At 46.5% G+C, this 62,436-nt stretch overlaps 2 protein-coding genes across 5 annotated transcripts in view; one reads left to right on the top strand and one right to left on the bottom strand.

The window, feature by feature from the left end:
* The first annotated feature begins 4,948 nt into the window (after positions 1–4,948).
* atp11b (ATPase phospholipid transporting 11B) lies at positions 4,949–47,925 on the top strand. Of its 4 annotated transcripts, XM_030372303.1 has the most exons (31): positions 4,949–5,312; positions 9,372–9,488; positions 11,444–11,533; positions 12,504–12,584; positions 12,822–12,929; positions 13,335–13,463; positions 14,701–14,804; positions 15,313–15,360; positions 15,594–15,658; positions 16,038–16,119; positions 16,379–16,529; positions 17,558–17,755; positions 18,386–18,544; positions 20,128–20,315; positions 21,017–21,085; positions 21,343–21,416; positions 21,530–21,633; positions 22,759–22,940; positions 23,366–23,569; positions 25,675–25,828; positions 26,159–26,261; positions 26,604–26,749; positions 27,320–27,379; positions 27,670–27,797; positions 27,974–28,112; positions 29,710–29,775; positions 30,128–30,231; positions 31,241–31,406; positions 39,796–39,965; positions 43,927–44,012; positions 45,106–47,925. In XM_030372303.1, exons 1-30 carry the CDS (start codon positions 5,286–5,288, stop codon positions 43,985–43,987), a joined length of 3,477 nt encoding a protein of 1,158 aa, XP_030228163.1. In that variant the 5' UTR covers positions 4,949–5,285; the 3' UTR covers positions 43,988–44,012; positions 45,106–47,925. The 4 variants fall into 4 exon arrangements, with proteins under 4 accessions (XP_030228163.1, XP_030228161.1, XP_030228162.1 ...); XM_030372301.1 differs by lacking the exon at positions 43,927–44,012; XM_030372302.1 differs by having other exon boundaries at positions 43,927–47,925.
* Positions 47,926–54,061: 6,136 nt separating this feature from the next.
* mccc1 (methylcrotonyl-CoA carboxylase subunit) overlaps positions 54,062–62,436 on the bottom strand; it is a 9,368-nt gene continuing 993 nt past the window's right edge. The window contains exons 3-19 of the mRNA XM_030372133.1: positions 62,110–62,249; positions 61,909–62,004; positions 61,312–61,433; positions 61,052–61,199; positions 60,766–60,887; positions 60,521–60,632; positions 60,326–60,407; positions 60,074–60,201; positions 59,572–59,755; positions 58,515–58,624; positions 57,787–58,003; positions 57,120–57,206; positions 56,493–56,542; positions 56,143–56,280; positions 55,945–56,052; positions 55,770–55,841; positions 54,062–55,362 (exon numbers count right to left, since the gene is read on the bottom strand). Of these exons, the coding sequence (XP_030227993.1) occupies positions 55,228–55,362; positions 55,770–55,841; positions 55,945–56,052; positions 56,143–56,280; positions 56,493–56,542; positions 57,120–57,206; positions 57,787–58,003; positions 58,515–58,624; positions 59,572–59,755; positions 60,074–60,201; positions 60,326–60,407; positions 60,521–60,632; positions 60,766–60,887; positions 61,052–61,199; positions 61,312–61,433; positions 61,909–62,004; positions 62,110–62,249 (2,051 nt within the window). The 3' untranslated portion in view covers positions 54,062–55,227. The remainder of the gene's footprint in view (positions 55,363–55,769; positions 55,842–55,944; positions 56,053–56,142; positions 56,281–56,492; positions 56,543–57,119; positions 57,207–57,786; positions 58,004–58,514; positions 58,625–59,571; positions 59,756–60,073; positions 60,202–60,325; positions 60,408–60,520; positions 60,633–60,765; positions 60,888–61,051; positions 61,200–61,311; positions 61,434–61,908; positions 62,005–62,109; positions 62,250–62,436) is intronic.

Raw genomic sequence — 62,436 nt, 5'->3', positions numbered from 1 at the left:
GTGTGTGTGTGTGTGTGTTTGTCTGCGTCTCTGTCTGTGTCTCGGTCTCTGTTTCTGTGTCTCTGTGTGGGTGTGTGGGTGTGTGGGTGTGTGGGTGTGTGGGGGGGGGGGGGGGGGAGTTTCCCTCTCCTGGAGCAAAACAAACATGGATTAGCACTACACCACTCTACTGGTAGCAACAGCTTGCTCTCGACTCACACACACACACACACACACACACACACACACACACACACACACACACACACACACACACACACACACACACACACACACACACACACACACACACACACACACACACACACACACACACAAACACACAGGCAGTCTTAAAGGCAGCTGTGGCAGCTTACATAATGTCAGGGCCATTAAAGTCATGTTGGAGAGAAGGGCCGCCCCACAGATAAAGGGTCTGTCTTTTAGACATGATGCACCACTCAGGGGCTTATGGTGAGGGACGGACAGCTCTAATGCACTGTGAACCGATCCTCAGGGTTAAAGAAGGCACACAACTCATGCAGGCCCACAGGGGGAATCATGTTATTGCCTATTAAAGGGTGATTCACTTTGGGCAATTGTTTTGTTAAGGCATGTTGCATTGTATTATAGTATTTACAGTCTATCCACTTTACTGTATATTATTGATACTGTAGAATGGACGTTTTGGAAAGACTTACAGTACATAAAAAGACAGGGTTGAACATGATTGGACATATTTCTTTGAGTCAGGTATGACTTTAGCCCTGATTGAATATGAATGCTTTATATTTCTGTGGTTGATTATCTGTCGACCAACGGAAAGCCACATCTTTTATACAAATGACCTGGTTTCAAGTCAGTAAACGGTAGTTTAAATTTATATTTCAGCTGTCTTGTTTGCCCGAAGGGTAAAAACAGGAAATTCGGTGAAGAATTATTGGCTTGTTGTCGTACAGCCTCATCTGAAAACATCCGTATTCATAAGAATGCTCTGAGGAAAGCAGGTAACAAAGACACGACGAGTAACCAACAACTGTTGTTATTATTCCTTGCCAATGCATTTTTATTGGTATTTCTATTTCCGTATATATTGTAAATGATTTGTCGGACACAACTTTGAACTTTTTTTATTGGGTGGCAAAGAAGCATGCAGTCAGAGGACTTGGGGAGTGATGTTTAAAGTGTCTGGAGAAGCGATTGTCTGATATGATTGGTTGTATTTTTTTTTTCGTGAAACCCGTTGGGATCATCAGACTGAATGTAGTAATGGACGTAATTCAAACTGCCTAAGTAAAACAAATCAGTGATGCGTTTGTGCTTGGTATCGTCCAACACCCGCTATTACAGTCAAGTCACCACAAGAGGGCGCCATAAGATTTAAAAACGGTATTCCTAGACGACACTGGTTGAAACGTGACGTGTCATCATTGCGTTGGCATCATTGAGTTTATGTTTCATGTGTACTATATCCACTGTTCTGCCTCATAGTTAAACGCATTAACCTTAAATTGGTATGACATTTCCCCTCCATAACAATGTCCACTGAAATGAATAACGATCAGTGTCTGTTTGTAGTTCAAAGGCTAAGGAGGTCACAGTTTTAAGTGAAGAATTAACAGGTACTTAGCAAACCAAAAACCACCCACCAGGCACCACACAAACACACACACACACAGGCACACAAACACACATGACACACATGAACGCACACACAGACGCACACAAACACACACGCACACACAAACAGGCGCGCACACATGCACGGAAACACACACACACACACGCACACCCACAGTTAGAACCACTGTTCACACTACCAGGTGTGTAGCCACTATACGGTGGCAATTTAAAGGAGCTGTATGATTTGAGAATTGTAAAGAGAGAGAGAGCAGAAAATAGCAAGATTTGGAAATAAAAGATACGATGCCTCCCTCTCCGTTGCCCCCCCCCCCCCCCCCCCCCCTACTGTTATCCGACAGAGAGATTGCATTCACACACAGGTGACCACAGGCAAGATGGATTCACTGAACTAATCAGGGAAGACATACCCTAATTGGTCAGAAATGAGCCGGGAGAGGTTTTAAATCAAAACGGCGTCATTCATAGGTAGGCACCCAGTCAACAGATATTTCACATAACATTCCCTCACTAAAACCTGACGGCATGTCTTATCAATGATGGCTCTTAAATCTCACAGCACCGTTAACGTTAAGTCATGCCCAAAGCAAGCACCTGTCATCACACACGTGCGTAGCTCCAGATAACAGGATGATCGTCATTGGCTTGTCACCATGGCCTGAGTGGTTAGGGTTAACCACACATACCTCCCTGTGTCTGACAGTAAACTGACATTGATTAAGTGAACCAGTGTAAAACATGCAATTCATTTTTCAAACCTTGTAAATATGTGGGATTGCCATTTAATTCATTCTCTCCAGACCCCCAATCCTCCTGGAGCACGCAGAGATTGATGTTCATACTAATGAATTAAGATGTCTGTATGCATACAGGGCACTCTAACATCACCCCCCCACACACACACACACACACACACTCATAGACAGACACAAGCACACACACACACACACACACACACACACACACACACTCATAGACAGACACACGCGCACACACACACACACACACACACACACACACACACACACACACACACACACACACACACACACACACACACACACACACACACACGCCTGTAGCTGCACCCTTTACAAACAAGCAGAAGCAGAAGTAGAGAGACAACTGTAGTGTCTAAAGAGAGAAGCAGTGGAGAGGGAATTTGTCTTAAGCCTATTAGGGCTATTAGGGATACTTGCCAGTAATGATTGAAAGCCATTTAGCACTGTTGCATTTACCAAGAGGATCAGCCCTGGTCTGGTTAAGACGCCTGACGGATTATCCCGCTCTGAAACCTACACGCCGGCCGCACTGACAGACGTTGGCCCTGCGCTCCAGGGTGTGGAAGTCAAATAGACGCAGAAGCAAAGGCATGGGCAAAAATACAAACAGGCTTTCACAAGGACTTCAGTGTTTTTGTGTCGATTATGTTTAGTTTTGTTGCATTGAACGATAACTATTTTTCTTTTATTTCATATTCCACAAAAAAACATTGGCAAGCAAAAGCTTTCAAAAGGTGCCAAATGAACCATGAAAAGCCTAAGGTACTGTACAGGTCAAAAATATGCTGTATGTAGCTTTTAGATAACTGCCTGCATGGGTGTTCATAAAGTAAAGTCAGCCACAGCCTTACAGCTTTGTGTCAGTCCTCTGTATATGTGATCTACTATACTTGCTTAAGGAAGTAGGTTTACAGTCAGTTATACTGGGAGTGTGGTTTACTTCATTTCTGCCATGCTCAGGTGTTCTTTGGCCCGGGGGGGGGGGGGGTTCTAACTGTAGCATTGCAGCTTTTGTAAACCTCAGCAAGGCCTCATTCAATTCTCCCAGAGCAGGGATAACTGCTAGGGATAAATGATACCATCAGTTCCTGAAGAACTTGGATGTGGATCTTAAGTTTTAATCCTTAAAGCAGTGCCTGTATTCATGCATGCAAACACAAACACTCACACACAGACACACACACGCACACACACAGACACACACACACACACACACACACACACACACACACACACACACACACACACACACACACACACACACACACACACAAACAAAAATACACACACATACAAATGTACAAACACAGAAGCACATCAACACACCAGTTACACTTGAACATGAATTATTTGAATGCTGTCGATTGCATGTCGTTTGGATGCTCTTCCAGATGTTTCCGCTGTGGCAGTGTTATGTAACCTAGCGCAGCTCAGGGATTACACTCATAAACACATCCGGAGAGGGGAGTCTGCCTACTAACACTCACACAAAGACACAGAGATAGAGGATTATTTAAGGATTAAAACATAAAAAGAACGTCAATTTACGATTAAATTGTGACATCTCTCTGTAACATGAGATGAATCACAGCCATGAATGCCCCTTAAAGTATTGGTAAGTTATGATATCAGCAAGTGGGCTTTGATTTGTCAGAACTCAGGTCCCACAGAGTCCCGTGGCCCCGTGCACTGTGCTGAGATGTTCTGCGTGTTGACTACAGTGTGTTCTTGTAGTCCTCATATCCCCCCTGATACCCAGATTGAAAACAAGATGCATTTTAGACAAAGTGTTCATGTAATATTATAAAGCAATAGTTAAAAATTAAAGCAGCTACATAAAGAAGTGTTTTTGATAAACCTATACAATCTATTCAAGTAATTTTGCGGCATATGCAGTAGGTCAACGTTATGGGCCACCACAGCACCAAGCGACATCCACTTCAAGTATACATTTAGGAAAACAAACAACTCCATAACTTCAGTCCAAGTTATTCAGTAATCTACACATAAACGACCGTTGATACTGAAGGCCACTGCAGACCCATATCAGCTTCACTGTGTTGTGAGCCGAGATAGGGGGCGTGTCGGTAGGATAGGGGGCGTGTCGGTAGGGGGTAGGAGGCGTGGCAGTAGGGGGTAGGGGTGTGTTGGTAGGAGTTAGGGGGCGTGTCAGTAGGGGGTAGGGGGTGTGTCGGTAGGGGGTAGTGAGTGTGTCGGTAGGGGGCATGTCGGTAGGCGGTAGGGGGCGTGTCAGTAGGGGGGGTATGGGCAAGTCGGTAGCGGGTAGGGGGTGTGTCAGTATGGGGTCGGGGGCGTGTCAGTAGGGGTAGGGGGCGTGTCGGTTGGGGTAGGCGACGTGTCAGTAGGGGGCGTGTCAGTATGGGGTCGGGGGCGTGTCATTAGGGGTAGGGGGCGCGTCGGTAGTGGGTAGGCGACGTGTCAGTAGGGGGTAGGGGGCGTGTCAGTAGTGGTAGGGGGCTTGTCGGTAGGGGGCGTGTCGGTAGGGGTAGGGTTCGTGTCGGATTCAGTAGGGGTAGTGGGCGTGTCGGTAGGGTAGGGGGCGGGAGTCTCCGCCGCCAGTAGGCTTCGAGCACACACTGAGGAAACTGGTCGAGCAGACAGGTCGCACTTCCTCACCAGTCGCCTGTCACTTACACCTGGGACTTATTTATGCTTGATATACATTCACGGGGAAATGGAAGTCGTTGGATTTTACCGCAGAACTGCGCCGTGTCGTTGCGTGACGTGATGCGGAGAAGGAGCCCGGCGTTTGGAGGAAGATATTGATGCTTTTGAGAGGTTTAATCGGAGTAGCTAGTAGCTAGCCGCTGCTAGCCCCAGTGCTGGCGGCTCCAGGCGGAAGGGACCGAGAGGACAGAGAGGATGCTCCGCTGGACCCGGCAGCAGCTGGTATACCCGGGCTCTACTACCTCTAATACATGCTCTGTGTCTTCTGTCCTCCCTGGGTTTTAGTTAAGTGTTTACACCCGACCAGTCTGGTGGGTCTGGGTTAACAAGATGCTAATAGCTAGCCAGTAGTTTGGAGTCAAAAGCGTTCCGTTCGCTGTCGTCGTTGTTTGGTCGGCTGTGTTGATCCATGTTTCACTAGAGCAGATTTATTATTACCTGTTACACTTCCTACCACGTCCTCAGACTCTTCTTTCTTCTTTTTTCTTTTTTTACATGCGTTTGCTTAACCGTTAGCATGTGGTTAACTTGTGGTTCAGCAGCCTCGGCATGTGATGTTGTCATCTCATTCAATGCGTTGACTAAAACTTGGTAAAGTTTCAACAACTTGATTAACTGATGCTAAACTGTCCTTACTGACCCAGTGACCAGTCCACTGGTTAACTAGTGACCAGTCCACTGAAAAACTGTCCTTACCGACCCAGTGACCAGTCCACCGGTTACCCAGTGACCAGTCCACTGATAAACTGTACTTACTGACCCAGTGACCAGTCCACTGGTAAACTGTCCTTACTCACCCAGTGACCAGTCCACTGGTTAACTAGTGACCAGTCCACTGGTAAACTGTCCATGTTGACCAAGTGACCAGTCCACTGGTTAACTGTCCATACTGACCCAGTGAGCGGTCTGCAGACTTGTCGTTTTCTGTCAGCTCTTAAAGTGCTTAAAGTTATTCACTGTAGGTCAAGTAGAGAACATGTGGTTATTTTCCATACTGTTTATACAAACCTGATAACGTAATCAAATCAGTCGCAGTGTTTCCATTTTGATATGATGAAGGTATTAAAAGGACGTTTATAACACACACACACACACACACACACACACACACACACACACACACACACACACACACACACACACACACACACACACACACACACACACACACACACATTGTTCTAAGTTAAATGTATAACAGTGTTTTAATTGGACTGGGGGCTGTTAAGTAATGAGTAAATCATTACAAACACAGGTTGGTCACACATCAGTCAAGTTCGGAAGGTTGTTAAAACCAGTTAAATCCATACACATCCCAGATTCTAACGACACTGATTCTCATTCGTCGTTCTCATAGAAGGTTAATTGAATCAGCGTTGCCATGTTTATTGCAGGTTGCTGTATCTCTTGTACCAAAACGAATAACAAACGCATTGCCCACAGACTCAGTCGCTTCGGGGAAATAGTACATTTCCAAGAGTACCAAATACGCTCGCTGCAACTCCCTGTAACCTCATTACTGACGTCATCAAGTGCTACCGACCGAGGAAACTGCAGTGCTTTACATGATGGTACATTTGTTTCTCAATAGCAACAATGCAGGGTTCAGAAGGCCCTGTATCAGAAGGCTTGTGCATGCCCTTTCTCCTGGGTTGAAGGAGATGCCTACTGGATGGTACACAAGTGCAAGCACAGGAGTCCTTCATTGGTTCACATTTGTTTAAGGGTTCATTTATTTTGAACGCGACATTGGATCATGCTGAGGAGGAGAAAGGAGAAGGGCGGCCAGGGCTTGGCCACAGACGGTTCTCGTACAGTGAGCTCTGAGGGCGTGGGAGCCATGGACAGATTGTATTGATGGCCGGCTGTTCCTCTTTCTCATGGCACCAAATGGGCCGTGGCACCTCAGAAATAGGAAGAATGTTCATTTATTAGAGGAAACGTACGGCGCTGCCAATAACGGCAGGCGTTTCAGGTTTTTATGCAACATTAACATAAGGCTTATCATTCATGGAACTTGAAACCAGAAAAGTATTTTTAGAGAAATATGATGATGAATATGTGGAACACAAATAAGATGTGTTTTGGTTGGTTGTTGACGACCAGAAGTGTTTCAGTCTGTCATGTTAGACATTGGAAAATAATCATTCAAGACGTGGCAGTGTGGTCACCTATTAATAAAGCAGATGGTGATATCGGTGCAGCCATATTTCCCTTCATGTTGGTTTCTGTCCCTCCCCACACCTCCTGCCGTCAAAATGAAGCGGTATAATAGTTGGTAATAATATTTGTTGTACGGAGAAAATCTGCATTAGATTGCTCCTTGGTAACCTACCTCCGATCTCTTTTACATCACTACTTTACCTCTCTCACTCCCTCTCTCCCTACCCAATTAGCTCGTCCAATGTGATTTAAGTCACGTGACTTTTTAAAACAGCTCAGTCCTCCACACTGGGGATGTCACTCGTCTTAACTCTGTCTCTGCTCAATGCGTGATGGTACTGGAAGGCCATTCGGTTGAATGTGTTAATACGTGGTTGGCCTATTGACTTTGAATACCCAGAATTGAATAAAAGAAGTAGAATAATTATTATTAATCCAGTGTTTACAACTGGGGAAGCTGGCTAAACATAGCCTAAAGGAAAACCCTCTCGGAGTAGCCAATGACATGCTTGATGTCAACGGTTTGCATTATACAAAACTGTTTATGTGTAATATTTATCAATGAAGATTTCACTACATTGTTGAGAAATAACTAAATGGTTGTCAATGGTTACACCCTACTGAATGACTAAACTATGAATGAGCCTTTCCATTGTTTACCTCCCGGGGTCTCAGCTGGTGTGACTCGATTCCAGCAGTGGATTGCTTTGTACCTGCAGACAGGTGGCGGAACTGGATCAACCAGTAACTAATGTACTGTTTGTTTGACGTGGCTGGTTGTTAGTGGGCGGTGCTGAACTAGGGCTGGAAATAAACCACTACCAGCAGCGTCACTGTCCACGACATGGAGTCAATCAGACCTGGAGAAGCAATCGCTATTATTGATCATACTGTTGTTCTTTGATATTCCTTTGTGAAGGGTCATACTTAACCATGTCAATATGTATTTGGGTATGGGTCCCTGGGTGTGCAAAGATATATTTGTTCATGTTTTTCAAAAAATACCAGCTGTGAGTGTGATCAAAAAATGGCAGTTCTGCAAATAGTCAGTACATTTTAGCATTTGATGCAACTGATCCGCGACTGAGTTCTTAATGTCGTTAGCAGTGTGCGCTACAAGCAAACGTTGGGTTGCACCTCAGGACTTGAATATAGGTCGCTTTTGATAAGATGAAGGTGTGCAGTTGTATCGTAAAGGTTCTGTTTGGATACCAACTTTCTACTAAAGAGTGATATCCTATTTTAGTTATTGAACAGGGAAACAGCCTAAAAAACTATCATCTCTAACTAATGCGCACTTATCATATCCCCCACCGTAAACAGCCATTCGCTACAGTATTTGACACTAGGATTAAAAAGGAAAATGCTCCACATTTGCTTTGCGGCCTCAACTTCTTTCGGCAAGTTTTGCAGATTTGATGTATCCGTCATCTTGAAGGCAAAAGCAAAGGCAGTTAGCAAAGTCAGCCCATACTCATGAAGGCTCCCTGCATCTCCACATTTGAATGATTACAATTCGATAAAGAAGAAAATCTCCTGGGTAAACAACACACTTCAAGGCCTCTAGGAATTACAGAGCTGAATAAATTTGCCAAAATGAATAGTGCAAACTATAGCAATGCATAACACGATTGAGTACACAGAGGGGAAAAAGAGGGGAGAAAAACTGACAAAAATGCTTCACATGTGCACCACAGATGAGTCTGAGTTGGCCAGGGGGACAAGGCTAAACTTCTCTTTTTGGTGTGTGTGTGGCATGGGTTAAATTCATAGTTGATGATCAAATTTGATCTTCCTGTTGTTGCCATTCTCCCTCCCTTACGTGCAGCTGTCTCTGCAACAACCTGTAGCAGTAGGATGTTTGTAACAGTGTTTCCCTTAATAATGTTTTCTAGGAACGTGTGTTCAAGATGCACTTTGTTGATGTGCACGTGCACAGTGCTGATATGTGCGAGTGTATAGTGCTGATATGCACAGTGCTGATATGCGCGTGCACGTGCTGATGTGCACGTATCGTTGCACCTACTTCACCTTTTAAATTTGGTGATCCTGAAGATTTTTATTGAATGAAACCACTTTTATGATGTTAATTGAGGGTGATTTGTCTCCGACCCCCAGGGCTTCGACCCGCCCCATCAGAGTGACACCAGAACGGTGTACGTGGCCAACCGGTTCCCCCAACATGGCCACTACATACCTCAACGCTTCGCTGACAACAGGATCATCTCATCCAAGGTAAGGCCATTACCACTGCTCATCTCCGCCTGACATTAAATCCCTTTTAAGGGATGCACTGATTTTAGGCCGTTCCCCATCTCCAATGTTTTTTTTTATCAGCCAATCATTTTTTACAGTGAAATATTAGTTAATGTTATGCTCGTTAATGATAATCATTGAGTGCCTTTTTTACAAAGGTTCTTTGTTTGTCCGATATAAGCACTGTGTTACGTGAGTTATTGTTATTTTGTTGAGGCAAATGAAATGGGCCTTTTAGAAAAGACACAACCGCATTTAAACACGGAACACTATGGAGTTCAGTTTTCCCTTTTGTTAAGAGTTTAGCCACACAGTTTTCTGACCTCAATCCGTTTAGACCTCAATGAAGACTACAAGGGAACATGGAATAAATGAAACGCCACTTTATTAAAGGCGAAAGAATCAGTGGGATGACTGTTCATGGTCAGGCCAACACGCCCTCACTTGTACACTAAGTAATAGCGTAATAATCTGTGTGGTAATATGATTCCTGCCATGGAAAGCACTCTGAATGTCCATTGTGTCTGTAGGGTGCTATATAAATAAACTTGCCTTGCCTTATTGGTTGGTGAGAGAGGATGCTCCATAGATACACCGCGGTTTGATTTGATTGGTAAGTCGATTGACACCAGGTCATGCAAGGCGATGTTATGATCCGTGCTGCTCTCTGGGGACTCGTCAGACCTACGAGGCAGTAAGTCTCTGGCCTTAGTGAGTGGTCGGACTGGGCTACTCGCTACTCCTGAGTGCTGGTGGTTTATTACGGGCTAACACATCATCATCCTCTGAATGAAATAAGACCTGACACGGTGACCACAAGGGAACGGGTATTTACTGTGCCGCTTCACTACTCAACCGACTGCAGTGGTTGAAGCTGTTCTGTTGATCGCACTTTTTACCAACGGCTTCCTAATGCTGCCGCTTCTAATCAATTGTTATTTAGGTCTTCTTTTACAACTGCTGTATTTGCTCTATGTCCTTCCTGTGGCGTGGAGCAGTAATAGAGGTTCAGAATGAGCGGAGAGCGGGTTGGATCCCTCGTGTGAAGGGCGGGTCCAACAGGCTCCTCTGAGCCAGCTGGTGGGCCCTCAAAGACGCATGAGGTTACGGGAACTCTGGATTGTTGCTGTTCTACAGCACCGGAAGTAATTTTCCTCCGCTCCAATAATGATCTGCATACTCTTGACATCTGGAAAAACCATGATAAACTTATTGGACCTCTCTTCAACCCGACTACAAAGGGAAATGCAGAACAAGGCACAGTTCTTGGCTCTGGTGGAGCGTTTCCTCGTCCCCCAACCCACTGGGCTAGTGGAAGGGGAAAGTTGATGATGATGAGGCCCTTCTAATGATATAACACCGCATCTGGCCTGATGAATCAGGAGCTGAACTGTACACCTACTACTGAACAGAACAACAAAATAAGGATGTTTGAAGTCTGTAGGCTATTCATTTCCCATCCTTTGACAAAGCATGTAAAGCACACACATTTTTATTCTATTGACCAAATTATCGTTGGTCAATTATTGAACAAAGATCTATGCAGTCAGATTTGACGACTGACTAAACCCCTGTTCTGTGTCCACATGGTAACATCTAACATCTGAGGCCCATATAGAGCTGCAACAATTACAGTATAGCACTGCAGAAGCAGTAGGGCTTGGTATTTGGGGTCCGTACTGAAAACCTGGTTTATAGCCGATAGCTATGGTCCCTCATGAGTATTGTGGGCATTTGATTTAAAGGGAAATGGGAAAGGGCATTGGATGCTTGGCCTTTTCTGATGGCTTGTCTGGAGGCAGCTGCCTTCCTGTGAGCTTCATGTGTTGGGCTCCTGCTGTTTGGCCGATACTTGTTAAAAAGGCCACACTCCTCTATCGCTCAATGTGTGACTTCTATGTTCTTTCCTCTTTTTGTGTCCCCCTCTCTTTCAGTATACCATTTGGAACTTTGTCCCCAAGAATCTGTTTGAGCAGTTCAGGAGGATAGCCAACTTCTACTTCATCATTATCTTCCTTGTACAGGTAACACACACCCACACGTGTCACACTAGACACTCACACACATTCAGACCGTAGTCTTACAGTGGGCTGGGACTTGTGATGTTGCTGCACTTGATTTCAAAACGCATGCCTGGGCACGCGCGTGTGTGTGTGTGTGTGTGTGTGTGTGTATATAAATGACTGCCAGTGAGTCACAGGCTTTGGAGGCGTGGGTGGTGGTCACCCCTCCACCCCACCCAGCCTTGCATCCACACAGTCATGCAGTGAGTCGTGTGTGTGTACTTTAAGAGCCGACCAAACCTGAGAATGCAGCAGCTCAACCTGAGCTGAGATGATCTGACCTGTTCTTCATTCAACCGGACCTGTGCGTCCGGTGCATGGAGCTACTTCAACTCGGTCATCCTCTGTCCTCCTGTCAGAGAGAACTTACATCAAATGTCCAACAAAAAAGGACGCTTGTAAGCCTGTTTTCCAGGGAAACAAAACATGTTTTATTACTCGGAAAGACAACTGACACCATCATGTCACCAGAGGGTTTCTGTTAGGGCGAAGACACGAAAGAAACACACTGTCACAACTGTGGAAACTAAGAGAATGAAGACATGATCAAATGTAAGAGAAATAAACGCCTTTTCTCTTTAGGGATCCTTTTGATAATTATACGTTGCAGCGTTCTCGCTAAATACTCGACTGTAGAAATCACAGAAATCTAGACAATTTAAATGCACATACTGTCTATATTTTTTTTAAGTGAGGATAGACTAACGCTCAATATTCATTTTTTCAGAGTTTGAACTTCGACATTTAAGATGACACCTAGCAGGTTTCCTGTTTTGACACCTCTCTCTCTCTCTCTCTCACTCTCCACTCTTCACTCTCCTCTCTCTCTCTCTCTCCACTCTCTCTCTCTCTCTCTCTCTCCACACTCTGCTGAATCCATTTTGTAGCCTGTCAAACCTTTCCACTACCTTGTGTCTCTGTCCGTCTCTAGCTGATGATCGACACCCCGACGTCCCCCGTCACCAGCGGCCTGCCCCTCTTCTTTGTCATCACCGTCACTGCCATCAAACAGGTGAGCAGGGGCCAAGATGAGCTTCACGGTTACCATGCCAACCAAAAGATGTTCCCAGGTCGAAGGTGTGCGCAGTGAACTGCTCTGTGAAGGCTGCAGTGCTGCTTGGTGTAATGGAAACGCAGCCTTCAGGCGAGGAGGGAGGGTTCGTGCGAGACAATCGCAGGAGGTTTTGAGTGGCGTTTTTGTAACATCTGATCCGAGCGTCTGGCTGAACGTTGTTCTTCCCTCTGGCAGGGCTATGAGGATTGGCTGCGGCACAACGCGGACAATGAGGTCAACGGGGCCCCGGTGTTTGTGGTTCGAAGCGGCAGCCTGGTCCAGACGAGATCCAAGAACATCCGGGTAGGACCACAACCACCACCACTTGCCAAATAACAGATATGGGCTCAAGTTCTTTAGAGACATGGCAGATTTGGAATCAAGGACCCACGATGCAGAACAAACGAGTCCAACGGTGTGTGCGTGCTTACCCATGCATGAGTGGCGACAGCAGCTCAGGAGGTAGAGCGGGTTGGCTGGTAACTGGAAGGTTGCTAGTTCGATCCTGGCTCCTCGAGGTGCTCGAAGGTGTGTCGAGGTGTTCCTGAGCGAGACGCCTCACCCTGACTGCCACCGACGAGCTGGCTGTCGCCCTGCGTGGTCGACTCCGGCGTCGGTGTGTGAATTTGTGAAGGAAAGGTTGAAAGTCGCTTTGGATAAAAGCGTCAGCAAAATCCCCTGAAATGTAAAACTGTTTGTGTGTTGCAGGTGGGGGACATCGTGCGCGTGGCTAAAGACGAGACGTTCCCGGCCGACCTGGTGCTGCTGTCGTCGGACCGCTCCGAGGGCACCTGTCACATCACTACGGCCAGCCTCGACGGAGAGACCAACCTCAAGGTAGCCCCCCCCCCTCCCGCCCCGCCCCACACACAGGGCCGAAGAAACGCGTCTCTGTAGGCAGCCCATGCCCCGAGATCGTACCAAAAAAAAAAAACGCGCAAAACCAAAATAAATAGTATTCCATCCAATCACCGACAATGGGTGGGGGCTGTGGGTTTTTACGCTGCGTTTATGATCATTTTTACTGAATGATGGAAGGGCGAGCTCTGTTTGTTTGGGATCTCGCTTCAACCAACAGAGGTGATGTCTCACAACATCGCTGATACAATCTTTAACAGAATTGACTGGATGTTTCCCATATTTATTTATTTTCCTGCTTAACATGGTTGCATAGGTTTCTGTATCTTGCAAAGGCTTGTCAGAACTTTGTTATGGCTAACAGAGTCCTGTAATGTTTACCAAGTGTTCTTCTCTTCCTCTGTTCTTCTTTCAACTGGGAGTAGGGCAGAAAATACTGCAAGTCTGTATTAGAAGTCCACAGGCCTTTCTCTTCATGCACTGTCTCACATTCTATTCTCTCCTTCCTGGTGTGGGCCTGGAAGAGACTCGTCTTTAAAAACCGAAACTGCTATTTATTAAGCAGTTGTGATGCGTAGTGCCCACATTGGACCTGTAACGGTGGTTTCAGTATGAGGCATTGAGAGCACTTCTTGGTGTACGTTTAGTGTTTTTGAGGTAAGCTCAATCGTCTGGCTCCAGGTCAACTCATACCACCTCACCACCAAAACCCAGTGTGGTTTTAGCAGGCTATGTATCCCCACATCACGACTCACTACAATGGGTGCCCGGTCATTCAGCTGTTCAGCACCCAGGCTCTGGAACTCCCTCCCCCCACACATAAAACAATCAGACACCATTACAACCTTCAAGTCACAACTCAAAACTCACCTGTTCAAACTCGCACACAACGTCTAACTGATCACTGTTTTGATTGTTTTTTTGTTTTGTTTTGTCTTGTTTTTGTTTTATTTATTTCTTATTGCTTATGTTTATTCATTTTTACACAATGTCTTGTTTTTTTTAAATAATGTATGATGACTATATGCTCTGTAAGGTGACCTTGGGTGTCTTGAAAGGCGCCTCTAAATTAAATGTATTATTATTATTATTATTATTTCCTCTCTCTGTTCCGTTACTCATCTAGGAAATGAAGATGCTGTCTGTTTGCCTAATATGTGTGTGTGTGTATGTTTGTGTGTGTGTGCGTGTGCGTGTCCGTGCGTGTGTGAACTAGACCCATTTTTCAGTGGCAGAAACGTCAGTGTGTCAGTCGGGGTCCAGGCTGGAGTCCTTGCAGGCTGTGGTTGAGTGTCAACAGCCTGACCCTGACTTGTATAGGTACAAACACACACACACACACACTGTGATCGCCCCCCTTCCAACACACACACGCCTCATCACATATGCATGCAAATTGGTCTTGCACACAACCCAGCCCTCTAGTCCAAACCAAGGAGCCCTCCCATTTACCCAGCAGTCCAGTTAAAGACAAAATGCTCATTTGTTTTGCATATCTCTCCTCTCTCTCTGAACTCCTGCCCTCTCTCTCTCTCTCTCTCTCTCTCTCTCTCTCTCTCTCTCTCTCTCTCTCTCTCTCTCTCTCTCTCTCGCTCTCGCTCTCTCTCCCCCTCTCTCTCTCCCTCTCTCCCTCTCTCCCTCTCGGTCTCTCTGTCTCTCTGTCTCTCTGTCTCTCTCTCTCTCTCGGTCTCTCTGTCTCTCTGTCTCTCTGTCTCTCTCTCTCTCTCTCTCTCTCTCTCTCTCTCTCTGTCTCTCTGTCTCTCTGTCTCTGTCTCTGATTCTGTCTCTCTCTCTCTCTCTCTCCCTCCCTCCCTCCCTGTACGTGCAGGTTCGTGGGGAGGATCACTGTGACCCAGGAGGGGGAGGAGATCGTACGGTGAGCCTACGCCTACCTCTCTGTGTGGTTAATTAGCGCGGCGCTGCTGTAACCGTTACAGCTGCCGAGCAGACGGCGGCGTTCCGCCCAGTTAATCATCTTTACCCGCGCCGTACACATTCTCCTTTTCAAATTGAGCCCAACAGTGTGTGGGAAGTCTCTTTACCTTACACATTCATAAGGTATACAAACAAAAGTTGATTTTAGTGTGTGTGTGTGTGTGTTTCTTTCAGTCCGCTGGGGCCGGAGAATTTGCTGTTGCGGGGAGCCAGGTTGAAAAATACCAAAGAGATTTTCGGTACGCCAATATCTTGAACACAACATTTAAATGTCCCTTTATTTATTTTCGATTAAATCAGGCGCCCAGCCGAACCGGTAAGGTTGCGCTCATTCTCTCTCATTTGGTCGTTGCTGCTGGCCTGGTCCCTGCCCACCCACTGTCATAGTACCAGCCAGTGGCAACCCTCGCACATCTTCATTGCAGAACATTAGTACAAAAATACCTCTAGTTCCGAAAACTCAAAAAATGATGGTGTGTCTAGACTCTAGTTATAAGATAATAAGACATTCATGAGATGTTTGTGTTTTTCCTTCAGACACTCATTATGCTTGCTCTGTCTAACAGAGTACAATCGGTGATTCATCATTATTAATTATCGCGGTCTGCACCACTGCAGGTGTGGCTGTTTACACGGGCATGGAATCCAAGATGGCTCTCAACTACAAGTGCAAGTCCCAGAAACGTTCCGCAGTGGAGAAGTGAGTGGGAACGTTCTTTTCTTGTTTACTGTTTTTCGCCCTGTTGTGGGTTTTCCTTGTCTCCCAAAAAAACACTATATATATCTTGTGTTCATTCAACAGTCTAAAGCAAAGGGGATAAGCATGATATCATCCCTTTAACTTAAGGACTAATTACCAGTCATCCTACGACCATTTGAATGCCGTTGTACTTAAATGCACATTGGCCGAGGAGGGGTTCAGAGTGCTGAAGGGTGTTCTGGCGTCTGTTCTGTGGCAGGTCCATGAACACCTTCCTGATCATCTACCTGTGCATCCTGCTGTTCGAGGCGGTGCTCAGTACCATCCTGAAGTATGCGTGGCAGGCGGAGAACCAGTGGGACGAGCCCTTCTACAACCAGAAGACGGAGCAGGAGAAGAACAGCAGCCCGGTAGGTCGACCGCCTGCTGGGTCCTCTCGCAGGACCATTCCTCTTCAAGGTTGTGTCAGAGCTGTTGGGTGACATCACTGCTGTCGGTATTTGAAGCGAGATCCCAAACAAACAGAGCCAGCTCAGCCCTCCCTTTCATGTTTCGGGCATCCAGTTAAAACTATCGCAGCGCAAAACCCCACAACATACACCCCCCCTTTGAGTGGTTGGTTGTACCGTTTGTCTTTGTGTAAGATCTCGGAGCACAGGCTGCCTACAGAGACGTGTTTTTTTGACGGCCTGCTTACGCTGATACAACCTTTAAGTAGTGATGCCGGGCTGGATCACAGATGAGTGGATGAGTGTCCCTCTGTCCCGCTCTCAAAGTGCTTATGAGTTCATGCCAAATGATGGGGATGTTGTAGCAGTGGTTGAGAGGAAGTGAATGAGAATGGCCTGGAAGGTTGACCAAAAACTAACACTCCCCATATTTCTACTAGGCTGGTTCTTTCTTCTTCCCTTTGTTTCTCATTCTTTTCCTTTTAATCATATTTTTTTTTTTCTCCATTTTATTCCCTACTTTTTCCTGTTCTACTTCATTGTTTCATTGTTATTATTCCCTTGGTGTTTTGCTCAATGGCGATGAACCCTACACTACTAGAACGCTGCTCTCCCTATTGTTCCATCCCCCTGGGCTAGATGCAGAGCTGGAACCACGTTTGTTGTTAAGACTTGACCTGACTCTGCTGTAACCCTACATAAATCTCGTCTGAACCCATTTCCATCTGTAACTGTCCCTACCAGGCCAAAACCAAGTGAGGATTAGAAGATGAAGCCAGGTCATTTTATTATTTGAAATATCCTTTGAAATATGTATATGACAAAATGGATATTTAGTATGAATTCCTAGATTGACAAGCACAAATCATGAATAGACAAATCAAACAAATAAACAATAATTTAAAAAAAGTGCTCATAACATGAGCGTCATCATCTCCTTGTTGCTCCTGTCTGTGATCCCAGTAACGGAATGAGATCCCTTTCTCCAGATCCTCAAGTTCATCTCGGACTTCCTGGCCTTCCTGGTCCTCTACAACTACATCATCCCCATCTCGCTGTACGTCACCGTGGAGATGCAGAAGTTCTTGGGCTCCTTCTTCATCGGCTGGGACCTGGACCTGTACCACGAGGAGAGCGACCAGAAGGCCCAGGTCAACACCTCGGACCTCAACGAGGAGCTGGGACAGGTACGCACGTGCACGCACGCGCACACACATGCACGCGCACACATGTGCATACACACACACGCGTGCGCATACACACGCACAAACGCGCATACACACACACGAATGCACACGAACGTGCGCACGTGCACGAATGTACACACAGGCATACATGCACACACACGCGCATACACACAAACATGCACACACGCGTGCATGCATAAAAACATGCGCACACATCCACATCCACACAAACATGAGCACAAACGTGCATACACACAAACATGCGCACACGCGTGTATGCACATAGACACATGTGCAGGCACACACACTATCATTAGGGTGAAACTAAATGCACACATTTATTGTCACAATCATCATTGGCAATTTGAGATGGTATGGATTTATCATCAGTCTCACTCTGTGCAGACGGAACGATCGATGGTTCCAATCAATAGTGTGTTTCCTATGATTACCATGATGATCATTAATTATTCCATATTGCAGTTACACTATATGTGTGTGCAGTATCCATTAAATGGAAGCTGAGTTAACTGTGTGAATATCATCCTTGTGAAGTGATTGGTGTGCTCCTCTGGGTCGGTTAGTGTCTGTGTCTCATCTGTGCTGTTGGCTCTCCCACGCCTGACCCAGGTGGAGTACGTTTTCACCGACAAAACGGGAACGCTCACGGAGAACGAGATGTACTTCCGTGAGTGCTCCATCAACGGGATCAAATACCAGGAGCTGAACGGCCGGCTGGTGCCAGAGGGCGTGATGGAAGACACGCTGGACGGCTCCAACGCCACTCTGGTAACAGCCTCACTCGCTTTAAACACGTTTTATTCATGGGATTCTACCCATAAAGTACACTTCTGTTTCCTGTCGATTTATATTACACACCCTCCTGTCGTTTCCCAAAGCACGTCGTATCATTCCTCCTGGTTCCCTCTCTCAATCTCTCTCACTCATATTTACATACAATTATACCAAGATGCATTTACATTTATGACGCGTTGGTTCCCTTATGCCTAAGGGCACTTTGTGACATCCGGCTTCAGATAATCAAGTTAAACCATTTTGGTGCCACTCGGACTCCACAGAGTTGTCATGGTGATTCACGAAGGCCTCAGAGAGGGAAAGGTTGTGGGATCGATGGAGTTATGGATGCTGAATCTTCTTGGCAAGCTGTTTCATGATAGCCCGCTGGCATTGCTGGTGGCCAGCGAGCTAGTGACATAAGGGGCCCTCTCACTCTCTTGCCCCACATGTCGGTAAACTTCATGTCGGTAGATAGGGGCTGAACGATTTGGGGAAATAATCGAATTGCCATTATTTTGACCAGTATTGCGATTTAGTATGCGATTATTTTTTTAGCATGACCAACACAACATAGAAGCAGTCAACATATAAACTGCTCTTTCCTTTAGGCCAATGAGATGAATTGATGCATGAATTGATATTATAATATCTTTATTTAACTATTGAATTGTAAAAGAAAAGAAATACAAATCTTACTGATCTCCAGTCAGTAACTGTAAACACAATTTTTGCAATTTATTTTTTATCGCAGCCTTTACGATTTGCATATCGCTTTCTATTACATCGCAATGTCGGTTTGAAATCGATTAATCGTTCAGCCCTATCTTTCATAAACGAAGCCCTCTGAATTAGTTTTCAACAACCTAAATCATCATGGACTTGAACTTGTCCAACTGTAAATAGTATTTGACGAAGAACAACTTCTCTTTAGGTCACGTCGGCCAGCGAAATTTTGATTCAATATTAGAGCATGATCATTGGAATGTACAGGCAGCAAAGTTACCACGGATACATTCAGTGAGACAATGGGTGGTTCTTATTGGGAAACGTTGGCATTGTGGGTAGGGGATACACAGGTAAGTGTGAGTGACCATAGTGGAGAGTTTAGGATTGGCGGGAGAGGCCAATTTAATTGCAATACACTATGGGAGAAGTGTACTTGTCTGCAAGCAAGGCTGCAAGAAGGTTAAAGGAATCTACATAATAAAGAAGTCAGTCGATAGGCCTGGCCTTAGTATCAGCCATAGTGGCTCCAGTGGGAATGCAAACGTGAACTTTCTTAACCTCTCTTAGTTAGAGAGAGGAAGGGATGTATCTTAAGCTACAGGGAGAATGTATACAGTTCCTTTTAATGTGAATAGTAATTATATAAACAAGGTTAATGTAATTTGTATATGATTGTATCTTACAGTTATGATTGATATTTCCAAGACGGTATGTGAAGGTAATGTATCCGAGTGTACGAGACCATTTCAATTTAACATCTGCAGTCGATAGCTCTCCTCCCCTTAGTCCATGACGGTCTCAGCCGTCCTCCCTCACACGGCCCCGTGCTTTGCCCCCTGTGCCTGCAGACGGGGGACGAGCTGCTGTTCCTCAAGGCGGTCGCTCTGTGCCACACGGTGCAGATCAGCTACGACCAGCCCGACAGCATGGGGGGTGGCGGGGACCCCTTCTCCCACGCCAACGGCTTCTCCTCCGGCACCATGGAGTACTACGCCTCCTCGCCCGACGAGAAGGCCCTGGTGGAGGCCACCAAGAGGTACGGCCCCCCGGGGACCTTAAAGGTTGTATCGGCGGTCCTAGGCCGAAACATAGATGATCACATTCCTCTGATCTTTCCTCACGATCCGCTAAAAAACGCGTCTCTGTAGGCAGCCTACGCTCCGAGATCGTACACGGATACAAATGGTACTACCAATCACTCAAAACCAAAATAAATAGTATTCCAACCAATCACCGACAAGGGGTGGGTGTTGGTGGGGTTTTCACCTCTTCAAATGGATTTATTTCCTTTTGAAAGACACAACACATGGAAGCAATGGAAAACGCCATCTCTCGTTCGGTTGTCTACTCTAGAACAGAAAATCTGGTTGCAAGGACAACGTGACGTTTCCACTTTAGTACTCTATTGCTACTGGGTCTGTTGTGTTTTTTGTGGAGACGGAGTGTTCTGTGTGGTGGATGGCGACTGCTACAGAACCTCCCTATTCCCCCATTTGGTACAAACGGCAACAACTACTAATACTACCACGGAGAAGCCTTTGGGGTCTGAAGTGCCGGCTTCTGTTTAAAAGGATATTTATTGACTTTACATGACGCAGCATGCTAATTGCCGAGCCTCTCATGGGGCTAACTGCCGCCTTAAACGGATGCTTCCATTGATAAATAGTGACGACCAGTGGCTCTGACACCCTCCACACAGGCAGCTCATTGCTCGCTGCTTACTGCTGTGTTCCCCAGGATGGGCGTGGCCTTCAGTGGTAGCAACGGGGAAATCATGGAAATCAAGACCTGCGGCAAGTCTGAAAAGTAGGTTATGCAGCACGCCGTTCAGTCTTCACCATTGTGGTATGTCTTCCAGATGTTAAATAAGGACTGAAATTCACATATTTACGTAGACAATATTATTTTCAACCACAAAAGTTTTGGTAACCACCTCTTCTTTTCCTTACAAACATTGCAAGTTAAGGTGTAAGATGGTACATATTTGATCAGTACTTAGTAATATTTACCAGCCCTCCCTAGTAAAGATGTAAATGCTGTTTCTGTCTATCTTTCTCTCTCAGGTATAAACTGCTTCATGTCTTGGAGTTTGATGCAAACCGTAGGAGGATGAGTGTTATACTGGAGTCGCCCTCAGGTATAGATCTATACGTATATGTTTAACGGTTCATTTCAACATTCTCTATACAAAGTGGTGAAGAGCAGTGAAATGTGAGCCCGGACTATCTGCTTCTCTTGTTGACTCGCCAGGAGGTAAAGTGCTGTTTACCAAGGGGGCAGAGTCCGCCATCTTGCCTTTCGCCACCAGCGGAGATATAGAGAAGACCAGACTGCATGTGGATGAGTTTGCTCTGGTGAGAAATGCCTTTTTTTCTTGTTTTTTATTGAAAGCCATTAGCACTTAACATGTCTGGCTGGAAATGGGTTACATGAGCATCTTAATTGAATAATCAAAGTATTTTATTTTAATTAGTCTTAAGTTGTTTTGTTATGAGAACTGAATGCATGTGAAAGGCAATGCAAAATGTGTGTGGATAAGTGGATAAATAGGGATAAGTAGTAGACCTGAAAATATCTCAAGGGGCAAACTATTGTTTGTTCAGAATTGTGTTCAAGTCCATGAGGAAGGGAACAGTTGGAGTACCCTTCTTTGTTTTATTGTACAATTTATTGTACATTACAACGTTTTGGAAGCCAAAAGTATGGGGAGCCAACAAACTGTGCCTTGAAGCCTAGTGCAGGTAAATGGCATCCAAACAAAACCACAACAAAAGAATTATGAAGGCCAGTTTCTCTCCTGAGCCAGTTGTAAAGGATAATGTGGCCGTTCCATTACTTTAAGATGCTCCTGAGACCTTGACCATCATTTTGGGTAAATGGCATGTTTACAACCCTATTATCACTAGTTCGGCCTCCCCTGGTTCAAGATAGACTATAACTGTTCCTCCACAGCGGTATTACACACACACACACACACACACACACACACACACACACACACACACACACACACACACACACACACACACACGCGCACACGCGCACACACGCACACACGCACACACAAACACACACACACACACACACACACACAGAGCGCTCTGTGCCATGTCGTTGGTTCTTGGTAGCGTCTCAGTCTCCTTGTCTTAGTTTGATTTGTGTCTTGCCTGCTGACCGGGTCCTGTGATTAACGGCCACACTGAACTCATTGTTTGGCCTCATCTCTTCGTTCTCTCGTTTAGGCCTACTATTTTTCCCCCTTTTTTTTTAATGCCAAATCCTTCTTCCTTACTGTCTTCTTTTGGTCCTCATACAACACACTTTCCTTATTTTATCTCTTTTCTTGAGGCTCTCCATGATTTTACAATAACGCTCTCGCTCTCACTCTCTCTCCCCTCTCTCTCTCCCCCTCCCCCTCCCCCTCCCCCCCCCCCCTCTCCCCCTCCCTCTCTCTCCCTCTCTCCCTCTCCCCGTCTCAGAAGGGACTGCGGACCCTGGTGGTGGCGTGCCGGTTCTTCAGCCCGGAGTCGTACGCGGAGGTGGAGCGGCGTCTGGGCGCGGCGCGCACCGCCCTGCAGCACCGGGACGAGCGGCTGCAGGAGGCCTTCGCCTTCATCGAGCGGGACCTGCAGCTGCTGGGGGCCACGGGGGTGGAGGACAGGTACGGGGCCAGCACAGCAGGGGGGCCTCACCGCCAGGGCCGCTGGGGCAGCAGGGGGGCCTCACAGCCAGGGGATGAAGCCCTCAGATGCGGTTCAAACTGTGGCCGCTCCAGACGATGTTGGGATCAAACCTTTACGGACTCCCTCTTTTACAGTTTCTTCCTTTTTTCAGTCGACTTCTCAACATTTGTAAAAAATTCAGACGTTTCACCGATACATCACATAAACTCAGGGAGCGATTGCTTTGATCTTTTATGCACCTGACTTTAATAGACTTCGGGACTCACTAAAACCGGAGCCATCGGTCTCATTTGAGAAGGTCGAGGGGATGATTGAAGTCGCATTAAATCATGAATGCTCTGGTTTTCAATAGCTTCCCTAATCGTCCCCTTGTATTATTCATAACACGATACCCCTCCCCCAGGCTCCAGGACAAGGTGCAGGAGACCATCGAGGCCCTGCGCCTGGCCGGCATCAAGGTGTGGGTGCTGACGGGGGACAAGCACGAGACGGCGGTGAGCGTCAGCCTGTCCTGCGGCCACTTCCACCGCACCATGAACATCCTGGAGCTGCTGCAGCAGCGCACGGACAACGAGTGTGCCGAACAGCTCCGCCTACTGGCCAGGAGGTAAGACGGGAGAACGACGCAACGGAATGCTAAACAGGGGTTTGGTAGTCTGAACAAACAAAATGTGTCATAAATATGGTTCTTCCGATCATTAATTCAAATGATCCTCCTCACAAATCTGCCTTAATTTGCTCACTGATAAATATTCTGCCCTGCTTTGAGCAGCGAATCATTTGTGAAACCAAAAGTAATGGGTCCTTCATTAAATGAGTCCTTCTTCTAATGTGTAGAGAGGAGTAGGAATGGTTCTCAGAAGGTCTGAGCAGAGTTCTTTTTGGAAAAAGGTTGCCGAGTCAGGATCACTTATAACTCACTTTATTTGGTATAGGTTTGCTATTATATCTATGAAGGAGAGGAATTGTACATACACGCGTCGAGATACGCTTAGTAGGACAACTGATGGATTCGTTACCTGGAGCGTTCTGCCCCCTGGGCTATGGGTTGTGACTTTAATAATGGGCAGGTGTGGACTCAGTTATGTGCTCTGATTGGCTAAGCAAGGTGCTGAACTCCCGCCTCCTGGATACCCGTATGTGTACACGGTGCTGTTCCCTTGTGGCTATGTGTGGGAACTACACTTGTTTTTGTGGCCTTGAGCGGCCTTGAGTTTCTCGTACACCCTGGGCCGCTTTTGTCTCTAGAATTGATGCATGAATGAATGGCTCCTTGTATGAGCCGGACGTTCTCGAACACCCTGTACCGCTTTTATCTCTAGAATTGATACATGAGAAAGAAGCCTCTAGTCGCCGAGGACATATGTGGCCTGTTGGTATGAATGTGTGAAGTTATGTCACACACACAGGAGCTGTGTTCGAAATGGTTCCCTATTCACTCACTCACTATTCCCTATATAGTGTTCATGATATAGTGCACAAACCAGAATTCGGACGCTACACTGAACATTTCTAAACGTCATTTGCGTCAGTAAATGCGCCGGGTATTTGTGTGACGCAGACAGACGCGCCCACATCATGTACACAAACTGGGCACTCGAGAGGAAAGCTGGAGGTTGTATTGATGTTGAATGTTACATTTCCTTGATCAAGGTTTTTTTTATTAATTTTGAACGTTACATTTTCTGTGTTAAATCCCAAATAAATTGATGACCTTTTATTTCATTCCATCATTAAATGTATTTGTTTTCGTGGTTATTCAGCTTCTTCTTCTCCTCCGGAAAAACACGACCGCATTGCATTGTGGTATACGGGAGTAACATGTAGGGAACATCGTATGTACGGTACACTCAAATTTGGGGTATTTTAAGTGCACTGAAGTGCATGAAATTAACCACTGAGAATTCGAACACCACTACAAAATGGCGAGCACCCTCTACAGTGCACTATATCCGTGATGGGGAACGATGTCGAACACAGCTACGGTCTCTGTGGTTACGTGGTTGGGCTCTGCTCGTCGGAGTCTCCGAGGCCCCCGAGGGATCGGTTGTTCTCTGGGGTAACCGTGGTGATTCATTACCAAGGTGGAGGCAGGAGACCCGTTGCTATGGCGACGGCATCGATTTGTCCTAAAGAAGATGCCGAGACTAATGAGCCCTGAGTAGAAGTGCACATGACGGCACACTTCTACACTGGGCTCGTTAGTCTCGGAATCTTCTTAGTCTAGAAGGGGGGGGGTTCTTTCCGTCTTGTTTTCCTTTGCTTTCTACAGTTTTCTCGCATCCCTGTTTCCCTCCGTCTCTTCTGGTACCATATATCTGACCTCCTGCTGACCCTTTCCCCTCCCTGTCCGTTTGGACTCCCATGTATCACTCTTTACATTTGAGTTCTCCCTCATGCCACCACGTTCGCCCTCCCACCCCCTTCCCCTTCCCACTACATTTGCATTTGGTGGATTTTGCTGACGCTTTTATCCAAAGCGACTTGCAACCATTCATTCATATACCGACGGCGGAGTCGACCACGCAGGGCGACAGCCAGCTCATGAGTAGCAGTTAGGGTGAGGTGCCTTCTCAGGGACTCCTCGAGCTAGGAGGAGCCGGGATCAAACCAGGAACCTTCCTGTTACCAGCCAACCGGCTCTCCCTCCTGAGCCACAGGGCGCCCCCTAATGTCCTGTTTGATGGATCCCTTCCTTCCCTCCCTCCTCAGGATCAACGACGACCACGTCATCCAGCACGGCCTGGTGGTGGACGGGGCCAGCCTGTCGCTGGCGCTACGGCAGCACGAGAAGCTCTTCATGGACGTGTGCAAGAACTGCTCGGCCGTCCTCTGCTGCCGCATGGCCCCCCTGCAGAAGGCCAAGGTGAGGGGGCCCCACTGACCCCCCCCCCCCCCTCCCCCACGTCCCGTCGGAACCCAAGGGAACGCTCAAACCCAAGCATGATTCAAGTCCTCTGGATTGGAACAGCATGACTTCATACGGATGCACTGGATCTGTTTCCGGTTGCGTCTAAAAGGGCACTCGATCACAAAGTGGATTGGGAGATGTCACAATTGCACTGACTTAATCCATCTCTGTCGTTATTTATCCAGTGCTTTGCTTGTTCTCTTTAGAGGTGACTTTTGGCTTTGCTCCATGTTTGAGGCGATGGTCAGAAGGTAATTTTTAGCTCTCGTTCCATGCGGCGTTCAGGTGGTGCATCTGTTCAAGACGTCCCCGGAGAGGCCCATCACCTTGGCCATCGGAGACGGGGCCAACGATGTCAGCATGATCCAGGAGGCCCACGTGGGAATAGGTATGCATGCATAAGAGCCAACGCACACACGCATTCAGAATGAGACGCCGCTGGGTGTTACCTCGGTGTAACGTTGGGTCGGCTTAGCTCAGGAGGTACAGCAGTTGTCTTGTAACCGAAAGGTTGCTAGTTCGATCCCCAGCTCCTCCTAGCTGAGTGTTGATGTGTCCCTGAGCAAGACACTTAACCCTAACTGCTCCTGACGAGCTGGCTGTCGCCTTGCACACACATGCCTTGCATGTGTGTATTAACTGATGTAAGTCGCTTCGGATAAAAGCGTCTGCTAAATGCCCTAATTGTAATTGTAATTGTAACGTGTGGATGTGCGTGTTCCTCCCTCAGGCATCATGGGGAAGGAGGGGAGGCAGGCCGTGAGAAACAGCGACTATGCAATCGCCCGGTTTAAGTTCCTGTCCAAGCTGCTGTTGGTCCACGGACACTTCTACTACATACGAATAGCTCATCTTGTACAGTACTTTTTTTACAAGGTAATTCTGAGCAGGCACACTAGTTCAGGTAGCTTACCCTTAGTCTCTTGAGTTAGTTTAGGTCTAGTTTAAGTTGTGTAGCCGTTCACAATCCCACCACTCCTGGCTCCAACGCTGCGTCCACACACACGAGACCAAACGGGCAGACATTTCTCTGCAAAAAGACATTTGTTAAGTCATCTTATCACAAATTCACTGGCTTCCACGGCACATCAGCCGTCATCAATGAGAGGAAACGCTGACTTCAGTGGCCCCCGTATATCACTCCGTAGAGCCGCGTGCTGCGTGGGACCCGTTTGATATTGTTATTCTGCGCACGTCGGTCACTTCAGACTGAGAGCAGCTCACACTGGATCTGATACTGGCTGCATTTTATAAATAATGTATCCAGCCAAGGTAAAAGCAACAGCTCAGCTCAATATGTGAGCAATAACTAGGAGTTGAGCACTAAAGCTTGCAGTGTGACCGGAGCCAAAGTAACGTGTGTTACAAATGTGTTCGTCCCCCACAGCCTGAATGATGTGTAATCTGTTTTTGTCATTCTGTCTCTCTCACTGTCTCTTTTTCTAGAATGTGTGTTTTATCACACCACAGTTTTTATACCAGTTCTTCTGTCTGTTTTCACAACAAGTAAGTCTCTATCTCCGTCTGTCTGTCTGTCTGTCTTTGCATCCCTTGGTTTTCATGCCTCTTCACAAATCGTTCACATCAATGTCTGCTCGATGCTGCGAGAATCACGGCTTGAGTCCGCTGCAGTCACTGATCTTTTGAGGTTCTTTAACAATGATAGTTTAAAGGAAAAGTCGGGCTGTGCAAATGAATCCTTCCCCCTGTGTTAGAACCAACATAATCCCTACCTAACCGATCTGCTCCGTAGCGGGTTCTCACACAGAAGGGTGCTGACCGACTTCTGTTTGCAGACCCTGTATGACGGTGCATACCTGACCCTATACAACATCTTCTTCACCTCCCTGCCCATCCTGGTGTACAGCCTGTTTGAGCAGCTGGTCCACCCTCACGTCCTCCAGACGAAACCGGCCCTCTACAGGTCAGGGGGAACCAAGACGAGAACCAACTCGCACTTTTGCAGTTGCATGTTATTTTATACACTCTTATTTCTGTTCTACTTTAGTTAGTTGTTCGGTCTGAATGGCAGCATGAGTGACCTGAAGATAAAGGTGGTTTTCAGTGGTTTTGAATTCTGTTTATCTCATCTCCTCACAGGGACATAAGCAGGAACTCTCTTCTCTCCTTCCGGACCTTTCTCTACTGGACTCTGCTGGGATTCTGTCATGCCTTCATCTTCTTCTTCGGGTCCTACGCTCTGATAGGAGAGGATACCAGCCTGAATGGCAACGGACAGGTGTGTGTGTGTGTGTGTGTGTGTGTGTGTGTGTGTGTGTGTGTGTGTGTGTGTGTGTGTGTGTGTGTGTGTGTGTGTGTGTGTGGGATCGGGTGTCTGTCTTTTAGGGGTGTAACCAAAAAAAAAATCTGGATATTGGTTTGTACGGTAGGTATTCATATCTGAGTTAAACCGGAAGCCACTGCCGTCCACGCAGCGATGCAATGTGATGTTGTAGCTTCACTCTTTGCGTTATCAAAAATAGCACTGAAAGATAAAAACGATAAGTTTGTAAAATCGTGATTCTGCAGCAGTTGGCTCAGCCAGCTCCGATTCAGGCAGGGAAAGGGAACCACAGTATGAATGTACTTTCTTCTTTTATTTATGGTATACTTTACAATTAAATTCCTTTTCGATTAAGAAAGGAAACTTAGCAACTATCTGAAGCCTGAAGTGATGTAATGGGACAGCCCTGGTGTGTATTCACTGTTGTATTTGTCTGTGTTTGTGGTTGGTTGTTGTCCTTAGGTGTGTGCGTGGGTGTAGAGGTGTGTGTCTCTAGATGGTAAAGAATATACATTTTCCGGAATGAAATGTATGTAAAAGCTGTGATGACATTTTGGGAACGGTTCATCACTGTCAATATGAGTCTCAGAATGCTGAGGGCACAATGCAAGTCAACACCACGTCTGTACAAGTGTTTGAGTTGTGTTTGTGCGTATCTCTGTCTGTGTGATTTCTTTGGATTGGCTATGAATGTGCTGGACAAATCTCTGCCAGTTATTGAATTGGGCTTTAAGCCTTTCTTGTCCTCCTGCCTCTCTCCTCATTGATTGTCCCCCCCTCCTATGCATCTCTCTATCAGCCTCTCCCTGTTCTGTCTCCCTCCTTCTCTCTCCTTCTGATGCCCTGGTCCTTCTCTGTGTGCCTGACCAGCAGCCTGTCTCACAAGCAGCCAATCGGCCTTTAGAACTGTCTTTAACCTGTTTCTGTGCCCGTCTCCATGTCAGTCAATGTGTCCCCCTCTTCTCTCCCACTCTCTCGTCTACCTCCCCTGTGTCTCTGTTTCTATATCCCTCCCTTGGTTTTGTGGTTTCTGGATTTCCCAAACTAAAACAACGACTCCCTGTGGTTGCTTTCTCTGGCTGGTTTTCTTTCCGTCTGTCTTTATTTCCTTTTCCTTCTGTTCTTTTCACGCTGTGCATGTCTTCAGGTCTTGCGGGCTAACAAGCAGCTGGTAAGCAGAGCGGTTCAGTGCATGTGTCCCCCGGTTCGAGAGTAGTCTACATTTCGTCCATTTAACTTTTTCAGTCATGATTATCTCCTCATCTTTTAGCCGTTGCTAAATATTCTGCATGTTTTTTCAACCATCCTTTGATGTTCAGCAACAGTTTGATAGTCCTTCCATAGTTTAAGCATTATCCTCATCCGTCCATTAAAGTATTCCAAAAATCTCCTGCACACCGAGGGTAACTAAAACACATAAATGTATATGAATGAACTTAAACATATTCATATATATATGTAAGATTTGGGTTTACTGCATTGTGCTGAGTTAACGTCGTGTTATCATGCTATTTTGGTGTTGTATTCCTGACGGTTGTGTTTCTGTTCTCAGATGTTTGGGAACTGGACCTTTGGAACCCTGGTGTACACGGTCATGGTCATCACTGTGACACTGCAGGTACAGGGTCTTCACATAACACAACAAACCGCTTGACCAGACCCTCATGTTGTCCCCAACCAATCCTAAATGAATTGCAGTCTGTTTTCTCAGTCTTCCCTCAATTATCTGGACAGGCCAACAATCACTTTGCTAATGATGTCTGGCTAAAATATAATTAGGCTAACCTCATCATCACGAGCAATGAAGGGAACAGTTGATATAGAAGTCTGCAGGGCTGGGACGGAATTTCAAGTGTGTGTGTGTGTGTGTGTGTGTGTGTGTGTGTGTGTGTGTGTGTGTGTGTGTGTGTGTGTGTGTGTGTGTGTGTGTGTGTGTGTGTGTGTGTGTGTGTGTGTGTGTGTGTGTGTAGCTGGCCTTGGAGACCCATTACTGGACGTGGATGAACCACTTTGTGACCTGGGGTTCCATCACCTTCTACTTCATCTTCTCGCTCTTCTACGGAGGCATCATCTGGTGAGAATCCCAAAGACCAGAGTCGGGTTGTGTCGGTGTCTCTCAACACAACCAAAGGCAGGGCATTATCAGTCGATCATGGTGTGGGTGGAAGTGGGGTCATGTTGAGCGCACAGCCATGCTGGGAGGCCTTTGATGCACGAGGGCACAGCGGGTCTATATGGTGAACACGAGTCAGGAAGGTAACTGATGCAGGATTGTAAAACACAATAAGTGAGCAATCTAAACCCTTGAGTTAATGACTACTCTAATATAGTATAGTATACTCTTATACTGACCTACAGTAAATGATATACTGAGTTGATTCAGAGTTACTTTTATTACATCTTATCGTACAAGTAAACAAGAATAAAATTCTTAGGCTTGGTTCCTCAACAGCCACATAGCAGCAACAATACATGAGGAAGTAAATGAAGTTGGGATGCACCGAATATTCGGCCACCGAAAATGTTCGGCCGAGAATGGCCCAAAACATAATTTTCGGTTTCGGCCGAAGGAGTAAAAAGAATATTGAAAAGGAAGACAAAAAAGTTTATAAAGGACATATAATTGTTTGATTTATGCAATGGTGAAAAATTAAAGCAAAATTAATGAAAAACAGCAAAAGCCACATTTGGTATTCTGTTTCGGCTTTCGGCCAAGTGTTTCACTGTTCGGTTTCGGCCAAGAATTTTCATTTCGGTGCATCCCTAAAATGAAGATAAACAATAATAAAAATAAGTAGCAGCAGATAAAAGATAATACAAAAACAAAAATATAGTAATAATAAATTAAAGTAAGTAATACTAAGTAGAGGAACATTATGTTGGTTATATCTAGTCTGTCTTACATAGTTTTGATAGGGCAATATGTAAAGCGTCTTAGAGTACCATATTAAGCGCTATATAAATTTCATTTATTATTATTATTATTATTATTATTATTATTATTATATGTCCATAGGTGGTTCTATGTGTTTGGTTGTCGCTCTGTCCTGCTCTTCCTCCCCTAACCCTCCTCCTTCCTGCAGGCCCTTCGTCCAGACCCAGGACATGTACTTCGTCTTCGTCCAGCTCCTGTCCAGCGGCTCGGCCTGGTTCACCATCATCATCATCATCGTCACTTGTCTGTTCCCGGACATGCTGAAGAAGGTCCTTTACCGGCACCTGCACCCCACTGGCACCCAGAAGAGCCAGGTATGGGGGGGGGTATGGGGGGTGGGGGGGGGGCCTGGGACCGTCTGGCCGGGTCTGGGATGTGTCCATTAATATGTTCAGGGCTGAAGTCATGTCAACGGCCGTGATATTGTAGTACAGTATTAGACTGGGTAGCCCCGCCCATTCTGCCCACGACCTGAAGGGTCTGGAGAAGAGCAATACATTTCTTTCTAGTTTCGATACGTTTTTGCGGGAGCCAATCACCAGGCTGGCTTTTCTCCCTGGCGCGCTATTGGCTGGTTTAAGACATTGGCGACAGGGAAGCGATGGCAAGCAGCCAATTGCGTACAGAGTCATTTGAACTAGGACCGTCGATCACGCCTCTTGTGCTGAAGAAAATGACATCAGCTTCCCCAGACCAACGTGCAATCTATGATTTAGCCTGATCTGGCAATAACCAGGCTAGTATAGTATAATATAAAGGATATCCCATAATATAAGAGTAACCTTTCCATGTGACAATATTTAATTTCTTTATGTATTATTCTAAGCAGCCCTTTCACATGAACAACCAGAAAGTAAGACCGCATTGAAGCACCGATTTAAAAAGGGTTTTATTAACCAGCATATAGAAATACAATGAGGGACGGTGAGGTAGAAAGGTTTTTCACACACTGTAACATCGTAACTCTTATCAAAGCCTTTTTCACTAAGAATCACCCTCTGGCTTCCAGGAATAGTTTGGTGAATAAGTCCCAGCTTCGCTGTTGTTCCCTGCTGATCACACTGATGCCCTAGGGTGCTTTACACCCGTGAGAACACACACTGACACGTAGGGCAGTAAAACGAGATCATTCCCTTCTCTTCCAGTTTCTCCTTCCTCTAGAATAGAAATAATAACTTTCCTACTGTTTAAATTTCTCTGTGGTGTTTGTTGTTTCTTCTTTAACCTTCGTCCTGTTTTGGTGTGTGTGTGTGTGTGTGTGTGTGTGTGTGTGTGTGTGTGTGTGTGTGTGTGTGTGTGTGTGTGTGTGTGTGTGTGTGTGTGTGTGTGTGTGTGTGTCTGTCAAAGGATTTGTTCTAACTGCGTGTGTTTGACTCTGTGTGTGTGAGAAATGATTGGTTCTAACTCACTGTGTGTGTGTGTGTGTGTGTGCGCACACACTCTTGTTTTGACCCTTCCTCCCTGTATTTGTGTCTACGTGTGCATGTTCTGTCTGTTTGTGTGTGTGTGTGTGTGTGTGTGCTCTCCTGTTTCCTGTCCCTGTGTAGATGTACTCCAACCGCGTGGTCATAGAGGATGACTTCATCGCTCTGCAGCCTCTGTCGCGAGCCAAGACCCAGCTGGGCAAGATTAGGTAGATGAGATGAGGCAGGGGCCGTCCTGGGACAGCACACCCCTGTAGAATACCAATAGAGCCCGAGTGCCTTCTGCCCAGACATTCAGAAAAGAAGAACGGGTCATACGCCGTGCTTCACTTTGTAGAATTGGCATTGTGGGGGGGGGTCTCTCGAAACTAGTATTCAAGAAATAGTATTCACGTTATGTTGAACGTAACCATGGGTTATCATGTGTTATTATATATACTTGGTTTATTGTATTAATCTATCTTACCCTTTAATTCTATCTTGAACGTTTTTAAATGATCTCAATCACCCTGATTAACGAGGCTTAGAATCTGCATCTCTTGCCCCCCTCTGCAGTGCACTTCCATGAAGTAGAAATATTGCTTGGTTAATTGCCACACATACAATGCCCACACATTTTGCGTTGTTCTTCTTTCTTCTTTTATGAATGCTTAATCATGGAATATGTTAGTTTACGCGTAAGCAAGCTTTAGAGTTGTGCAAAATCAGACGACCGCAAAACAATTTATGGAAATGAATCCCCTGAATAGAAGGGACTCTTTAAGGGATGTTTAATTCTTAAGAAGCTTTCTAGTTATACGGAGTAAATAGCAGAAGAAGAGTTGGGTTAGTACAGGTTTAACATTGCAAATGAAAATGGTGTGATCCCAACTTGTCTGGCCTCTCGTACATGCGTCTGTAATTCGCATGTAAGTAACACTGGCAACATGCAGCCCCAATACGGCTGGACTTGCACAGGAGAGTGTCCCATCATTAATCTTCTGGACAAGAAGTACTTCATACTGCAATGTCCTCCTCCTGTGTGACTCCAGCCAGTAGTCTGATCCGTCTTGCATACGTCTCTCATTCTCCTTTCATTAATCCGCTCTCGGGTAATAGCTTAGACCTTAATGCATACCTGTACACTGTATAGTAAGATGTCCGGGTATATACGGGAACATGTCTGTATACATGTTCCCGTATATATACAGGGGCTTGTCTCTGTATGCATGTCCCGATCAACCCTTCTGATAGCTAGGAAGTTAAGGCATTGGGAGGGTGCCGAGAATTCTTTCACTTCCCAGACTCTCTCAACCCTCCCATTCTCTCAAGCCAGCCCTCTTTATTATCCATCAGTGAACTTGAGATATGACGCATGAGTCACAGCCATTATTGCATGTCTGGGTTTCAAGCGGTAACTTGAACTATTACCGTTGCCTTGAGACCCAACTTCATTGCTTATGCCTCCCACACCATGATTTATTTCTACTGCCATCTCACCCTGCATGAAAAACCAACATGGCAGAATGAATGAAAGCACTTTGAAACGAGAGTGAATCTAGACTGATGCTGTTCTGTGGCAGTCATCACAACACAGAGGACTCGGAATAACAGGTCCTGTTTGAGGGAACAATATAACCACCGTGCTAACAATACTAAATTGTCCTCTACCTGTACTCCTCAAATCTCACCGATCACCAAATGCGGGGGTCATAGCCCCTTTGGCTGGCTCTGCATCTGGTCACGGTGGGACTGGCATGCCCCGTACTGACCGCTGCATGGGCCAGCTGTACCTGATCCTCTGCTGTCCTGATATGCAATCCCGTTGTCCCTGGGTGAGCCTTCAGCAATGTGTCCCCAAGCCATGTTTCAACGGATAGCGGATCCTACCAAGCTCACTGTAGCATGGTAAATACCCTCACCCCATCGGTACCCCGGTCACCACCCCATCTCTAGCATGGTGCAATGTGCCTCCCCTACCCCTGCCCCTCAGGTCTTTACCGTCAGATCCTTCCCACCGCCGACGCGCTCTGGTCCTGGTCTCACCGGCCTGTATGTCTCTCTATAGGCTGTGGACTGCCTAACTGTCACAACACATTGTAGTGCATGTGTTGCTGGGATTGGCCTCATTATATAGGGAGTGATGATTGGCCAGTAGATGATGATAGGCTGCTGTAAAGTGTACCTTAATATGATGGCACGGTCCTAGGATGGATATGCTTCTCAGAGCTAGCTTGGCTTGCTTTGCCATAACTTGGCAACAGTGGCTTCCAGTCCATTGGGTCATAAAATAAATGACAATATCTTTAACTAAAGTGCTAATTTATTAAGGTACAGTTTCCTCAAATGAAAAATAGACTACTAGATTACTGTGATCATCGACACTGAACGGTTGATTTATTTTCAATGCATTGAAAACACTTGAACCCGTTCTGATGAGTTTGTTTGCTAAACTGCGATCATCAGTCACCTGTGTGAACGACCCTGATGGGGGATTGGTTCTGCAAGGCCTGTGCTGCTTGCATCTTTAAACCTTCTTAGCTGGTTTTGTTTTAGCAAGCCTCCTCTGCAGCTTACGGTGCTATTAGTGGGTGCCTCGAGACGCCCACGGTAGTAAGGGCAAGGAACAGTTTGGATTTGAATAAAGGATGTGTGTTTGACATTTTAAGTTACGTTTTATGCTAACTTAAGTAAAAAATGAGCAGAAAAACACAATGCCACTTCAGGGATCGCAGTAAATCTTTTGATCACGGTCACAAATTATGTAGACAGGAAGCGTCGGGCAGTTACTGGATTTGGTATCTTTGCAATGAGGGGATCTCCAACAGCACAAACTTCCTGTTCTCCAAGAGTGCATGAAGTTAATGATGGTAATGTTTTGTTAATGCATTCAGGTGCACTGCAAGCATTCGTTTTTCCATTGAGTACTTTTGCAAATTTGCTAAATCAGGGAGGAGGTCATCTCCGAAGTTGGCTCTGGGTCTCTGTGGGTTTTGTGGCGTCTAACGGCTGCAGAGGTCCAGACGCAGGTTAATTAACCTGAACAGTCGTGGGTTTTGCCTCTGCACCATTTAGCAACATTCTTTTCCCATGAGGAAGCCCGTTTCCTGTGGCTGCTTGGTTTTCTGCTCATTTTAACGGCGGTAGCTGAAATGGCTTTGCTGCTCAGTTAAAGTCTTAACCCATCCCCTCTCCTGCTGGGAAATGAAAGCCGCTTCTCCAGTGACCCCATCATCACGTTCCAGTAGAGTCGTTAGTCATTCAGGAGCTTCTCATTAACACCTGCCCACCCGAGCAGAGGAAGTTCCCATCACTCAGGAACGAGACATTACTTCGTCTTTTACTTAAATGGCAAACATTCGGGTTTTTTTATGTCACCGGAGAACGGCCTTAAAAATGGAAAACCAGTCATATTTATTGTTGTCTTTGCGCAGTATTCTGCTACGTGAATGAACACTGTAGATGGAGGGCTTGGGGATGATTAACTGTATGCCTAATCGACACCCTGAACTGCTTTGGGACTGGTTGTTCTGCTTGAATACTGGCACAAACTAAACTGGCCAGCCGTTGAGAGATACCGATTATTCTTTTCTTTTGCATTGACCACTCACCGGCTTGCTGACTAACCAATGATTGAAGCCTCTCACTCAATGATTACCGAGCTGGCCAATCGGCCGCAGCAGCCGCCCGCTTGACGGGGCTGACCGCTAGCGTCTTGTGCCCCTCAGATGGAAGAGGATGAGCTCCCAGTCAGCCCAGAATATGACCCTGCTGAAGCCCAGCGGAGCCCTGGGGAGGGCAATTGGCACCTGCTAGCTGCTTATCCTCCCCGCTCCGCCGCCGGCTCCGACCCCTGCTCCCCTAGGTAGTACCGTGCAGCTCCCCCCCCCCCCCCGCCCCGCTGTGTCCTCATCGCCTGGCCCTCAACCCCTCGGTCCGCCCCCCCCCCTCCCTGCACCACCACCACCACCACCACCACCTCCACCACCACCACCAGTGTATAAGCATCTTGTTTATGTTGTGGATGCTGCAGAGTGTGTGTGCCCAAACCCAGTGCACTATCTGACCACTACCCTGTGTGACTTTGCTGTCACCAGCCGCCCTGCTTGGTCCTTGAGAATGACCCACCCTAACTTCACATATTTTTTTTAAGTTAAATGAAGCCCGATGCTCTTCCGCCTGAAGTCATTTCCTGGTCCCCGGCCTGGTCTCGAGGTAGCCTTGCTGGCTGCCCGACGGTCCATTGTTAAGCCGGTTCCCCTCCATCAGTGTCCCTCCTCGGTGAACCCAACCCCTCCCTCCACGTCCCTCTGCTTTGCATTGATGTCGTTCCTCAGCGCCTGGAGGACGAGCGCATGCTGCTGTTGGTCTGCTGGCCCCCATGTCCTCCACTGCATTACTGAGCTCCTCTTTGGTGTCTTGTACATATTTACTAACTGGTTATTTTTTGTCTTTTGCGTTATTCTTTTTAGGTATTTGTTTTCTGTCTTTAGCTCTCCTTGTATTGTTTCTTTCAACATTCATCTGTATTTTTGGATGCTTTAAACTTTTGACTAATGCATCGTGTCCTACAACCATTTAACAAAGCAGTTTGTTAATAATGGATTTGTATGAGTTAGGCATTGCACCAAACAAATGAACTGAGTTCTGTATGGTTAGCCCTAGCTGTGAATAACGCAGTGTTTTAATTCGTAAATGAACACTAGTGAAAGCTAGGGATTGTATCGTCGAGATCTTAACCATACTACTGCTCTTATCGATACTGCTTTGTGGTTTGGAGGCACAGTGCCCCTTTTAGCCAATATGGGAGAACCCTGATATAAACATTGCAACGTTGAATTAGCCTAAATCCATAGAAAAAAACATTTCCTTAATTTCTCACATGCAGTACGATAGTACGTCTTTAATAATTCAGCCCTTAGGCGGTACCTATCCCGAGACAAAACCGATACTAGAAATCCATTGATCAGTACTTTGACAGTGTTCCCTCTGGCTCATAAAGCTGTGATCGAACCCCCTCATGGCTGTGGCTCAGCCTCGGGGTCCTCCCTCACCATTGATTGGTGGTCTAGTGCGTGCTCCTGTTCCTGATGATCGTGTGACGGGAGCCAAAGCAGTCATCCAGGGATACGAATGGCTCTGCGTTCACCAGACCATAACTTAGGATGGCTCTCCATAACTCTGGCCCTCTTTGCTCACGATAAACAGAGAGATCTGTAGATCTGCTGCTGCAGTCCTTCCCCCGTGCTAGAAAGGCTCTAGCTTGCACCTATATAATAAATATAAACCCTTTAAACATTTTATGAATAATTTACATTTTGTCTCACCTTAGAATAGTCATCAATATATATATAATTCATTTATGTTCCAGATTTTGTAGGTGTTCTGCTGTTTCTCGAGGGGGCGGTTTGTTGACATGGCAACTGTTTAATTAGAAGTCACTTCAGGAAAGTGCAACAGCACCCAAACGAAGCCAACGGGGAACCCAACAAAGGCAGGTTTAGTGATTAGTAGTCCGGTGACTGCTCATCCTGTTCTGTGTAGTGCGGTCGTACATTCAGGTATCCCCAGCCCTCTGAGCCCTAGGGCAGTGGTCGTCTCAGCACCTCTCCTCCTTGTCTCGTCTCCTCCTCTCTCCGTCTCCATCTCGGCCCGCCTGCCTCAGAGGTGCTGACTCAGATGAACTGAGAGGGACCTGATACCGCCTCTCCCGCCCTAACAGCGTCCTGCTGCATAGCGCCAGCTGCATTGCTGGCTGGGGAGTGGCGTTATTTAGTGGTAGCTTTAGTGGAACAGTAGAGCTATGCAGGGGACAGGACTGGACTCTGGTCTGCCGGTCTGGGCCCCTGTGTGTTGGAGCTGCGTCGTGGATGGAAGACCATCCATCATGGAGATAAGCCTCTGAATGTGCAAGGTTACCGAGAAGTCCTCCAAGTAAAGTTACTGGCCTTTTCTTTGATAGAAAAGGTCAAATGTAAGGAGAGAGGGAACATTGACAGTTCTTGACTTGCAACTGTCTAAGTTACAATGCTTCACAGCACTACTGTCACAGAGCAAAGAGGTAGCCACAAGGTTAGCCAAACGGGTAGATACTTCTTTAAACCTAACATTAAGCAGACCAATGTATTCTAAAGTAAGCTTCTCTGCGTGGCCTGGGTCGTTGAACAACACAACACGTTGCTTCGGATAAACACCCAAATGATTAAAAAGCTAAATGTAACAATTACATTATATTATATATTCATAGTCATACTAATTCATTTTAACTCATCTTGGACACTGACCCAAATCCAAGCTCTTTACTTTGATTCATCGTCATCTTTTCCTTGGTTTGTCATATTGTTTCATCTGTGTATGTGTTCTGTGATCATTGCAGTCGTCTGCGGTTTGAGTTGGACACACAGTCCATGTTTGTGTTTGAGCATGCCAACCACGGCCCTGAAGTCACCCCACATTACTTGATCAAAGATGTAACAGTGTTTGATTCTAATACAGATTTTATGCTTCCCTCCTTTTTCTTTTCTCTCTTCTCCTCTTGGTTCCATTATACTCAAACCTTCCTCCTCCTCAATCCTCCTCCTCTTCCTCTTCCTCTTCCTCCTCCTCCTCCTCCTCCTCCCCCTCTCCCGTCCGTCTGTCTGTCCTCCCCCTCTCCCCTCTTCGTCCGTCTGTCTGTCCTCCCCCTCTCCCCTCTTCGTCCGTCTGTCTGTCCTCCCCCTCTCCCCTCTCCCGTCTGTCCTCCCCCTCTCCCCTCTCCCGTCCGTCCGTCTGTCCTCCCCCTCTCCCCTCTCCCCTCTCCTGTCCGTCCATCTGTCCTCTCCCTCTCTCCCCTCTCCCGTCCATCCGTCTGTCCTCCCCCTCTCCCCTCTCCCGTCCGTCCATCTGTCCTCCCTCTCCCCTCTCCCGTCTGTCTGTCCTCCCTCTCCCCTCTCCCGTCTGTCTGTCCTCCCCCTCTCCCCTCTCCCGTCCATCTGTCCTCTCCCTCTCTCCCCTCTCCCGTCCGTCTGTCTGTCCTCCCTCTCTCCCCTCTCCCCTCTCCCGTCCGTCTGTCCTCCCCCTCTCCCCTCTCCCGTCCGTCTGTCCTCCCTCTCTCCCCTCTCCCCTCTCCCGTCCGTCTGTCTGTCCTCCTCCTCCTCCCTCTCTCCCCTCTCCCGTCCATCCGTCCGTCTGTCCTCCCTCTCTCCCCTCCGTCCGTCCGTCTGTCCTCCTCCTCCTCCCTCTCTCCCCTCTCCCGTCCGTCCATCTGTCCTCCCTCTCTCCCCTCTCCCCTCTCCCCTCCGTCCCTCCGTCTGTCCCTCAGTCTCTATCAGCCCAACAGAGCCAGGGCCTCAGCTGTGTGGAGTCCCTGTGCTGCTACCAGCATGGGCAGAGTGGCTGCACCCGCCTGGCCCGGCTGCTGGAGCAAATGAGCGGACGCTGCCCGGCGGGCGCCTCCCACTGCACCGCCGACCCCCGCAGCAGCAACAACAGGTGTGGGGGCGCAGGCAGCGGGACGCTGGCCATGGAGCCCATGGCCGACGATAGCGATTGTGATACCGATGAATTTCCGACTAACCCTCGCTCCTGTTGATGCACCAGCGACCCGCGAGCTGCCGAGCGTCGCGGCTCGCGGGCCGGACGTGTTCCCGTCGGCGGGGACATCGGCGGTTTGTACCGTCAGTCAGACTGATGACCGCCCCTCGTCTGGGGAGGGGTATGGGGGGTAGGAGGTGGAGGCTAGCCTTCAGGGTGTGGGATAAAGGGGTTCTCTGGACACGGCTCCACCAACCACGAAGGCTTGAGAGCTCTCCGTGATGGAGAGCCGTTTCATACGATATCATTGATGGGGTCGGTCTAAATGCCTTCCCTGATTAAAGCCGGGAGCTTGGTGTGCTTATCCCCCTCAGCCAGTCGGACTGTGGATCTCCCACTGCACTCCTCCCCACCAGCTACAGAGGGTGGTCTGTAGAATGTAACTGCGTTGCTCTCTGTGTGAACCTGGTCGAGGGGATTCACACGTCTGGTTGACTTTAAAGGATTGATCTGCATCGTGGGTTACGATGCTGTGTTCCACTTCACAGCACTCGAGTCCTGGCTTCGTACAGGGTTCATCATAGCATGTGTTTGCTGTTGGCTATGATGCCATCTGGCCGCCCGTTCGTCAGTGTACGAGATCTTTGTCTGTATGGTTTCTGTTGTCATACGTCTGAGGTCTGTCCAGTCCGTCCAAACTGTTAACTCCTGGATGCACTTTACATTTTTTACAGAGGATTCAGACGTTCTCAACCCGGGTTAACTTTGGGTTCTGATGGGTCTTCCCTCCTGCTGTTAACTTGAACTTACTCTGACTCATCTGTGTGAGGACCTCTCAACGAAGAGATGGCTGCAAACGAGCCGTCTGGGAATGAACGATGGAACGATGAGCTGATGATCGGCTCGTCCGGTGTCGCGTTGATCCTGGACCGTGAGTCTCGTAGCAGCTCGGTAAACGAGTGGTTGCTGCATGCCACCCCGTACCCCTCACTGGTTTACCGCAGCACTCGTACTGCATGCTCTCTCGCTGTGATGTAGGCGCTCTCTATGATGATGGATACCTCCGCTCGGTTCTGTCTCCGAGCGGAGGCCGGGCCAGCCCAGTCAGCTGTTCTGGTGTCACAGTGTCGCCCTTTTTGAATCCCGGGGGCACCCAAGGGCATTGAATATCCAACACGACGCGCTTTTCCCTGCTAGCTAATCAATAATCCCAACATCACATTGGGACGGGGAACATTGATCAGATCTCTCACAAAGATGTAGCGTGTGTGTGTGTGTGTGTGTGTGTGTGTGTGTGTGTGTGTGTGTGTGTGTGTGTGTGTGTGTGTGTGTGTGTGTGTGTGTGTGTGTGTGTGTGTGTGTGTGTGTGTGTGTGTACGATTCTGCGTGTGTGTCTGTGCGTGAACACCCCCACGCCAAGGTAAAAACGGCATGCAGGACCTCAAAGGGGATGCAGAGTTTATGGGTGTGTCGTCGTCCCCCCACCCCCCCCATATTGGATAGCAGCAGCAGCCAACCGACTCCCAGAAGACCTGGGAACAAACACTTAGTCAGCACATTCACCACGGGCTGTGGGACCCAAGGACCCTCGCCGCTGCCAGCTGGTGTATTATTCCTCCCATGTTGGACTGAGGCGTTGAGGTTTACGACTACACTCGTCAAAATGCCCACATCTTGACTGAATGACTGCACACTGTAGCAGCCTCCCACCCCTGTCTGTCTGGGTGTCTGAGCCCCCCCCCCCCTCTCCTGAGCCTCTCTTTACTGCAGGGAGTGCACAGTCGGCCCGAGGTTTTACTATTCATGCCTTTTATTATTTATAGGCTGGTGGTTGCATCCGTGGGATAACACAAAAGTATTAGAAAACACTCTCAATAATCGTTATTTGTCTCCGGCGTCGGTTTTCCTCTAAGGGCATTATCCAGTAAAGTAGATTAAGAGCCTTTATAGATCTGTTTGTCCCCATGTCCCTGGCGCAAGCAAAAATGCCCGATTGAATCGTCTCAAATGTGCACACAGAAGCCATCGTGCTCTCGCTGAGGCTAAAGGGCGTGATCAAAGTAGTTTGGATCGGTTTGGTCTGGACCTATTACTTGGGGGGGTTCTTGGTTGAGTATTATCCGTCTTATCTTCCTATTCACGTGTGTCTCATCAATAATGTTATTCCTTTCTGTTTGGTTTGAATGGCACACCTTTTATTTAATTTAATGAAGTACTCATTGCCTTAATGCTAGGATACTGCCATAGGGGAGAGGGATAGATATACATATATATAAATATAGTTATATATTATACACAGTAATATATATCCACCCAGTACTATATAACATGCCTGATGACTGGAAGAGGATCTATATAGCAAGCATATTTACAACTATAGACAAGTCATATATCTCTGGAATATATTTTAAAACTGACTTTGAAGCTGAACGTTAGGCAGTCATAGTCTGACAATAAAAGATTCAATTAGTGGGATAATATCATATTGGGGGGCAGAGTTGTGTAGCCTGAATTACAAAATGTCTTCGTTCATACCCTGTCTCTCCTATCGTACGGGAGACAACAGTGCAGAGAAGGGTCCAGAAGGAGGGAGATCATTAGGTCTCTTTTGCTATTTCCTGTATCTCTTTGTTTCCTACTGGATCCTGAAGCCTTAAAAGTGCTTCTGATGAGAGGCAATAACTCTGAGAGGTGCCTATGTTGCAAACCCCAATGTGTTCAGACAAATGCCGTCTCTTTTTCCAATGGTCAGAAGAAACAGCCCAGAAGAGCTCCACGCGTTTGGGACAAACGGCATTTCTCCCGACTCTGTCTTGTTGCATGAGGGCTGCGGTCCCCTTTTGGTATTTTGTATACAGAGCCACCCTGTATGTTCCTGTGCCCGCGCTGAGCTCGCTAAGCTGCACTGGTCTTTGTCCGTCCACCTTGCCTTCTTCCTGTGTGCCCTTTGCCTGTGTGTGTGTGTCTGTACTTTGCATAATGCTGTTGACTTACCCAAATTGAGTTCTCCATGTAAACTTTACCGTGGTTAGTGAGCTCCGTCTTGTTGGAGAACGTAGCATGTTTTGTTTCCTGGTGTTGGTGCTACACGGTGCCCAGCGACGCATCGCAAATGGGTTTGGATTCCTTCGTGCCGATTTCTCGTCAGTCAAACGAACGGGCGAAGGCTTTTTGATTCTGGTGTTTAAACTGAGCCCAGTTCCCCCGCAGACATCATGATGGGGCCCACACTCAATCGTTGCAGCACATGGGAGTGCTCTCAGCCAGTGACCGTTTTATTATTCAGTGTCCTCTTCAACTCCCCCCACGTACCCAGTCTATGACCCCACTTACCAGCTCTTAAAACGGTTGTCTTTGGGCTCACAGAGCAGCTCATGAAGAGCCAGTGTGAGGCGTAAGGCGATACAGATTAAGAAATAAGAGCAAGAAAGAGTAAGAAATAAGAGCTCAGATGTTGCAGAAGATGGTGTTCCAGCTCTGTGTCTGTAGCCCTCTCTCCAGGTGTGGTCTGGAGGTCGGTAGCAGACAGGGAACGTCTCTCTGGCTCTATGAAGCCTGTTCCCACCCAGGAGTCACTCTACTAACCGGGGCGGTGGGTTATGCGCTTCAGTCGGTTAAAGTGTGTGTCGCTCGCAGTCTGACGTCAAGACCACTGTGACCTTTTACCGCCTCCTTTTCAAAGGGGTTCTGTTCTGTCGAAGATGAATATCACACGTATAATTTTCTATCAGATGCGCAGATAAAAATATATATATTTAAGATAATCGAATATCATTTTTATAGAAGTGAATCCTAGGAAACACCTCATGCTATGAGGAGGAGGCCAGGTAGCTGTTCAGAGCAGGAGTGTTACTGCTGTGGATGTTACTGTGATGTTGACCGTGACGACTGTTGATGACTTCTGTGTTGTTTCCGGAAGTCCGTTGAGTAGCCCGGGTTTTGTCCTGACTCCTCCCACGTCTAACGCCTACTCGGACTAGATCAGCACGGTGTCAGACACCGATGGTAAGCCGGCCAACCTAACCCAGACGTTACTAATGCTGTAGGGGTGGAATAGGGGCATCGTCTCGGATCAGAGAAGGTCTCCGCTTTGAATCGGCCAGGAGGGACTCGTAGAGGTCGTTGAGGAGAGTCTGTTGATTGATCATTAACTCATTAACCTCCACCGTCGACACCCATCCCTCACCCCTTCCTCCACCTCCACCTCCACCACCACCACCACCACCCTCCCGCCTTGCTTCTGGTTTTTCCCCACTCATCCGTCTAACATGCTATGGTGGAGGCGCTCTGTCTGTCTTTAGTAGCGTCGGTCCTCACCTCGCACTAGAACCCTTCTTCAGAGCGGGGAAGGGTCCGAGGCAACAGCTCTCCCACCGCGCTGACCGGGCCAGGCTCTCTGCTCACCGCTTCCCACCCGAGTCCAAAGGCTCAGGTGGCTGTACATATTGAACCCCAAACACCTCAAATCAACCACAATTTTTTCTTTCTTTCCACCTACTATTGTGTACACACACAAGGGGCCCTCTCTGATTGGGCCTCACACAGGGCTCTCTCTGATTGGGCCTCACACAGGGCTCTCTCTGATTGGGCCACAGACAGGGCTCTCTCTGATTGGGCCTCACACAGGGCTCTCTCTGATTGGGCCTCACACAGGGCTCTCTCTGATTGGGCCTCACACAGGGCTCTCTCTGATTGGGCCTCACACAGGGCTCTCTCTGATTGGGCCTCACACAGGGCTCTCTCTGATTGGGCCTCACACAGGGCTCTCTCTGATTGGGCCTCACACAGGGCTCTCTCTGATTGGGCCTCACACAGGGCTCTCTCTGACTGGGCCTCACACAGGGCTCTCTCTGACTGGGCCTCACACAGGGCTCTCTCTGATTGGGCCTCACACAGGGCTCTCTCTGACTGGGCCTCACACAGGGCTCTCTCTGACTGGGCCTCACACAGGGCTCTCTCTGATTGGGCCTCACACAGGGCTCTCTCTGATTGGGCCACACAGGGCTCTCTCTGATTGGGCCACACACGGGGCTCTCTCTGATTGGGCCTCTCTCTCCCTGCCAGCCTTCTAACCCCCAGCCACTGCTCCTGCTTTCAGGTCGTGGAGCGACCCGGAGAACCTCTACTCCAACGACCGCAGTATCCTGACCCTGTCCCCCATCGAGGCCAGCCACTGCTGACCCCCCCCCTCCCCTGGGGCCCCTGATGGGGGGGGGTACCCCGCCTCACCTCTCGTTGGCCCCCCTCAGTACCAGTCGGTCCACCAGGGAACCACCAGCGTGTCTCTGGGAGACACATGACATTAACAGCTGACGCAGCGTGGAGTGTGCGTGGTGCCCGCCTGGTTTGAGCTGCTCCCACCGCACACACTCCACGTGGAGGGGTTCCCCAAACGTCCAAAAGACACGGAATAGACTTTTGATCGACCAAAACGTATTCGGCTGGGAATTGAAGCACAAAATAGATTTGCTCCAACCAATTGCAAACACCCTTGCTGCAGAGGCTGGCCAATCAGAAGGCCTCCCTGAAGCTCAGAGATGGAGGATCAGTAGGACCCCTGTCCCCCATAGCCCCCCCCCCCCCTCCCCGGGTCTGGCAATAGCTTTACTTGGGAGCCCAGCTACTCAAAGGCCTTATCACGGTACCAAAGACCAAAGACACGAGTTAATGAGAGAAAGCGCTTTATTTTTGTGCCCGATTGTACAGAAAGTTGATTATTGTAAAGACGACTATTCTTAATAATATTATCATTGTTCTGTTGAACATTGTCCTCCTCTCTAGCTGAGGCCGGTGAGGGGTGGGGGGGATATAAAACATATCCTCAGATCATTCATTTAAAGGAAGTTTACTCGTACATCCAAATCTCCCACAGTCCACAGTCCATAAGTCCACAGTCCAGCATCGCTTCCCTCCTCAAACGCCTTCATCTCCATTTGTTTATGATTTCACCCGATGACCAAAACCATCCTTGCACTAAAGGAAGTGACATCACAGCCCTTAGAGGCGACCACATCCTGCGAAGGCAATGTCCCACTGATCGACCGACAGAGTACTCTTTGGAGATCGCCGTTGACATGTTACGTTTATTTCAGAAAAAAAAAAATATCAGGGTTTTAGTGTAACGATGGTTTGTGCTCTGCACGGCTGCTCCTGATCTCTGTCCCGGTCGGAGAACATTCCGGCCCACACTGCTTCAAAGAGACAATTAGGATTTAGAATGTAAAGTAAGTAATGACTTTACAGGCAGAGCTTTTTGCACATTTGTTTCATCACATGTCCCTTTCATGTTATGTTGGGTTTGCCTTGATCCTGTCTTGCATACATTTTCCATTGCATACCGTTTTGTTCATCATTGAAATCATCACAATCATGTAATAATCGGCATATTGTTGTGCCATGTGTTGCTTATGTGTATCTCCGGTACGGATGGCTAGCCGCTCTCCTTAAGGAGCTTCTCCCCAGGACGCCCCTAGGCTGACCCAGCTTGTCCCTCCCTCCTGATGAGGAGTCTGACCTTCTTGATCTGAGGTGTCTGAGGAGGCCACATCAGGGTGGGGGCCAGGAGCTGGGCATGATGAAGCGACTCCAGGTTAATCTAAACTGAACCAAGCCATCGATGGCGGGTTGGGAACTCTTTTAAGACAACCGTTTTGAACTCGCTGTCATCAACCCTGTTGCTCACACGGAACACGCGTTTGAAGAATTGTTGTTAGCGTTGCGTGGCGTCTATGCAAAGCAGTCGAATTGTTAAACGGTTATAGACTCACCGATTTATTTTTGTTGAACCAGTGGTTTCCCTTGAATCACTTTAAATCATATTTTGGGAAAATGAATACATGTCTGATAACACCTTTTATATATTTAATATCACAGTGCATCTTATTCTGTTAAGTCGTGCTTGTTCTTTGCATATATCTGTACAGCTTGAATACGTCTTCTACCCAACAGAATCCCCGTACTATCCAAATAGATCACAAGGAATCATTGATCTGTGAGGCAGTGGGGTTTGGGTGAGAACGGGTTGGGTCGTCATGACTCACTTTGCTTTTTTCCAAATAATATGAGAACACAATGTCATGAAAATGGTATCACATTAAGATTTTCTTAAGAATGTTCTCAGCACTATATCTCGCAGCTGTTTAAGAAGGTAATTTTCAGCGGTATCTCTAAATTTGATCTGGTCTCAAACGGTGTACTCGTACTCAAACGGTTATCGCACTGCAGGCATTGATCCACTGAAGCTGCAGATGCAGCCTTTGGTGCAATATGTTTAGGAACCCACGAGAATCTCCCAAAAATCAATGCATTGATGGACTGATGAGGCAGAAATAGAAATATGTGGGAATATTATCAACCCCTCGGGTGATCTGGATCAGTGGTGCTCTCTTGTGACTTTGAATAGGCATATCGATCATTATAAATAGTTATTTAAGTGAAAAGATGGGACATAAAGAGCTTTTTTTTGTGGTCTGGTTAAAGTTATGCTAGGGTGTATTTCTTGCCATTTTCTAGGTCTATAAAAGAACGGAAGGCTTTTGGAAAGTAGTTTAGTGTTTTCTCAGTGGATCGACCACAGGTAACATTTTTGAAAACCTGAACAGGAGAATGTCAACGTTTATTTATTGTTGTTTTATCGATTAATATGTCAGTGACTCACCATCCACCTGTAAGACCAACGTCTTGATACAAATTAAGGATTTTAAATGTTTAATGTGTTGGAAGACATTGATATACCTCTCCCATCTGCAATAATCGTGTCACTGCCCAGAACGCAGGCTACTCCTCTGCACCTTGTGTGTTTCTGTTTGAGCATGTTTTGCTGTTTTTGTCTTCATGCCTTCTCTGTAGGCTGTCATATGGCTGACGATGTTATTGAAAAGTTATATTTACGGAATAAATAATTTTTTTAAAGAATGAAGAGTGCTTTCCTTGCAACAATAATTTCAGCTCCTTCTAGAATTCATATTTAACTTGGGCATAGCCACAAAAGGTTTAGCCCCGTGTGGGGTTGATAGGGATCCATATAGAACATACTGGGTAATAATTACTTAATTAAATGGCATGCACAAATTAAATATAACTACCAATTACAGTGATGTAGCATAAACATTGCAACTCCCATCATATGAATCAGTGTTGCTCAAGTTACGTAAATTCTCAATTTATAATATCTTTACATCACATCAAAACATTTATAGGGAACCTCATCTTAATTCATTGGTTTAATTAAAACTCGGAACAGGTTGAGTCTATTTCAAAAGTTTGCTGTTTTTTTTTGTTCGTCATGAAAAAAAAACATAAGGGGTAACACTGTTGTTTTTTATTGGTTGTCATGAAAAAAAACATAAGGAGCAACACTGTTGCTTTTTATTGGTCGTCATGAAAAAAACAAAAGGGGTAACACTGTCGATATTTATCGAATAAAATATAGGGGGCAACACTGTTTTTCTTTGGTCGTCATGAAAAAAAACAAGGGGTAACACTGTCGTTTAAATCAAATGAAACTTGAGGGGTAACACGGTTGTTTTTATCAAATGAAACAAAAGGGGTAACACTGTCGTTTTTTATCAGTCATGAAAAAAACATAAGGGGTAACGCTGTCGATATTTATCAAATATAACATAGGGGGTAACACTGTTTTTCTTTGGTCGTCATGAAAAAAAACATAAGGGGTAACACTGTCGTTTTTTATTGGCCGTCATGAAAAAAAACATAAGGGGTAACACTGTAGTTTTTTATTTGTCGTCATGAAAAAAAACATAAGGGGTAACACTGTTGTTTTTTATTGGTCGTCATGGAAAAAACATGAGGGGTAACTCAGTTGTTTTTTGTCGGCCGTCATGAAAAAAAACATAAAGGGTAACACTGTTGCTTTTTATTGGTCGTCATGAAAAAAACAAAAGGGGTAACACTGTCGATATTTATCGAATAAAACATAGGGGGTAACACTGTTGTTTTTCTTTGGTCGTCATGAAAAAAAACAAGGTAACACTGTTGTTTAAATCAAATGAAACTTGAGGGGTAACACGTCGTTTTTTATCAGTCGTCATGAAAAAAACATAAGGGGTAACGCTGTCGATATTTATCAAATATAACATAGGGGGTAACACTGTTTTTCTTTGGTCGTCATGAAAAAAAACATAAGGGGTAACACTGTCGTTTTTTATTGGTCGTCATGGAAAAAACATGAGGGGTAACTGTCGTTTTTTGTCGGCCGTCATGAAATAAACATAAGGGGTAACACTGTCGATATTTATCAAATAAAACATAGGGGGTAACACTGTCGTTTTTTATTGGTCATCATGAAAAAATACATAAGGGGTAACACTGTTGTTTTTTATTGGTCTTCTTGAAAAAAAACATAAGGGGTAACACTGTTGTCTTTGTCAAATAAAATATAAGGGGTAACACTGTTGTTTTTTATTGGTCGTCATGAAAAAAAACAAAGGGTAACACTGTCTTTGTCAAATAAAATATAAGGGGTAACACTCGTTTTTTCTTGGTCGTCATGCAACAAACATAAGGGAAATAATAGAAATACACACATACATTTTAATGTCATGTATATCGTCTTTATTGATGATTGATTATTGTGTATTGTCATCGCCTCAGTGGTGCAGTGGTGTGCATTCTGCCTAACCCCCTGGAGACCGGGGTTCAAGTCTGGTTGATGTCATCGATTGGAAGACTCTTACCTCTATTTCATGCGAATTATAAAGTCAAGTATAACCATTGTGTTGAATAATTTATGGTGTCTTGATGGTGCATTGATACGTTCGGAGGTTAACGCTCTAAACAGCTCAGGTTCGAATCCCTGCAAAAACGTAGACAGGGTTACCACTGTCATTTTTTATTGGTCAACATGGAAAAAACATGAGGGGTAACTGTCCTTTTTTATCGGCCGTCATGAAATAAAACATAAGGGGTCGATATTTATCAAATAAAACATAAGGGGTAACACTGTCGTTTTTTATTGGTCGTCGTGAAAAAAAACATAAGGGGTAACACTGTCGTTTTTTATTGGTCGTCGTGAAAAAAAACATAAGGGGTAACACTGTCGTTTGATATTGGTCGTCATGAAAAAAAACATAAGGGGTAACACTGTTCTTTTTTATTGGTCGTCTTGAAAAAAAACATAAGGGGTAACACTGTCGTATTTTATTGGTCGTCATGAAAAAAAACATAAGGGGTAACAATGTCGTTTTTTATTGCTCGTCGTGAAAAAAAACATAAGGGGTAACACTGTCGTTTTTTATTGGTCGTCGTGAAAAAAAACATAAGGGGTAACACTGTCGTTTGATATTGGTCGTCATGAAAAAAAAACACAAGGGGTAACACTGTTGTTTTTTATTGGTCGTCATGAAAAAAAACATAATGGGTATCACTGTTGTTTTGTTTCGGTGTCTTGATGGTGCATTGATAAGTTCGGAGGTTAACACTCTAAACAGCTCAGGTTCGAATCCCCGCAAAAATGTCGACAGGGGTACAACTGCCATTTTTTATTGGTCAACATGGAAAAAACATAAGGGGTAACACTGTCATTTTTTATTGGTCGTCGTGAAAAAAAACATAAGGGGTAACACTGTTGTCTTTGTCAAATAAAATATAAGGGGTAACACTGTTGTTTTTTATTGGTCGTCATGAAAAAAAACAAAGGGTAACACTGTCTTTGTCAAATAAAATATAAGGGGTAACACTCGTTTTTTCTTGGTCGTCATGCAACAAACATAAGGGAAATAATAGAAATACACACATACATTTTAATGTCATGTATATCGTCTTTATTGATGATTGATTATTGTGTATTGTCATCGCCTCAGTGGTGCAGTGGTGTGCATTCTGCCTAACCCCCTGGAGACCGGGGTTCAAGTCTGGTTGATGTCATCGATTGGAAGACTCTTACCTCTATTTCATGCGAATTATAAAGTCAAGTATAACCATTGTGTTGAATAATTTAAGGTGTCTTGATGGTGCATTGATACGTTCGGAGGTTAACGCTCTAAACAGCTCAGGTTCGAATCCCTGCAAAAACGTAGACAGGGGTACCACTGTCATTTTTTATTGGTCAACATGGAAAAAACATGAGGGGTAACTGTCCTTTTTTATCGGCCGTCATGAAATAAAACATAAGGGGTCACACTGTCGATATTTATCAAATAAAACATAAGGGGTAACACTGTCGTTTTTTATTGGTCGTCGTGAAAAAAAACATAAGGGGTAACACTGTCGTTTTTTATTGGTCGTCGTGAAAAAAAACATAAGGGGTAACACTGTCGTTTGATATTGGTCGTCATGAAAAAAAACATAAGGGGTAACACTGTTGTTTTTTATTGGTCGTCTTGAAAAAAAACATAAGGGGTAACACTGTCGTATTTTATTGGTCGTCATGAAAAAAAACATAAGGGGTAACAATGTCGTTTTTTATTGCTCGTCGTGAAAAAAAACATAAGGGGTAACACTGTCGTTTTTTATTGGTCGTCGTGAAAAAAAACATAAGGGGTAACACTGTCGTTTGATATTGGTCGTCATGAAAAAAAACACAAGGGGTAACACTGTTGTTTTTTATTGGTCGTCATGAAAAAAAACATAAGGGGTATCACTGTTGTTTTGTTTCGGTGTCTTGATGGTGCATTGATAAGTTCGGAGGTTAACACTCTAAACAGCTCAGGTTCGAATCCCCGCAAAAATGTCGACAGGGGTACAACTGTCATTTTTTATTGGTCAACATGGAAAAAACATAAGGGGTAACTCTGTCGATATTTATCAAATAAAACATAAGGGGTAACACTGGCGTTTTTTATTGGTCGTCGTGAAAAAAAACATGAGGGGTAACTGATATTTTTTATCGGCCGTCATGAAATAAACATAAGGGGTAACACTGTCGATTTTTATCAAATAAAACATAAGGGGTAACACTGTCGTCTTTTATTGGTCGTCGTGAAAAAAAACATAAGGGGTAACACTGTCGTTTTTTATTGGTCGTCGTGAAAAAAAACATAAGGGGTAACACTGTCGTTTTTTATTGGTCGTCGTGAAAAAAAACATAAGGGGTAACACTGTCGTTTTTTATTGGTCGTCGTGAAAAAAAACATAAGGGGTAACACTGTCGTTTTTTATTGGTCGTCGTGAAAACAAACATAAGGGGTAACACTGTCGTTTGATATTGGTCGTCATGAAAAAAAACATAAGGGGTAACACTGTTGTTTTTTATTGGTCGTCTTGAAAAAAAACATAAGGGGTAACACTGTTGTTTTTTATTGGTCGTCATGAAAAAAAACATAATGGGTAACACTGTTGTTTGTTTCGGTGTCTTGATGGTGCATTGATATGTTCCGAAGTTAACACTCTAAACCGCTCAGGTTCGAATCCCTGCAAAAACGTTGGCAGGGGTACCACTATCTTTTTTTATTGGTCAACATGGAAAAAACATGAGGGGTAACTGTCCTTTTTTATCGGCCGTCATGAAATAAACATAAGGGGTCACACTGTCGATATTTATCAAATAAAACATAAGGGTTAACACTGTCGTTTTTTATTGGTCGTCGTGGAAAAAAACATAAGTCGTTTTTTATTGGTCGTCGGGAAAAAAAACATAAGGGGTAACACTGTTGTTTTTTATTGGTCGTCGTGAAAAAAAACATAAGGGGTAACACTGTCGTTTGATATTGGTCGTCATGAAAAAAAACATAAGGTTGCTGTTGTCTTATTTCGGTGTCTTGATGGTGCATTGATAAGTTCGGAGGTTAACACTCTAAACAGCTCAGGTTTGAATCCCCGCAAAAACGTTGACAGGGGTACAACTGTCTTTTTTTATTGGTCAACATGGAAAAAACATAAGGGGTAACACTGTCGTTTTTTATTGGTCGTCGTGAAAAAAAACATAAGGGGTAACTCTGTCGATAATTATCAAATAAAACATAAGGGGTAACACTGTCGCTTTTTATTGGTCGTCGTGAAAAAAAACATGAGGGGTAACTGATATTTTTTATCGGCCGTCATGAAATAAACATAAGGGGTAACACTGTCGATTTTTATCAAATAAAACATAAGGGGTAACACTGTCGTTTTTTATTGGTCGTTGTGAAAAAAAACATAAGGGGTAACACTGTCGTTTTTTATTGGTCGTCGTGAAAAAAAACATAAGGGGTAACACTGTCGTTTTTTATTGGTCATAATGAAAAAAAGCATAAAGGGCAACACTGTTGTCTTCGTCAAATAAAACGTAAGGGGTGACACTGTTGTTTTTATCAAATGAAACATGAGGGGTGACACTGTTATTTTTTATTGTTCGTCATGCAAAAAAACATAAGGGGTAACACTGTTGTTTTTTATTGGTCGTCTTGAAAAAAAACATAAGGGGTAACACTGTTGTTTTTTATTGGTCGTCTTGAAAAAAAACATAAGGGGTAACACTGTTGTTTTTTATTGGTCGTCATGAAAAAAAACATAAGGGGTAACACTGTTGTTTTTTTATTGTTCGTCATGCAAAAAAACATAAGGGGTAACACTGTTGTTTTTTATTGGTTGTCTTGAAAAAAAACATAAGGGGTAACACTGTTGTTTTTTTATTGGTCGTCATGAAAAAAAACATAAGGGGTAACACTGTTGTCCTTGTCAAATAAAATATAAGGGGTAACACTGTCGTTTTTATCAAATGAAACGTAAAGGGTAACACTGTCGTTTTTTATCTGTCGTCATGAAAAACCCATAAGGGGTAACACTGTCGAAATGTATCGAATAAAACAGGGGGTAACAGTTTGCAAGTCCAATTAGTCGGCCATTGCGTGTCCAAACCCACTTGATGTCAGATGAGCCGATTTTCAAAACGGCCTGTAATGGCTAATCACTCACACCTGTTGGTGTAATCTGTCACTTTTTAAATGCAAATAAATCTCACGAGAAGCACAGCCATCACAATGTACAACAGGTTTAACGTTAAGACCACATGAAATAGCACGGAGACACTAAGCCTTTCACAATGAGCCCTCAAAATGTAAATCTGAGACAAGAAAAGACAGGCTATACTACACAAATGCAAGAGAGAGAATAGAATGCTACTTCCAAATGATTTATTCATAATCAAACAATACATATACTATAAACAATCCCAAACCAAAGATGAATACATGTGTGTAATGATTTCAGAAGACACTGGTTAGTTATCATACAGAATCACTCAACACTAGTCTAACAATCTTCATGCTAACCCACTCATCTTGACAGATTCCACAGTATTAACGGTAGAATGACCTTGCGACGTTGACATTGTGCAACCGAAACACTAATAGTCAACACTCCCAAGTACAGGAGAATTCTGTCATACAATGACATTCATCACCTCAATTCAGTACCTCCAAAGGGTGAGCCTTAGGGAAACACGTGACAAGGCTTTGGAGTTTGTCATTCAGCGTGTTTTCTACAAACGACAGCTAGAACACACTCCCATATTACAAATACCCATTTTCCAATCATAAGAGTTATGTAATGCCACAGGGCGATCTGCCATAATGACGCATGGCCACCCTGGATGAGAATGGGAAATATATTACAGCAAGAGTCCAGGCTCTCACTTATTAATATGAAATATGCCTGCAAAGTATACTCTAACTCCCATATTTTATGTATGCCATTTTCTGCGTCGCCATTTCAATGAAATGGATAAGAGCTCTTTATGCTTTTATTACAAGACAACCCAAAAATATCAGAGAAGCTGAGCTCAGCTTTATTGAAAACACACACACACACACACACACACACACACACACACACACACACACACACACACACACACACACACACACACACACACACACACACACACACACACACACACACACACACACACACACACACAAAGATGAGTAGCAACAGTAAGGGTAGCAAAAAGGTACAGTCAGTTACTGGGTCTGGGAAAACAAAGTGATCCTGCTACCAAAAACAAACTAGATTATAAAGAAAGACACAATGTGAGGAAAAAAACGATGTCAGTTCTTGGATCGATACACTTGACACAATTAGCAAAATGCAAAGGCAGTTTTCCGCAGAGGTTTGAAGGGAACGTCAGGGATGTGGATCAGCCCTACAACAGGCCCATTACTCAGGACATCGTTCTACACCATCTATTCTACGTCCATCAACCTCCGTCCCCGCCTCCGTCCTCGTACCGCGCGTCGACGCACAAACCACGGGCCTGTGTGCCAGAGAGTGCGTTGGGGCCTCTTCACTGGCTGGCGGCGGCCTCTTCCTCCTCCTCCTCCTCCTCCATCTCCACCAATGGGGCGTGGCGGCTGGCCTGGGAGCCCTCCTTGAAGAACACCTTCTTGATGACGCCCGCCTTGGGGGCCCGGATGGTGTGCTGCAGAGACAGACCGGGCAGTGTGTGAGGGTGAGGACACACCGTGTGGAGACACACTGAGTGTGTGAGGGTGAGGACACACCGTGTGGAGACACACTGAGTGTGTGAGGACGAGGACACACCGTGTGGAGACACACTGAGTGTGTGAGGGCGAGGACACACCGTGCGGAGACACACCGCGTGTAGACACACCGAGTGTGTGAGGGTCAGGACACACCGTGTGTAGTCACACCGTGTGTAGTCACACCGTGTGTAGACAGGATGGACGTCTGGTGTCCGGTTGTGTTGTCAGGTGTGTTTTCTCTTGTTAAAATGTTTCTCTCGAGGTTGTTAGTCTCACTGTTATTGAACAATAAACTATTTTAAACGATCTCCAGAGAGTGAGAGAGAGAGGGAGGGGTCCTCACCTCCATCTTCATAGCGTTCATCACCATGAGGGGGTCCCCGGCCGACACCTGGTCTCCCACCTTCACCATCACCTGGACACACACACACACACACACACACACACGAGAGAGAGAGAGAGCTTGAAAGGAGAATTCAACCAATAGGATGGTGCGGCGGGGCTGTAGTGGCCCTCACCTTCTCTATGGTTCCGGTCATGGGGGCCACGGCGCCGCCCTGGGCCCCGGAGCCGCTGACCGCCGCCAGGTACTTCGGTACGGGGACCGACACGGCCGCACTCCCCTCCTAGAGCAGCGTCAGGGGGGGGCAGAATGAGGACACGTCTCTAGAGTACGGGGCAGTGGAGGACGGGGTCGAGGACGGGGTAGGACCCACCATGGAGAACAGGTGGACGGTGTTGTCCACGATGACCAGTTTGGGACGCGACTCCACCCCGTTGACGGAGCAGTGGAGGAACGAAGCTCCGCCCTCTGACTCCACCTCCCCGGTCACATGGTACAACTCCTCACCAATCTGAGGGCCGACACGAAGAGGAGCGTCTCTATTTGTCGGCCATTTTTTTATTTGTATCGGTTTATTTTGTAAACATTTCCCATTCAATGTGTCCTCGTCCGGATTCGCTCTTCAAATGAAGCGATGCAGTAAAGGGGACTTAAAGCTGTGCCTGGTAGGAGATCTTTCACAATATTGTCCGATGTTTCATAGTTTTGCTCCCGCAGCTTTACCTGCATGGTGTAGCTCCCCTCTTTGTTGTAAGTGACCGCGACGTCCACCTCTGCAACGACAAACAACCGATGGAAACAGTGAGTGGCCGAACCACAGGCCACACCAACGCCAGAGTTACAGGCGGGCAGAGGGACAGCGCTACTGCAGAGGAGTTATTTATAGGCTCACTGCGACGCGGGGACATTAATATTAATGGATCATCATAATTCATTACCAAACATCGTCCATTCATCGGCCATTAAATATTAAAGCCTTATATTAAATGAGGCCGCTCTCTCTGGAGCTCAATATTCGCCCGGCTCTCTCCAACCTCAGCCGTCTCATTACAGCATCACGCTCTCTGGAGGATTCTCCCACCTCACTAGCCTCAAGCTTCTGCAACGCCACGAGGTAAACAATGATACCTCAGACGCTGTCACATTGTGTTTTTGCCTCCTAACTGAGTGAAAAGCCCTGGCAGTGTTTCCAGTAATGGTGTTTATATGATGCTTAAATTGACTATTCAGAACACTTTTTATTGAACAGCTCCCACTCCTTAAGGTCATGCAAAACTCAATATTGAAGCGTCCTTTCTGAGCCGGCCTCCTCCACCACCAGAGGGCAGCAGAGGACTGGTTGGTACCTACTTTTGTCTCCCACTTGTAGAGTCATGTTCCTGTTGTACAGAATGTTGAACCTCCGGCCACTGCTGGAGCCGAAGGGAGAGCAGGGGTCTGCACCGAGAGAAGCCAGAGGAAGATCACAGTTAAGGGTACGACCTGGATACCTGGGCCAGATAAAGGCCATTTCCAATACAGCTGAATGAAGAATACCATAAATGTAGATCCTGCAAAAGTGCTTGTTTTTCCCTCCAACACGCTCCGATTATAATGCATCAGAATGGAAAGAATCCCTACAATGAGACACTACTTTTTCCTCTACCGTTCGCTCGATCCGTTCGTCACCAACAGTCTCTCTCAAGGAGAAGTCTTGTTCTGAAATCCCCTGACAGGAAACGTCCCTTCTGCAGTTACAATCTCAACCCTCCTTCACCCAAATCTCCACGGTACCACCGAGATAAGCTTTCCTGGAGCGTGACTAGGCTGGACACACACACACAGCCACACACACAGCGACATACACACACACAGCGACACACACCTGCTGTGGAGACTAGCAAACACTGTGTTTGGTTTCCCTTCGCTTTAAAACCAATCCTAATAGTTCTCCCAGGCCCAGTAGCCCTCCAGGCCACTGGTCACCAGTCCCAGTACGACCCAGGGACCGTCCAGGACCCAGACCCCCTGAGCTCACCGGCAGAGCTCCGTGTGAACTCCTGCGTGAGGCTCCTCTCCCGGAGCAGCAGGCCCAGGGCGGCCTGGCAGAGGGTGGCCCCGGCCAGGGGGGCGGCGGCGGGGAACAGCTGGGCGTAGTGCTGCGGGATGAAGCTGGTCGTCACGTTGCCCGCCTCGAACTCCGGGTGGGCCGACAGGCTCAGCAGGAAGTCGATGTTGGTGTGGAGACCCACGATCTGAGTTAGGGGGGGGGGAAGAGAGAGAGAGAGAGAGAGAGAGAGAGAGAGAGAGAGAGAGAGAGAGAGAGAGAGAGAGAGAGAGAGAGAGAGAGAGAGAGAGAGAGAGAGAGAGAGAGAGAGAGAGAGAGAGAGAGAGAGAGAGAGAGAGAGAGAGAGAGAGAGAGAGAGAGAGAGAGAGAGAGAGAGAGAGAGACAGAGGAGGTGGGCACAGAGAGATGCAAACAATTGAAGGAGAGAAAATAGCTGATTTTTTTTTGAAAAAGAGACCACTTGCAGCGACGACAGCGTGGCTGTGTGCATTACATTGTACTGTCGTAGGCAGTACTATGAGATATGTGCATTACATAGTACTGTCGTAGGCAGTACTATGAGATGTGTGCGTTACATTGTACTGTCGTAGGCAGTACTATGAGATGTGTGCGTTACATTGTACTGTCGTAGGCAGTACTATGAGATGTGTGCGTTACATTGTACTGTCGTAGGCAGTACTATGAGATGTGTGCGTTACATTGTACTGTCGTAGGCAGTATCGCAGCTTCTTCAGTGCGGACGATCGATCTCGGCCCCACACCACCAGCTTGGCTATCATCGGATCATAGTGGGCCGACACTTCGTCTCCTAGAACGAACACACACACACACACACACACACACACACACACACACATACGTTAATTCTGCCTCCCTCAGCGCAGGGTAAACGGCGAAGAGAACCGGAGACGGTTGTGAGAAGCACAAGCTGACACTCGGGCCTCTGTTAACTACAGGTCAAACTCTGGGACTATAGGATAAGAGTCCAGACGTTCCGGAGGTTAATGAACCCTAAAGACACAAACTAATCCAATGAGGTCTAGCCGCTACTAATCCTAGACTTTAATAGTGAAGTCTGATTGGATGGGAGTAGGGATGCACCGAAATGAAAGTTCTTGGCCGAAACCGAATATACTGAAACAGTTGGCCGAAGGCCGAAACCGAATACCGAATGAGGCTTTTAATGTTTTTCATTTATTTTGCTTTAATTTTTCACCATTGCATAAATCAAACAATTAAATGTCCTTTATAAACTTTTTTGTCTTGCTTTTCTATAAAAAAAATCAATTACAAATTTGATACAAAATATTTATTTAATACTGAACGTTTTCTAACATTTCAGCAGACATTATTAGCAAGAACTTAAGAAAAATTTACCTTTAAATAAATGAGTAAAACTTTTTTTTTTTTTTTTTTTTTGGGTGCATTATGTTCGGCCTTTTTACTCCTTCGGCCGAAACCGAACATTATGGTTTGGGCCATTTTCGGCCGAACATGTTCGGGCGCCGAATGTTCGGTGCATCCCTAGATGGGAGGTGTCACGCTATACAGACGCGGCAGTTTCGTGTGAATCTGCGGGGTAACCCAATAAGTCAATCATGTAGAGGAAAACAAACCCCAATCGACCCCCCAAACCTCTTATGTCTGGGGGGCCTTTATCACAGAGACATGGGGGTTCCTCAGGAGACTATTCATTGTACGTTTCCGTACGTCGCTCCCCGCCGTGCCGGGCTTTCCTTCGCCGGCTCCGCTTACCTTCTCTGACGCCCGTCTCGATGCGAGTCTCCGCCTCCTCCGGGGGCGTGGAGAGGTGCAGCAGAGGCCCCGCCCCCGGCATGAAGTCGTTGTTGGGGTCCTCTGCGTAGATGCGGGCCTCGAAGGAGTGGCCGCTAAGGACGATGTCATCCTGGAGGAGAGGCAGGCACTCCCCCGCCGCCACCTGGTGGCCGGGAGGAGCGGAGTCAGAACACGCACGCACGCACGCACACGCACACGCGCGCACACACACACACACACACACACACACACACACACACACACACACACACACACACACACACACACACACACACACACACACACACACACACACACACCTGTGCAAGTGTATCGCCCCCTCTCTCTCTGCCTGTGTGAGTGTATCTCCCCCTCTCTCTCCCTCCTTGTCTCCCACCCCCTCCCTCCCTCCCTCACCCTCCCTCCCTGTGCGTCTCCCTCCACCTCCCTCACCCTCCCCCTCCCTGTGCGTCTCCCTCACCCTCAGCTGCCACTCCACCAGGTCCGTCCCGGTGATCATCTCTGAGACCGGGTGCTCCACCTGCAGTCGGGTGTTCATCTCCATGAAGTAGAAGTTATGCTGGGCGTCCATGATGAACTCCACCGTACCTGGGAGGTCACACACACACACACACACACACACACACACAGTCAGACTCCTGGGGACACATGCATGACCTACAGTCGTTTGTACCTCCGTTCATGTGTTGGAGGGCTGCGAGTGCGAGTCTACCTGCTCCTACGTAGTTGACAGCCTTGGCGGCTTTAACTGCTGCTTCTCCCAGTTTTCTCCGAACCTCAGCGCTGATACCGGGCTACACACACACACACACACACACACACACACACACACACACACACACACGTAAGAACAACTGCTGCTGCTTACACATTGTATTCAGTCCACACACAGGCTAGTGTTCCTCACCCCCGGTGCCTCCTCGATGATCTTCTGGTGTCTCCTCTGGACGCTGCAGTCCCTCTCGAACAGGTACACCACGTTCCCGTGCTGGTCGCCGAACACTTGCACCTCCACGTGTCTAGGGGGCGGCAGAGGGCCGAGGAGGTGGAAACACGCGCATTTTTAAACAATGCTTTATTAACAAATGCAAAAAGTACATCATCTTTGTGTGAAAGCGTGGCGGGTTGTAGGCAGTGCGTGCGCTTGCTGACCTGGGGTCCTCCACAAACTTCTCCACCAGCATGACGTCGTCGTTGAAGGACTTCCTGGCCTCCCTTCTCGCTGACTCCAACTGCTCCAGGAAGTCTGCGTCCGTCCGAGCGATACGCATCCCCTACAGACACAACACACAACAGCCACAGACACACACACACACAACAGACAGACACACAATCATCATGTTCCAAACTGACGGAGGACCGTCATAAGACCCACTCAGACTTGGTCAGCTCGGCCCCAGATGTTGCTCATGAAGACAGGTAGACGTGGAGGACGTACCTTGCCTCCTCCTCCACGGACCGCCTTGATCATCACAGGGTAGCCAATCTGGACCGCCTCGGCCTGAAGCCTCTCATCAGATTGGTCCTCCCCATGGTACCCTCCGATGATTGGCACCCCAGCTGCGGCCATTATGTACTTTGACGTGCTTTAAAGTGAAGGCACAAATAATGTAAACCTTCTGTATAAATGGTATGGCTTGGATACATTTGCGTCATTTTGCCTCAGACATTTTAAATGCAAGACTTAATGTGTGTGACCTCTTGATCCCCATGTCTCTGATGGCAGAGGAAGGAGGTCCAATGAAGATGATGCCTTCCTGTTTGCATGCTTCCGCAAACTCTGTGTTCTCCGACAGGAAGCCATAACCAGGGTGGACAGCCTACACGCACACGCACACACACAAAGATCCCATATCATACTTTTTAAGGGTTAATATTGCCTTTTCAGCATCTTTCAAATACGTTCAGTTTTGTATCAGGTCGTGTTAAGGCCCCCCTCCCGAGTAGCCCAGTCTGCCGTGATTGATCAGCACGCCCCCTCTGTTGTGATTGGTTGAACACATTCTGCAAATTCCCACCCCTAAGAAGTTGTAAACATTGCGGTGAGGTGGGACTTCTGCACTTCAGCACCGCCCACTTCACGAGCCGTTAAACGCATTTATTGAGGGGCATTCTCGGTGGCAGTGAATACTCCCCCTGGCTCGGACTTAGTTTTTGTAGCTTAGCAGACATAAAACATGCAACATACGTCATATAACAGTGAACGGGGGAAAGGGAAAAGTCGCAAAAACTTGATATCACCCCATTAAGTCTCAATACAATTCCCTCGGTCCCGATGTGTGCAGAACAACTCACGTGTGCCCCTGACCTCTTGGCCACCTCCAGAACCTTCTCCATACTCAGGTAGCTCTGCTGTGAGGCCGCGGGCCCGATGTGGTACGCCTCGTCAGCCTGCGAACACAAAACCCTCCAGAGATCAGCTGTTTTATTCACAACGCCCCGAATGTCAAAACCGTAGCCAATGGGGACAAGGAGTTTAACCATGGAAGACCTCACCATGGCGACGTGCATGGAGTGCTTGTCTGCCTCGCTGTACACGGCCACAGAGCGCACGCCCATCCTCTTGGCTGTCCGCATCACACGGCAGGCAATCTCCCCCCGGTTGGCGATCAGAACCTTCTCTATCCTCCGCACCCCTTCAGAGGGCAGATTAGGAATTCACAAACAAATTTTGCTGATGTTTCATCAGATTTGAATTCTTTGCTAATTTTCCAAAAAAGAAAATTTAAGTAAAGCAAAATAATGTAAAAAAAAAAAGGGGGAAAAAATAATGCTATATAAGAGTATCAGTGAATAACACACACATTCAGAACACAACCCTAG

The sequence above is a fragment of the Gadus morhua genome, chromosome 12 (genome assembly GCF_902167405.1).
Source record: "Gadus morhua chromosome 12, gadMor3.0, whole genome shotgun sequence".
In the NCBI taxonomy this organism is placed as follows: Eukaryota; Metazoa; Chordata; class Actinopteri; order Gadiformes; family Gadidae; genus Gadus; species Gadus morhua.
This window is presented reverse-complemented; position numbering and strand designations above follow the sequence as displayed.

What these genes read in the sequence shown, in the direction of transcription:
- atp11b (XM_030372301.1), top strand. Translation starts at nt 5,286, where the DNA reads ATGCTCCGCTGGACCCGGCAGCAGCTG. An exon ending in AAACGTTCCGCAGTGGAGAA is followed by an intron (nt 16,120 to 16,378) that starts GTGAGTGGGAAC and finishes GTTCTGTGGCAG; the next exon opens with GTCCATGAACACCTTCCTGA. An exon ending in TATACTGGAGTCGCCCTCAG is followed by an intron (nt 21,417 to 21,529) that starts GTATAGATCTAT and finishes TTGACTCGCCAG; the next exon opens with GAGGTAAAGTGCTGTTTACC.